The sequence below is a fragment of the Emys orbicularis genome, chromosome 1, assembly GCF_028017835.1.
Source record: "Emys orbicularis isolate rEmyOrb1 chromosome 1, rEmyOrb1.hap1, whole genome shotgun sequence".
Taxonomy (NCBI): Eukaryota; Metazoa; Chordata; order Testudines; family Emydidae; genus Emys; species Emys orbicularis.
The window spans coordinates 6094611-6165169 of NC_088683.1; the positions used below are offsets into that span (position 1 = coordinate 6094611).

At 50.8% G+C, this 70559-nt stretch overlaps 2 protein-coding genes across 2 annotated transcripts; one reads left to right on the forward strand and one right to left on the reverse strand.

The window, feature by feature from the left end:
• Nucleotides 1-16956: 16956 nt before the first annotated feature.
• On the reverse strand, nucleotides 16957-28095 carry LOC135895634 (C-type lectin-like). The gene is made up of 5 exons (XM_065423774.1): nucleotides 28029-28095; nucleotides 25136-25230; nucleotides 24562-24699; nucleotides 21621-21735; nucleotides 16957-17024 (listed from the first exon to the last, which is right to left on the reverse strand). The coding sequence occupies exons 1-5, from the start codon at nucleotides 28093-28095 to the stop codon at nucleotides 16957-16959; spliced, it is 483 nt and encodes a 160-aa protein (XP_065279846.1).
• Nucleotides 28096-41341: 13246 nt separating this feature from the next.
• Nucleotides 41342-51663, forward strand: LOC135895602 (regenerating islet-derived protein 4-like). The gene is made up of 5 exons (XM_065423742.1): nucleotides 41342-41408; nucleotides 46049-46143; nucleotides 48185-48322; nucleotides 49821-49932; nucleotides 51326-51663. Exons 1-5 carry the CDS (start codon nucleotides 41342-41344, stop codon nucleotides 51403-51405), a joined length of 492 nt encoding a protein of 163 aa, XP_065279814.1. The 3' UTR covers nucleotides 51406-51663.
• Nucleotides 51664-70559: the final 18896 nt, after the last annotated feature.

Consider the following 70559-nt stretch of genomic DNA (forward strand, 5'->3'; position numbering starts at 1 on the left):
CTCTCCCCTATGATGGGATTTGCACATTTAAGGAGCCCTTTGTGCATCTCCAGGAAGACGCTGTAAGCTGGGAGCTGGTCAGGGCCCATTCACCCTCGCAAGCCCAGGCCTCAGGCACCGACAAAAAGCAACCACAGCTTTGCATCCCCTTTAAATAAATTGCTCTAGGGGTGGCCCCAGGGTGCTGGCTGTTCCCCCCTCACCCCTCAATTATGGGAGAGTCCCCCACACACAGATGCATCTGAAGAAGTGGTTTTTTACCCATGAAAGCTTATGCCCAAATACATCTAAAAGAAAACCTGTATTAAAAAGGGAAAGGGAACCCAGCATTAATTTGGGAAAACACCACAACCACATTCAAAAGCATGTAACCAAAAGTAAACACCCACCCCACACTGTGATGGGCAGTGTCCTTTGCCTCAGTTTCCAACCTTGCAATGTGAAAGTCCAACAAATGAATGTCCCTTTAACACACCAACCCCCTTTCCCTCTGCTGCACCCCTCTCACAGTGGGTTGACCTTGGTCAGCGAAGCCCCAGAGTTCAGCGTTGCATTCACACGGGTTCACCTCCCACTCTGGAAAAGGGGGGTGATATTGAGCAGTGCCTCCGTGCCTGCCCCGGCCTCTGCAATTGGCTCATGGCTGCTGCTGCTATCTCTGCCATCACGTGCCACTGTCCTCTGCTGAGCACCGCTGTTATCTCTGCTGCCGCTTGCTACCATATCGGCTACCACCGCCACTGCTTGTCACTCACTGCCATGTCCTGAGGTCCCCCCACTAGTCCCAGCCCTCAATGATTTCACTGACACACCCAGTGGGGGAAGATATGACCTCGTCCTCCCCTCACCAGGCCATGCTGCCCCCGCTCCCCCCCAACGGGCTGCGTTGCTCTGAGGATCGGGGACTGGCGAGGCCGGGCAGGGGCAGTGGGGGGCAGCTGCCCTCGGTTCCCATGGAGACTGAGCTGCCCAGATCTCTCTCTCGCTGCATTTCAGCCAGGAGCCCACAGGCAGCTGCCAGCCCAGCCTCCCCTTAGCGCCCCCAGCCGGCTGGGACAATCCTGCCCCTGCAGAACTCAGCACTGCCCCTGCGGCTCCGTTACCGAGGCTGCCAGCTGGGGTGGCCCCCCTTCACCTGGCCTGCCACGGCCCATTGCCGAGGGGAGGCAGTGCCAGCCCCGGCTGGGGAACGTTTGTTCCCGGGGGCCCAGAATGGCCCCCACTGGATGCTCCTGGAGCAACGAAGCAGAGACTCGGCCTGAATCTCTGCTCACTCACCCCGGGGAAATCAGGAGCTAGGCCATGGCAGCCGGGGGGGGGGGGGGGGGAGCAGCAGCTCCAGACGCACAGCTGGCTGGCGAGAGTCACCCCAGGGCTCGACCCCCCCACCCCACGCCTGGCTGGCTGGGGAAGGACCCCACGGCTCCATCCACACACCCTAGTCCTCGGTGGGGATCCCCCGGCCCTTGGGCGCTGAATACACGGAGCCCAGCCACACAGCTGAGCTCAAGGCACCTGGCTCCACCAGCCGTACAACCCCGGTACCGCCTGGGCGTGTGCTACCATAACCCACGGCAGCGAGCGCACCTCTGCCTGCCCCCTGATAGCCATGGGGGGCCGCCGGGGTGTGAGCCCGCTGCTGGGGGCTGCTAAGGGCTGGCACCAGGTGTGTCCCTGCTCTGAGGCCCTGGGCTAAGGGCCGTGGTTCTAGTGGTTGCCATGGAGGCCAGGAACTCCCTCCTGTCACTGGGTTCTCCTGCCCTGCAGGCCCCATGTCTGTGCAGCAGGGGAACATCGAGGGTTCCCTGCCCGACATGAACGTTGTCTACGAGGCCAAGGATGAAGGGAAAGCCAAAGCTCAGGCCGGGCCGGCTGCTGTCTTTGCAGGTGCACGGGTCTCCTCCCACAGCAAGGGGAAGGGTGACCCAAACACTCAGCCTCCCTTCCCCCCCCCGCCCCTGAGACGGGTGCCCTGACCCCCTCCCTGGTCTGTGCCCAGCCTTGCCAGACCCTTCCTGCCAAACGCCTCCCTCTTCTCATGTGACAACAGTGAAGAATCACAGAAAGAGGCGCTTTCTTCCCACACTGAACAAGAGGCTCTATCGCAATAAGGGAAAGAGGGTGATCCCTAAATCTCCTCTGCAGAGCGGCTCCCCACAGCCTTCCCAGCCCCACTCCTGCCTGGCCCACCCTGATCTCTAGGACCTGTGCTCCTGTCCACACCGCATCCCACCTGCCTCCTTAATCCACTGACCAGGGCCAGAATTGGCAAGGAGGCTGCCTGGAGATGTGACCAAGCAGGATTTCTGCTGGGGGGGAGCTGGGTAGTGGGGGTGCCCCTGTCTGGGGAGATCAGGAAAGGTTTCTGGTAGGAAGTCACCCCCATTTTGCTGGGTTCCATGGCTGCAGGCTGCCTTACCTGGACAGCTAGGACACAGCACACAAGGATTCCCTGCGCCATCCAAGAGGCCGGTAGCAGGTGCTCCACGTCCATGGCTGCCAACCTGCTTAACTTAGCTGTGTAGGACAAGGTGGCTATAATAAACATGAGGCTCAGGGCCCCATTGTGCTGGGTGGTGTATGAACACAGAGAGGGTCTCTCCTCTCTAGAGTTTACAGTCTAAATAGACAAGTGGGAGAAAGGGAGTCTCGTTATTCCCATTTTACAGACGGGGAGTTGAGACACAGAGGAATTAAGTGACTGGCCCAGGATCACACGGGGAGTCAGTGGCAATGCTGGGAAAAGAACCCTGTTCTCCCACGGCTCAGCCTGAGGCCTTAACTATCAGCCCATCCTTCCTCTACAAAGAGGTTCTGTATCCCAGTCTCTTTGCAAGCCCTCAGTAGCCTGTGCAGCCACCGTCCCGTGGGCACAAGAAGACCAGGCAGGGGAAGGATGGAGCCCAGCCTAGCACCCACCAGCGATGTTAGACTAGAAATCTGAAACAAATGGAACAAAGCCTTGTGGGAGCAGTGTCAGCTCCTGATTCCACACAGCCTCATGTTAGCGTCCACCGTGTAACCCCTGTCTCCCAGGCACTGTGCTATGTGTGAGGTTAGGGCAGGAGGGCTGAAGATTGAAGTTTCTCTCTTGGGTCTCAGCAGACACATGTCCCTGGGGCACAGAGAACCTGGGGCCAAATCATGCTATGGGGGGAGAGGCCAGGACAGGTATGTCAGGGGGGCTCTTGCTGCCAATGGGAGATGCTTGCTGCCAGCTCTCCCATTGATTGCCAGAGATAGTGAGCACCCAATCAGTAGGAGTTATTTGTCAATGGGCTGTCCAGTCCTGCTGGGGTGGTTCTGCTTTCGGGAGCAATGATGGACTGAGTTGGTAACAGGTGTGGGGGCTGGGCCTACAGATTGTGGGGCCCTCGGAGGAGTAATATCCAAGACCTCATCTCTGACCCCTCATGCCAGTGAGCCCATCAGGCTCTGGCAAGCTCCCTGCCCTCTGAGGCTCCCTGTCCATGAACCTGGAAGCCAGGAGTCAGCCGTAGCTCTGTGTTCTGGTCGGGGAGGCGGGGAGGGATGCTGAGGAATTCACCCTCTGACCCGACCCTCTGATGGTCCTGTAGAGTGAAACTCAGGGGAGGTGGGGTCAGAGCATCCTCACTGGCACTGGGGATCAGATTAAACCTGACTCCTGCCATTTTAATGCCCAGTACAAGACCCACCTCTTGGAGTGAGCCCTCTCCCTAGTAGCTGCTTGGCAAGGTTCTGCCATGGAAAACATCCACCTAGACTGATCCCACCTGCAGAGGTGGCTGTAAATGGGATGGAGAGCGACATCCATCTTTGGACATGTATAATCGTGACCCTTCATTCAGGATAGAGACTACGATAATAGGCACAATGAAGTGCAGGTGGCGAGAGTCTCCGACAGGACCTCGCATGAGGAATCAGAGCTGGTGTGTTAGCTGGTGTGTTTTGGGGTCCATGGTAGATCAGGGCCCTCTGGATAGACAAAGGACAAAGGTGCCACCATGGGAGATTCTGGCTGCCCAGGTTAGTTCTGAACTGCTCCTGGACCATCAGGAGCCAAGGGCACTGCCATGATCATTGGAATGGTAACTGTAGGCAGGGGTGCAGGAACAATTTGCGTAGTGGGGGTGCTGAGAGGCATTGAACCAAACTGTAGACCCTGCACATGATGGAAATAAACCTGGGGGTGCTGCAGCACCACCAGGACCCCTAGTTCCAGCACCTATGACTGTAGGTGCCTACGTACCATGGTGATGGATACTACAGAGAGACATTCTCCCCTGACTGTGTGCCCAGAGGCACTCTGGTCCTGTGGTGACACTGGCTGTATAAATACCTGCTAAGATACACGTAAGTATAAATAAGGATTTGTCCAGCGACATCTGGGACGTGGGATGTTGCTGATCTCTCTCTACAAACGTACAGCCTTGAGTACATTTGCTAGAATATCCTCAACGTAAATGTTGACGGTTCTGTTCCTGGGAGGGAGGCTGGATCCGGTGGCCAAATAGGTCTTTGTCATCTGTCATGTAATGAGTTAACGTTTGTCAGCCCCATCTGAAATGTACGACATGCAAGTGCCAAGCATTGTGGTTATTGTTACTGGATAAAACGCAGGGAGCGCCCATCTCCGATATTTCCTGCAGCGACTCCAGTTTCAAAACAATGGCATCAGTTCCCCTCTCCCTTTGGGTGAATAAGGAACATCTCCTCTGATACCAGTGGAATTTGACTAGTGTAAAATTGGTGCAAGCAAAAGTAGACTCAAGCCTGCATTCCTTCTGTCAGTCAGTAGGTGGCACTGTGCCCCCACATGGTCACAAAAAGAATAGGAGTACTAGTGGCACCTTAGAGACTAACAAATTTATTAGAGCATAAGCTTTCGTGGGCTACAACCCACTTCTTCGGATGCATATAGAGTGGAACATATATTGAGGAGATATATATACACACATACAGAGAGCATGAACAGGTGGGAGGTGTCTTACCAACTCTGAGAGGCCAATTAAGTAAGAGAAAAAAACTTTTGAAGTGATAATCAAAATAGCTCAGTACAGACAGTTGATAAGTGTGAGAATACTTACAAGGGGGGAGAGATTCAATGTTTGTAATGGCTCAGCCATTCCCAGTCCTTGTTCAATCCTGAGTTGATTGTATCTAGTTTGCATATCAATTCCAGCTCCGCAGTCTCTCGTTGGAGTCTGGTTTTGAAGTTTTGCTGTTGTAAGATAGCCACCCGCAGGTCTGTCATTGAATGGCCAGACAGGTTAAAGTGTTCTCCCACTGGTTTTTGAGTACTATGATTCCTGATGTCAGATTTGTGTCCATTAATTCTTTTGCGTAGAGACTGTCCGGTTTGGCCAATGTACATGGCAGAGGGGCATTGCTGGCACATGATGGTATATATCACATTGGTAGATGTGCATGTGAATGAGCCAGGGGTGTTGGCAGCGCTGCACTTTCTGACATAACAGCCACCATCTCTTAGAACCTCAGGCCTACTTTATCATAATACTAAAAAATGTCCTGACCAGACTGTGGCTAAAAAAACACCCTAAGTGACATTGCCACCTCTGCTGGCACCAGCTAAACCCAAACACCACCTACAATCAAATACACTCGAATCAAACTTCAACAACAGCAGTAACAACAGCTCCAGCCAGTCCCAACTAACGTCCGTCCTCTCTTTCTTCCAGCCCATCCCAACTAACTTCCTCCCCAACAGGCAGTTTTACCACCCGTAATACCATTCTAAAAAGTGTCCAACAAGGGTGATTTCTTTTTCAAACATTCTCCAGCTAAAACAAAAAGTGTTGTTAAAATAAAAGCCTCACTTACTACTTTACATTTCAAATTTTTTAACTGTTGTTTTTTCTTCTTTTCTGTATCTTTAATCAAAAGTTTTTTTTAAAAATTAATAGCGTGTTTTCATGGTACTGAGCAGGCAGAAGTGTCAGTATACCACACTGCAAACCTTGTTTAACACTGTTTAATGCTAAACAGTAACTAAATTATTTTAACATTTTTGGCCCATATGTTCCATTTAAATTAATATATGTTTAGTAGGCCAATGTGGGGCTTAAAGGGTTAATACACAGTCAGACGCTGGCACCTTGACAAACAGGCATTTTCAAAGCTGATTTAAAACAAAAGTTTGTTTAAAAATCCTTAAATGTCTTAAGCTTCTTTTAAATGAGCATGCAAAGCATCAGAGGGGTAGCCATGTTAGTCTGGATCTGTAAAAAGCGACAAAGAGTCCTGTGGCACCTTATAGACTAACAGACATATTGGAGCATAAGCTTTCGTGGGTGAATATGCATCTGACGAAGTGGGTATTCACCCACTAAAGCTTATACTCCAATACGTCTGTTAGTCCATAAGGTGCCACAGGACTCTTTGTCGCTTCTTGCAAAGCATGTAATTACTAATCATTTTAAATGTTTAATTAAAAAGGTTTTTTTTTTTAAAAAAAAAAAAAAAAAGCAAAAATGGTAAAAATAAACTATTTTAAATTGTTCAAAGTTAAATTGCTAAAGCAGACTTTTACTGAAATAACATCTTGGACAACTCTCCCTTGTTAACAAAATACCAGCTTATAAATACGAGCTGCTACTGCGTGAAATGGAAAATCTCAAACCACCAAAACTAAGAGTTCTGCAACACCAAACTTTTTGGTGATTTGTCAAATTATTTTGTTTCTGCAATATTGTTCCTGATTCATTTTTAAAGGCCTTGGGGTCAGTTCCCTTCCCCTTTCTGCATCAGTTTCCTCCAAACTACCAGGGGAAGTGGTGGTTTCTCCATCTCTTGATGTCTTCCAATGAAGACTAGATGCCTTTCTGGAGTGTGCTTTGGTCCAAAACTAGCCACTGTGCTGCTATACAAGAGGTCTGTGATATCTAGCCACTGTGTTATACAAGATGCTATACAAGAGGCGAGGGGGGGGGCGGTTGGAGGGGTCAGATTATATGATCTAATGGTCTCTTCTGGCCTTAAAGTCTAGAAATCTCTGAAAACCGGAGTGTGGCACATTGAGCAGCCTCTGATGTTTTCATGAGTAGCCTGCTTGATCCCCAGAGCTAACAGTGAGTGTGTGTGTGGGGGGGGGGGGGGGAACAGGGGGAGCAGCTCAAACATCCAAAGGGGCTGGCCAGGGGCAGGACATTAGCCCCACAGGGCAGCGGTGGGTGTGGCAGTGACATCACAAAGGCCTTTTGCAGCACCTCGGCTGATTGGTCAAAAGAGGTTGGGAGGCGGTGACCTCACAGAGCGTCCATGGCAACGGCCAGACAGGACAGGCTGCAGGGCAGGGGCAATCTCAGAGACCCCCCTTGGTTTGCTGCAGCCAGTCTCCTTCCCGAGGTCTCCCCTTGAGGACTGAGGGAGAATTCAGGTTCAGGTACGTGAGCGCGAGGAGGAGCCTCTTCGGAGTTTCCCCCTTTCCCACTACTGATTTAGCTAGAAAACAGCCGTCCCTGTTGAGAAGGTCAGAGCCTCCGAGCGGTTTGGAACCTGTTCAGCCTGAGCCATCTGGTGCCGGCCAAATTCTAGGCAAGGAAAACATTAGGTTAAGGTGGGAGAATTTTTCCCCCACTTAGGCCTTTGTCCCTTAGAGTCACTGGTAACATTGGGGTTTGTCTCTCATTTGTTTTCCCTTTTCCCTTCTTCCCTCCCTCCACTGGCGAGGAGGGGGCTGCTCTCCAGCCCTCGTTGTGGGAGGCCCTCACAAAGCGATGGGACAGGAAGAGTGCTCTGACAATGATCCCCACTGGTGAGCTGGGCCATCCTTTGGGCCATGTGGTGAGACCCCTCAGCCTCCCACCCCGCAGAGTCTCAACGCTGATTGGCTGAGCTGGGGGCTAAAGCTGGACCCTTTCTACTCCATCAGTTTACCTGACAGCTTAGAGAGTTAAACAGGCTGTAGGTCTCCTCCTGCAGCAACAGAACGGGACTGTCCCAAGAGCCCCTCCTTGCCACTGAGTCCTGATGGCCTTTGATCAGGGCCAGGTGCCTGACAGACAATCATCTGCCCTACATGGGCTCTTTGCTTTTAAATTAGCTTCCCATATGTTGCCTGGGCCCAGACTCCACTTAAAGGGACCAGCAACCCCATGACACCTCTGCACTGACATTCGTTCGTCTACATGGAGCTATTTATCTAGGTTTCTCAGTTGGTGCCACAGTATCTGAGGGCCAAGTATCTGAGTGTCATTTCTCCTGTGGGGAGGAAATCTCTGTTCCCCCGTAACAAGAGACTGACCTTTTTGTTCGAAATCAATATAAAGGTGCACGAGTGATAGTGAGCAGGGGCTTGTTTACTCTAGAAAGTTGTAGTGCTTGAGCTCTACTAGTATAGTTCAAGCAGTACAACCCCCCTAGTATGGGGACAGTCATATCAGTATAACGGTGCTTTATACCAGTAGAGTGAGGGGAATAAGCTATATTGGTGTAAGACACTTGTATGAGGATATAACTGTGTGCACAGTAGAAGTTGTGCTGGGACAACTATTAAGGGAGATGTAAATAAATGCATCCCTACCCAAAATAGTTATAGAACTACCAAGAACTGTGTGCAGACCAGGCCTTTAAACGTTAGGAAACACCAGAATGAAGGTTCATAGAATCATAGAATATCAGGGTTGGAAGGGACCTCAGGAGGTCATCTAGTCCAGTAGAGTGAGGGGAATAAGCTATATTGGTGTTAGACACTTGTATGAGGTATGACAAAGTTCCTCCTCTATCTTGGTGGGTCCTGCGCTTATTGGCGGATTTTCTTGCCTCAGAGATTCACCATGTGGGTTGGGGAACAGCCCAGAGACCTTCCCCTCTGTAAGAACCCACAGTCCAGGTCAATTGGGAGGTTTGGGGGGAACCCGGGCCCACCCTCTACTGCGGGTTCCAGCCCAGGGCCCTGTGGACTGCAGCTGTCTATAGTGCCTCCTGTAACAGCTGCATGACAGCTACAACTCCCTGGGCTACTTCCCCATGGCCTCCTCCAAACACCTTCCTTATTCTCACCACAGGACCTTCCTCCTGGTGTCTGATAATGCTTGTGCTCCTCAGTCCTCCAGCAGCACACCCTCTCAGCTCCTTGCGCCTCTTGCTCCCAGCTCCTCACACTCGCACCACAAACTGAAGTGAGCGCCTTTTAAAACCCAGGTGCCCTGATTAGCCTGCCTTAATTGATTATAGCAGCTTCTTCTTAATTGGCTCCAGGTGTCCTAATTAGCCTGCCTGCCTTAACTGGTTCTAGCAGGTTCCTGATTACTCTAGTGCAGCGCCTGCTCTGGTCACTCAGGGAACAGAAAACTACTCATCCAGTGACCAGTATATTTGCCCTCTACCAGACTCCTGTACCCCACTGGTCTGGGTCTGTCACATATCCCTCCCCCCTGCTCAACGCCAAGGGGTTGGGCAGCTTGGGACGCCAGACAGTGCACACATGACAAGCCATCGGCGTTGCCATGATGGCTCCCTGCTCTGTGTTGCACACAGAACTGGAAAGGTTGGAGGGATAAGAACCATCTGGTCACCCTTGTGTTCTTCTCCTTGTTCCACTACATCCATTGAAAAGGGGCATGGTCAGTCACGAGGACAAATCTGCGCCTGAGCAGGTAGTAGCGCAATGTTTCCATGGCCCATTTTACAGCAAGGCATTCTCTCTCCACCACTGCATATTTTTGTTCCCTTGGAAGGAGTTTCCGACTGAGGTAGAGAATTGGGTGTTCCTCCTCCCTGACCATCTGTGATAGAACGGCCCCCAACCCTACTTCTGATGCACCTGTCTGCAGGATAAACTCCTTGGTGAAATCAGGGGCTATCAGTACGAGGTTACTGCAGAGGGCAGTCCGTAGGTCTGTGAATGCCTCCTCTGCTGTGTCAGACCATCTCACCAGATCAGGTCCACTGGCTTTCACTAGGTCTGTCAGGGGGCTTGCCCTTGTGGCAAAATGGGGGATAAATCGTCAGTAATACCCCACCACACCTAGGAATGCCCGGACTTGTTTCTTGCGACTTGGTCGGGGCCAATTTTGGATGGCCTCTAACTTGTTCACTTGGGGTTTTACCAGACCTTTTCCCACAATGTAGCCAAGATATTTGGCCTCTGTAAACCCTACAGCGCACTTGGCAGGGTTTGCTGTAAGGCCAGCTCACCTGAAGGTATCGAGGACTGCCTCCACCTTCTCCAGGTGGGTTTCCCAGTCTGGGGTATGAATGACCACATCATCCAAGTAGGCAGCAGCATAATTGTTATGCGGGCGTAATAGCTTGTCCATGAGGCGCTGGAAGGTAGCTGGGGCCCCATGTAGTCCAAAAGGGAGGACAGTATATTGAAAAAGACCCTCTGGTGTAGAGAACACAGTCTTTTCCTTTGCGTCTTCTGCAAGGGGAATCTGCCAGTACCCCTTTGTCAAGTCTAGGGTAGTCAAGTACCAGGCATTACCCAGACGGTCCACTAGCTCATCTATGCAAGGTATGGGGTACACGTCGAACTGGGATACTTCGTTTAGTTGCCGGAAGTTGTTGCAAAATCTTGTGGTGCCATCAGGTTTGGGCACCAGCACGATTGGGCTGGACCACTGACTGTGGGATTCTTCGATGATCCCCAACTCCAGCGGTTTTTTTACTTCGGCTTTTATTTCCTCCCTTTTTGCCGTTGGCACCCGATAGGGCCTCATTGTTACTCTGGCCCCAGGGTTCGTGACGATGTGGTGATATGTCTTCCTTGTTTATTTAGCAATTTTTTCTTTGTTTTTTGTTTTCTTGTTATTTTTACCACCTTTGGGTGTTTCAAATGTCTATGAAATGTAAAAGGGGTTCCAAAAAACAATGATTCTTTTTCAAAAGAGATAACACACTTGGGGGGAAATGCCATCAGAGCTAAAGTTTTTCTCCAAGTAAGCAGGCTTGACCACTAATGTACCAAACATTCACTGTTTATGTAAATGTACAGCTTGAACTGTGTAAAGCAGCGAATCAGGGATATTTTTTTTTCACATTTGCCCATTCTGGGCATACAGCCACAAAAGCAATAAAAGTTAATTTGTTCTTAAACATCTTACAAACATATAACAGCAACAGTTTTCATTTTATTTTAGCTACAGAAACAGTAAGTTATAAATTCTTAAGCTTTGCTAATATCTAAAAAGTTTAACAGTAGTTTGTATAATATTTAATCAAATATAATTTGTAAGTGCCAATTTTAAAATAAAATATTTGCAAATCTTAATGTATAACCAAGTACCATTTTCTTTTCCATTTTCTAAATGCTTAAACTAAAATAAAGTTTTTGTTTGCAGTTGTGGTTCTATGAAGAAATGTCCAATCCTAGCCGGAATTGGTTTGTTAAAAGAAAAAAAAAGTGATAACAATTAGTTGTAACAATTAGTCTATAACTTTTCCCACTTAAAAATTCATCAAAGTAAGACAAGTTATTTTCAGTAAAAATATTACAAACCAATACAAGACAAACCCAAAATTACTCTGATTGTTTCAATGATAATATTATAAACAAATACAAAAAATCCTTAATTAGTACATACAAAAATTAGTATGACTGAAAAAATATATTAAAATTATACTTAATAAAACAAACAAGATATAATCAAAATTAATAAATTTAAACAGAGAAAATATTAAACTAATTAATTTTAAAAAATGAATTGTTCCATCCATCACTCCTTTACATCATTAAAAAAAAAAAAAAAGGTAAAAACCCCTCAAACAATCAATCTAAAAAAAAGAAATCAAACAAAAGCTATTAAAACAAACTTCACCATCCTGGCTATCACCCCCCTGCCTCCTTAGACCCTGGACCGTCTTCATCCTTATCCTAAAAATATTCTAACCAAACCAGACCCAAACCCCAACATCATCACTTCTACCCGCGCCCGCTCAGTCCCAAACTACACCGAAAATGAAATGAAATTTTATCAGTGGCAGCAACAATGGCTCCAGCCCAGATCAACTAACGTCTTCTCTCCCCACCCCCAAAATAGTTATTACCATCTTTAACACCACTGAAAAGCTGTCACACAAGTGGTGGGAGGAGAGGCGTTTCCTTTTACAAACTCTCCCTAGCTAAAAAGAAAACAAAAAATGCTATTAAAATATAAGTGTCATTCTAGCTGTTTCGGTCCCAGGATACTAAAGAGACCAGGTGGATGAAGTAATATCTTTTTTACAGTTCAATAAAAGATATTACCTCACCCACTTTGGCAGCCCACACCTTTACACCGTCCTCCCCCTCTGGGCTGCCCCCAAACAAGATCCCCACAGATCATTCTTGGCTGGAAGCAGGAATAAAAGCCAGGGCTGAAGACACAGGAACTGCCAAATCAGAGCACAGCGATGGCCCATCTTGTGCAGTAGCTCACTGCCATGAGGGGCTAGTGCTGGGTGCCTCACAAGGAGGGGCAAAAGTCCCATAATGCATCTGACCATTGTACAATACAGCAGCATGAAGGTCACTCCTACCTGACCACCCAGCCAGCTGATCTGTTTCTGCCCTGAAGCACAAGGATCAATGGCCCTGGGCCTCTGATCCTAGCGCATGTTGCTACACTAGCAAATGCTCTTCCCATTGAGGCAGGAATCTGATCCTTTCCCAAATCTCCCTAAATTATTTGCCTCAGTATCCTGCAGAAGTGAGTTGCATAGATAATTATCTTCCTTTTTCACTTGATTGTCAGCTCACAAAACTCAGTCATTTGCAATGGGTTTCCCTATCTAACAAATCCTAATTGTTCTTTAAATGTACTTTGTGCTCTTGAAAGGATCTGTGATGACAGTAGCCGAGGGGCCCTCAAAGGAAACCTCTCCATCCGTCGCTCAAGAGAATGCCCCCCTACCACGGCAACAGAGATTCTCAATAGGCGAGACAGGGTAATAAGACCAGTAAAACGGTTAACTTATGATGTACCTGGGGTGACTAGTGAGGAGCCAATACATTTAGCACACAGGCTTCTGGAAGCTAAAGTGGGCTATCTGAGGCCCTTTGGAGGGAACCAGTGAGTTAGTATAATAGGGAGTGTGATTTGTCAGGATGACAAATTCTCAGCTGGGGGGAGGATGTAAGCAGAGTCAGGATGAGCTCTACCCTGACATCTGGTGGTGAATTGTGGCGAGTTGTGGAAAAGAACTTCAGGGGCTGATCTTGTTTGCATAGGCACACCCACCCCGCCTAGCATGAGCCCAAATTGTCACTTTGGCTGGGGTGGGATCCCCAGTTTCTCTGTTATTGGGGAAGGAGGAATAAAGTGTTGTTACCCTGATTATGTGAATCAAGGACAATGAAACTGTTTTATGACAGAGGGACTTGCCATCACCTAAGTAGCACTCGCTAGACAAGGGACATGGGTTCCAAAACCCAGTGAATTGATAGAGGTTGGGGACAGGTCTTTGTACTGGGTGCCTTTTGAGGGCTTGAAATACCTGTTGGTGCGTGCGTGTGTGCTGCTGCTGCCGCCGCCGCCGCCCACTCCACTGTGGAATATCAGAGCTAATTTTAAATCCATTAGGAGTCTAGTTACAGGCTGCTGACCTGAATTCATTTTGGGCCAATGGTGCATCAGCACTGAGGCTCCCCTAGTACAAGCTGAACTCACTAAAGAGCTAAAATTACTGAGAGCTGAAATCATTGAGTGTTGTGGGGGGCCTGAAGATATGTTGCTGAGTAGCTAGCAGAGCAGTTTGCAGGCTGGCTGGAGCAGCTCGTGGGACAGCTGGTGGAGCGGAGCAGTTTGCAGAGTGGCTCACGGGATGGCTGGAGGAGCGGAGTGGCTGGTGGAGTGGCTTGCGGTGAAGGCTGCAGCAGAACCCCATGGAGAGCTGGGGCAGTCGGCCTTGGACCACGTAAGGTGCCCCTTAACACCGCTGCGCACCACCCCCCTCCCCGGGCGTTAAAACTCTGCAGATAAACTTTTGAACTCTGGGATTGCACTAATCAGGGACAGAGACTTTTGGGTTGCTGGACTCAAGAGACTTTTGGGGTTGTCATAACTATAAAGGGAAGGGTAACAGCTCTCCTGTGTACAGTATTACAAATCCCTCCTGGCCAGAGACTCCAAAATCCTTTTGCCTGTAAAGGGTTAAGAAGCTCAGGTAACCTGGCTGACACCTGACCCAAAGGACCAATAAGGGGACAAGATACTTTCAAATCCTGGGGGGGGAAGCCCTTTGTTTGTGCTCTTTGTTGAGAGGGGGTTCGCTCTTGGGACTGAGAGGGACCAGACATCAATTCAGGTTCTCCAAATCTTTCTGAACAAGTCTCTCCTATTCAAACTTGTAAGTAAACAGCCAGGCAAGGCGTGTTAGTTTCTCTTTGTTTTCTCAACTTGTAAATGTACCTTTTCCTAGAGTGTTTATCTCTGTTTGCTCTAACTTTGAACCTAAGGCTAGAGGGGGGTCCTCTGAGCTCTTTAAGTTTGATTACCCTGTAAAGTTATTATCCATCCTGATTTTACAGAGATGATTTTTACCTTTTTCTTTAATTAAAAGCCTTCTTTTTAAGAACCTGATTGATTTTCCTGTTTTTTTAGATCCAAGGGGTTTGGATCTTGATCCACCAGGAGTTGGTGGGAGAGAGGAAGGGGGAAGGTTAATTTCTCCTTGTTTTAAGATCCAAGGGGTTTGGATCTGTATTTCACCAGGGAATTGGTGAAGAGTTTCTCAAGGCTACCCAGGGAAGGGACTAGCATCGAGAATGGTGGCAGCGGACCAGATCTAAGCTGGTAGTTAAGCTTAGAAGGTTTTATGCAGGCCCCTACATCTGTACCCCAAAGTTCAGAGTGGGGAACAAGCCCTGACAGGGGTGTTGGACTTTTGGGACTTTGGGTGATTTTTGGTTGCTGGACTTAAGACCCTGAGGGAAAAAGAATACTGCCAAACTTACTTACTTGCCAAACTGTAATTGTCCCAGGTCACTGGGTGGGGGCTCGAGCCGGTTTTGCATTGCGTTATTGAAACGGAACCCCTAGATACTGAACCCAGCCCTTGTTGCTGCCAACTAAGATGGGCAGAAGGGTTACACAAGGAAATATTTCTTCACACAACACATAGTCAACCTGTGGAACTTGTTGCCAGAGGATGTTGTAAAGGCCAAGACTATAACAGGGTTCAAAAAGAACTAGATAAATTCATGGAGGATAGGGCCATCAATGGCTATTAGCCAGGATGGGCCTGGATGGTGTCCCTAGCCTCTGTTTGCCAGAAACTGGGAACGGGCAACAGGGGATGGATCACTTGATAATGACCTGTTCTGTTCATTCCCTCTGGGGCACCTGGCACTGGCCACTGTCGGAAGACAGGATACTGGGCTAGATGGATCTTTGGCCTGTCCCAGTATGGCCATTCTTATGTTCTTATGATCGGGATGGGGAGCTCGGATCAGCCGCAGATTTAAATGCTGCCTAAAGGGCACTGAGAGCCGAGGTGGGCCCCTTTGGGTAGGTGCATCCCCTGTAGGCATACTTTGACTACTATATTTGCTGGGGCATGTGTGCACTGAAGCCATTTCCCCTGGCTCCCGGGCTCTCTCGCCCTGCCTGGAGTGGAACCTGAGGAGCTGGTGCTGGGGGGTGGGGGAGGAGGGGAGATGAGACAGCTTAACGGGGGAGTCCCAGCTGCTACTGCAACGATGCGGCCACTCCAGCACCAGGTTCTGCGGAGATGTCGCTGCTCTGGTGCCTCCCGATGCTGCTGCGGCTGCCTTCCCAATGGGGCTGCTTCTGCTGCTGAGGGGATGGCGCATGCCAGGCTCCCGCTCCCCACCCTGTTCCCGTATCCCCTTCTCTTCCCCATCCTATCCCCCTTCCTCTCCTCACTGTCCCCTGCCCCAACCCCTTCTCTTCCCTCTGCCCTATTACACCCCCCTTCCCCACTGCCTCTTCCCCCCCCCATTCGCCTTCCCCCAGCAGCTCTTGCCCTGCCCCCCTCTACGGGCACTTACGTTTGCCCAGCTAGAAGTTGGGCACTAGGACCCAGGAGGAGATGTCCAGTTGCAGAGAAGAGCACCGAGCAGGAGAACAGCAGCTCCATCCAGCCCCCTCTGCTGGGGCAGGGGGGAGTTGCACATGACCCTGCATGCACCCCTCCCCCGCAACTATGTCCATCCTCTCCCTGTCTGTCTCCCAACACTGCAACCGGTCCCCAGCCGGACTTCCTCTGCTGCCTGCGGAGTCCAGGCTGGGAACTGCTGCCACACACGGCACCTGCCGGTCCTGGCTGAGCAGGGGCTGGCGCTGCGGATATGGCGCTCCCTGCTCCCGCTGGCCACTAAGGCCGGTTTCTTTTTGTTAAAAAGTGGGAGGGAAGAGCCCTCCCGATTCCGGCGCCCCTGCCTCTCAGTGCCAGATCCCCAGGAGACTGCTACAACTCCCAGCTACGGTTGTGCAGGCTCAGACTTCCACGCCCTAGTGTGTACAGAACAGCTGGACTCGTCCCTGCTTTGAGGAGCTCAGGGTCTGAGTGGAGAGGAGACAAGGAGGAGATGGGTGGACCAGAAGAGAGGAAATTCTGGTTATTGCAGATATCTGGAGGGAGACCACGTCCTGTCCCTTAGCCAAAAGGCCAGGCCCATCCTGCCTCCCTCTGGGGGTCCCCGTCCTCTCCTCCACTGGGATCTGGGCAGTTCAGGACACAGGCAGAGGGGGCTGGATGGACGCCTCTACGCGGGGCGCGGAACAGGACAGAGGAGACACACACAGAACTACATGCTCAGGAGAGTTTATTCTTGTCATGGGCTGCAGCCACTGAGGGGAAGGGAGGGAAGGGGCAAGCGTGTAACTGGAACAGAGACACTTGGGGGAAGAGAGTTTGCAGCTGGGGAAGTGAGATCTGGTCTCTCAGGGAGGGAGGGGACAGGCCCTCAATGCAGCAAAGGCATCGGAAAGTCTGGGACGTTGCCTGATCATGCCCAAGGAGCCCAGACGCTGATCTCCCCCTTCAGGCACAGGCAAGTGACTCCCCTCGCTAGAGTCCATACTTGCAAATGTAGCCGTTTTGCTTGTTACAGGGAGCGTCGTTCCAGTTCTTAAAATCTAGAAGCAAAACAGAAATCACTGGGGTGGGGGAAGGGCAAATAGGGCCATTCCTGTCCTTACAGTGACCACTCCCCCCCCCCCATTGCTCCCTGCTGAGAGAAGGCCCCAGCTCCTGGGCATGAGGCTGCGAGGAAGAGGAGGCTGGAGACGAAGCCCCATGTGCCTCAGACAGGGACAGGCTCCATCGTTCCCTGAGGGATGCCGTGTCAGTGTGACAGTGGGAGACCCTCTTCTATTGTGCTGGAATTTGTCTGATGAGAGCACGACGGGGCCTCTTGGTGCTAGGTGCTGTGCATGCACACACCGACAGACAATACCCACCCCAGAGAGCGCACAGTCTAAATAGACAAGAGGTGGGAGGGGAAACTGAGGCATGGAGTGGGGAAACGACTTGCCCAAGGTCACCCAGCAGCTCAGTGACAGGGCTGGGAATAGAAGTTAGGTCTCCTGAGTCACAGCCCCGTCCCTGTCCACTAGACCAGTCTGCCTCTCGATCTGTGACTGCTGCAGAGCCGTAACTAGGTATTTTTGCACCTGAGGCAAAAATATAAAATTGCGCCCTCCCCCAGGGCCGGCTCTTCGGCGGCAGGTCCCTCAGTCCCTCTCGGAGGGAAGGGCCTGCCGCCGAATTGCCGCCGAAGAATGAATGAAGCGGCGGTAGAGCCTGTGATTTTGGTGGGTCAACTCATGATTTTTGACTGCTTGGGCTGGTAATGTTGCTTCCAGGATGGTCTTTGGTTCCAGTCCAGTTCCAATCCAGAGAGGGACTCACAGGTTAAGAGAGGAGGGAGGTGCTGGATATCAGCAGTGGCCACTAGGGATCAGCATGTGTCCTGAGAATGCTGGGAGTTCAGGTTTGCAGGGCAGGATCAGGGGTGGCAGGTTTGTAGAAATTTTGGTGGTACCCAGAACCCGCCCCCACCCAAACTCCGCCCCCCCACCCGCCCAAGGCTCTGGGAGGGAGTTTGAGTGAGGGAAGAGGTCTGGGGTGCAGGCCCTAGGCTGGGGCAGGCGATTGGGGTGCAGGCTCTGGGAGGGAGTTTGGGGATGGGAGAGGTGCAGAGGGATGGGGTGCAGGGGTGAGGGTGCAGATGGGTGTGGGGCTGTGGGGTGTGGCTGCAGATGAGGGGTTTGGAGTGTGGGAGGGGTTCAGGGCGAGAGTAGAAATGTGGGGGGTGAGGGCTCTGGCTGGGGCTGGGAATGGGAGGTTTGGGGTGTGGGAGGGGCTCAGGGCTTGGGCAGAGGGTTGGGGTGTGGGGGGTGAGGGCTCTGGCTGGGACTGGGGATACGGTGTTTGGGGTGCTGGAGGGGCTCGGGCAGAGGGTTGAGGGTGCGGTGGGGGGGTGAAAGCTCTGACTGGGGGTGTGGGCTCTGGGGTGGGGCAGGGCTGGGGATGAGTTTGGGGTACAGACAGGCCGCTCCGGGAGAGGGCCAGAGAGGAGGACTCCCCCCAGCCCTATCCCTGCCGGCAGCAGCAAGCTCTGGGGGATGAACCCCCCTTTCCCGCCCCCCCCGGCAACACACTCACCCCCACCACTGTCACTGCACGTGCTCCTAGGGCCCCTCTCAGGTCCAGGAATCACCCTCACCTCCCCCATGGTGGGTGCCGGGGGGTGCTGTGTGCGCCTTCTCCCCTGCTGTTGCCCCTGACTAGGGTGACCAGATCACAGGGATGAAATATTGGGATGCGGGGAGGCGGAGCAAAAAAAAATGGCGACAGAGCAACAACAACAAAAAAGCAGTTTCGCAGGGGCAGGGGGCATTAGCAGGCCCCAGCCGCGCTGATGGATCATACACAGCACCCCAGCCGTGTGTGCTGCCCACCCCAGGGCAAAAGGTGTCCCCGATGCAGAGGGGGCTGGGGATAAAGAGGGCATCGGGGGGGGGGACCAAGAGGAGGCGCTGGGAAACACAGGAGTCCAGGTGGGCGAGGGTGTACGGCTCCAGCGGGGCCTCGGGCAGGGCACAGGCGGGATGGGCGCAAGGAGGCAGAGCCCCGTAGCGGGACCGGGCGGGGACAAAGCTGTCTCTCCCCTGGAAGTGGCTGCAGGAGCCCCCGCGCCCAGAGCTGGGCGCGGGGCAGCGGCGGTGTATGGGAGCCGGGGACCCCGGGGGCGGTGCAGCGCGTGCAGGGGGCCGGGACTGGCACAGCCGAGCCGCAGCGGCGCCCGCCCACCTCCCAGTTGTTTCCAATAAGGCTCCCTGGGGCTCTGGGCTGGGTAGTGGGCGGGAGCCGGGGCTTTTCCCGGCCCCGCGGAGCCTCCCGCCCCGCCCTGGGCACATGCGGCGCGTCCCGCCGCTGCCGGGGAGCCCTGCACCTGTCCCGCTCGGCTGCGCTCCAGCGGCTCCTTCCCGACGGGGCGAGCCGCTGGAGCGCAGCCGAGCGGGAGAGGCACGGGGCTCCCCGGAAGCGGCAGGGAAGTTTATGGGTTCCGGGGACCCCAGCCGGCTCCTCGCCCCTGTCCACCGGCCGCCCCGCCTGGGACAAGTCTCGCCGCCGCAGCCCCTCTCCTCCCGTGTCTCCGGCGGCCCATGCCCCCGGGCCGTGCTGCCCACCTGGGCCAGAGCCAGCCCCGGCTGCTGCCTGCACGCAGCCCGGGCCATGCCCAGCTAGTCCCCGGCAGCCGCGCCAACTTTTCCTTCCCATCCCGCGCCCCTGGTAGATGCCCGACCCTCCTCCCTCCATCCCCCCTCCACACATCCCTCCTCCTAACCTCCTCCCTCCATCCCCCTCACATCCCACGCAGCACTGCACGCTGCTGTCCGGCGGCCTCCCTCCAGCGCTTGCGCAGCCGCCATACAGCTGATCAGCGGCGCGCAAGCCTGGGAGGGAGGGGAATGCGGGCTGTGTGCTTGGGGAAGAGGCGGGGCCAGGGCAGGGATTTGGGGAGGGATCCAATGGGGGAAGGAGGAGGCGGAGTCGGGATGGGCGGGGGCGTGAGCGCCGGAGCGGAGGGCAAATGTGCTTTTTTGTCCAGTGTCCCGACCGAGCATCGGTCGGGACGTGGGACAAAGAAGCAAATATCGGGACAGTCCCGATAAAATCGGGACGTCTGGTCACCCTACCCCTGACTGTAGCTTCACTGGGGGTGAGGGATGGGGCTGCCCCCTTGCCCAGCATGGGGCAGGAGCGGTGACTGCGGGCGGCGGGGGGGGGGGGGTCCCCTGTGCTGCTGGAGGGTCCCACTGGAAAAGGGAAGGGTTTGAGGGTGAAGGGCAGGCTCAGAGTCACTCTCCTCTGGAGTCGAGATGGGGGCACTAGGACCCTGCGGCAGCAGTTGATGCAGGGGAAAGACAGGGACTCTCTGCTCCTCCGGGGCTGGGGAAGGGGGTGGGGAGCAAGTTGGGGTAGGAGACACTGGGGGAGGCACGGGGGGGAGATCACCTGGGTTATAAATATCTCCGTGCCTGCAGCTTTTTTTCCCCTCTCCACCACTTTCTGCACACCCCCCCCCCCCCCCCCGCCCCGGCTTTGTGTGCCCGAGGCAAGTGCCTCACTCGCCTCGCCCTTGTTACGGCACTGGACTGCTGTTACCTCCCCTCCCCACCAACGCCCCTCAAAAGGCCAGAAAGGAGAGCACAGAGCCCTGGCCAGGTGCCCGCGGGGAGACAAGCTCAGGAAGAGGGACGCCGGCTCGCTCTGTGCTGAACGAGCCGGCCCTATGTCCATCTCCTACACATCTGGGTTTGGGCATGGCCCAGAGGCAGCGTCTCGCCCCAGGGGACAGCACTACGGATTCGGGTTGATGAATTGCTGTGAATTTCACCATCTTTCCCGTTCGCAGAGCCCCACAGCCCCGGGAGCGTTATTCAGAAATGGTGCCCACTATTGTTTTGCAAAAGTTTTCACTTCAACTATTAGCTGTGTGTGTGATTGGTTGTGCAGGTCACACGGCACTGTTCCCGCTCCAGGATTGGATGAGTGACACCTTTAAGTTGGAGACAGTGGGGGGGGAAATCGGATGGGTGGGCGAGTCCATGTGACTAGCATGGCGCACAAAGAATGAGTTACTCTTGAATTAGCAAGTGAGCTTTCCCGTTCAGCCAGCTCTCCGTCCTATTGTCAGTGAATGAGATGAGACTTTCAGCCCCGCTCCACCCCCTACACCTCTCCAGCAACACGGACAGCAGGAAGCTGGCTTAATGGCCAGCTGGGGGCTCTTCTTGCAGAGGGGAACCCAGCAGAGACAGCTGCCCTGCCCAGTCCTGGCCTCCCCAGCATAGGGGACAGGCTGGGGTGTGGCTGAAGCCCCTGTGCTCTGGCTGCCCAGTTTGTTACTGCCACTGTCAGAGCAGCTCTGGGGTGGCTCTAAATTGTCCTTGGGCCAAAATAGCCCCCTTTAACTGATCATCTGGGGCCAAATGTACTGTGTGGCCTGCCTCTGACTGGGGCTGAGCCTCAAACTGGGATGCTTGGGGGAGGAGTCACCAGGTGAGATCAGGGGATTATCTCCGGACAGCGGCAGTGTGAGCTGCGGGAGAAAGGCAGGGTGACAGGACAGGAGGCCACCTCCGCAGAGAGAGCTGGAGTGTGTGGCCAGGGTCCTGTCTTGGTTCCTTTGTTGGTGCATGTGTGTTTGAGTGTCTGCTTACCCCTATAGCTCAGCAGCTCCACACAGTACTCGACACCATATTCATTGTTTGGTTCCTTGATGTTCCAAGCTTTGTAGCGATACCGGGAGCCATCGGTCCACCTCCAGTGTCTGTACTGCAGAGACAGGGGAGAAAGGTCATGGGGTCCCAGGGAGAAGAGACCTTGGTGACAAGGCACCATAGAAACACCTAAACCCAACACAGAAGTGCCCCACTCAGGCAGTGGGAAAGTCGGGGAAGGGCCGTGGGGCAGTGGGTGGGGAGAGGCCAACTCAGGGGTACGGGACCTGGAGACGCTGATCTAATAGTAACACTTAGCACATGAACTTCACCTTCTCCCTTCCAAGCCCTTTGCTTGAATTAATGAATTACCTGGTGCTGGAGCAGAGTCACTCTGGAGTGTGTTCTAGTCCCTAAACCCCACGGGCACGGCCCCCCGGGGGGCACTGGTGGTTTTAAGGTGGGTGATCTCGTCCTGCTTAAGCAAAATAAAAGTGCGTCTGTGATGGAGATGCTGGATGGATCAGGGGATGGGACACGGGGCCTTTCCCCCTCCACTGGGCTCAGCGTCAGTCTGACCCCAAGTTAGCAGGACTGGCTAGTGCAGTAGAATCAGAGAAGGGGACATGGGGCCTTTCACCTCTGGGGTGCTGGCTCTGGCCTGGCCTCAGCTCCTGGGGCCCAAGGACTAGCTAAGATTTAGTCAGGGGAATTTATAGTAAAAGTCATGGACAGGTCACAGGCAGTAACCAAAAATTCACGGCCCATGACCTGTTCATGACTTGTACTATAAATACCCCTGGGGGGCAGCCCAGAGGCACCGCTGGTGTGCTGGGGTGTGTGTGGCCCAGAGAGCGCCATGGGTGTGCTTGGGGGCTGCGGCTAAGGGGGTACTGTGGGTGCGCTTGCGTGGGGCGGGGGGTGCCGTGGCTGTGCTGGAGGGTGGCCCAGGGGGCGCTGCGGTGGTGCTGGGTGGGGGGCGGTCTGGGTGCACACAGCCCTGGACTCCCGCTGGTGCTGGAGGGGTGGGGGTTGGCGGGGCTCCCTACCTGGCAACACGCCTCCCCGGAAGCAGCGACATCCCCCTTGCTCAGCTCCTAGGCAGAGGCGTGGCCAAGCAGCTATGCACGATGCATCTGCCCTGAGCACTGGCTTTGCAGCTCTCGTTGGCAGGGAACCGCTGCCAATGGGCACTGCGGGGGCGGTTCCTGCAGGCAGAAGCAGCACGCAGAGCTGCCTGGCCACACCTCTGCCTAGGAGCTGAGCGAGGGGGATGTTGCCTCTTCTGGGGAGCCCTCCCCCCCGAGGTAAGCACTGCAAAGAGCCTGCCTCACCCTGTCCCATGCACCAACCCCCTGCCCCCTCCCACACCCAAACTCCTGCTGCTCCTGGGGGCGGGGGGGGGAGGGGACGGACGGTGGCCCAAGACTGGCCCAGCAGAAGCTGGTGTGACTGGCCCAGGGGCTGCCTGAGCTGCTCAGGTGGCCCCCGAGTCAGGCACACCGGCTGCTGCAGAAGTCACGGAGGTCCCGGAAAGTCACAGAATCCGTGACTTCTGTGACCTCCGTGACAAACTCGCAGCCTTACCCGTGGCCTGTGCATTACTTTTACCAAAAATACACATGACTAAATTTTAGTCTTATCCACGAGCCCTCCATAGGGGCTGCCAGGAGCTCCCTCCCCCACTCCTACACCCTTCCCCCGGTCATGGGCACCAGGGTCTCGCATCTGTACTGCACCTTTAACCCCTGCCCTCCCACACCCTTCCGTCTCCATCGTACCATAAGCTCCGACTCCCCTTTGGCTTTTCCCTTCTAAATCAGACAGGCCCTGCTCTCCCCCATCATCAAACCGACCTTTGACCTGCACCTGCCTCTCCAACTACTGCCCTGTCTCCCTTCACCCCTCCCTGCTCATGCAATGTGCCGTGTCCTCCCCCTGCACCCCACATCCCGTCTCCACTCCACTCTAGCCACTTTTTCCTGCCCAAGACTTGAGCCTCTGCTCCCCCTTGACCTCTGCGCTGCCCCTGTCACTGCTGGTCGCTCCCTCAGCTTGGGGATCCCGTCCTCGCCTGGTTCTCCTTAGGAGAGCTCCCAGCTCCTAAGGGCAGGGACACGAAGGGGGAGCAGTCACAGGCTGGGAAGGGGCCCCAGAGGGGGAAGGCGCCATTATGAACATCGAACTGGAAAGAACCTCTGGGGTCACTGAGTCCAGCCCGTGCTATGGCCGGCAACCCCGTCACACCACCCCCTGCGTAAACTTATCAAGCTCCATCTGAAGCTTTGTCTCCATCAGTTTCCTTTCCCTCCCCCCTGCTAGAGAGGCTCTGGCGTCAGGAGGCTCCCCGAACAGCACACACAGACTCAGCCCCTGGATCCCCCGCCCCAGACCGGAGGCTGGGCTGGACTCAGTGCGGGAGGAGTGAGGGGCTCTGTATCCCTTTCTCTAGTGTCCTCAGCCCTCCAGCTCCCCCCGGCCTGGTAATGGATTGGAACTAGTTCTCTGGCCTCCAAAGCCGGTGTGACTGGCCCCGGGGCCAGCTGCTGGGGTGGCTCTGGGGTCAGCTGCATCAGCCGCTGCAGCTGCGGAACTCCCGGAGGCCCTGGAAAGTCACGACGTCTGTGACCTCCAGAACAGACTCACAGCCTTACTCATGGGAAAGGACAGGTTTCAGAGTAGCAGCCGTGTTAGTCTGTATCCGCAAAAAGAACAGGAGTACTTGTGGCACCTTAGAGACTAACACATTTATTAGAGCATAAGCTTTCGTGGGTTGTAGCCCACTTCTTCGGAAAGCTTATGCTCTAATAAATTTGTTAGTCTCTAAGGTGCCACAAGTACTCCTGTTCTTTTCATGGGAAATGGTTTCTGCACAGCCCCTGGTAAAAAGAGCCATGGCGAAGAGCAACTGATAGAGGCACAGCAGGTGCTGGACACTCACATGCCGGGGGTCTTGGAGTCCGATCCAGACATAAGCCTTGAAGCCTGACTCGCTGATGTATCTGGCCACCATGGTCCCTTCTGCGTCACTGAGAATGGAGGCGAGATGGGCCCCATTTTGGTGATACTGACACTGCACCTGCAGCAGGGACATCAGCAAGGCCTGTTACCCCCTGCAGGAGGACGCTGTTTGCAGGGCTGGCTCTAGGCACCAGCAAAGCAAGCACGTGCTTGGGGCAGCACAATTCCAAGAGCGGCTTTCCGGTGTTTGTTTGTTTGTTTGTTTGTTGCGCTCTCCAAGCTTGGGGCAGCAAATTTTTTGCTTGGGGCGGCAAAAATCCTAGAGCCGGCCATGGCTGTTTGGCACTGGTGTGGGGTCCTGCCCCACCAAGCAGCAGCAGGAGCAGGGATGGCTGTGAGGGAAGTGCCTCTCAGTGCGTCTTCCCGAGCCCCGGGGCCTGGCACCAGTTACGTCACCTCTGCAGGGATACACCCAGGGGCCTATGGTGATATCACCAAACCCCTTCAGCTCCTGCCCTGCCCTGCCCCACAGATCCCTGAGAAGAGCCTCATACCTCAGCCTCTGCCCAGGTCTTCTTTACGGGGAAGAACCCATAGCAGTGTCCTCGGTAGAACAGCCAGCCACTGGGACAGGGCGTGGCCCCTATTCCTGAGCCGAGAGAGGGAATGGGACGGGGAGAGAGAACAGTGTGGTGAGAGGCTGTTTCGGAGAAGAGAATGGGAGCAGAACTGCCAGCTGTCATCCTTCCAGCTACTCCAGATCTCCCCAAATCCTGTGAACGTTTGCCCTCTCTCAAAATGGCCACTATCTCCTATTACTTTCAATGGGCCTGAAGCCAGTCAATTAAAACAGCTGCCACTCCCTTGCCGCCTTTGTCAGTAGCAGTGTGGCTGTCCTACTGAAAATTACCACTGTCTTCTGTCCAAGGGGACAGGAGCTGGGCCGTCCTAATTGAAGATGGTCTCCTCCTATCTTCTGTGCAGTAGCACTGGGGGACCTGACGGGAAGGGGTATCAAGGGGGTTGAGTCAGAGGGGACTATGGGGTGAGGATGGGGAGCACTGGATGTCAGTGGGACTGGGAGCAGAGGGGAGGTTGGGGACATTGGCGTATAGTAGAGGCTGAAGGGACACCACACACCGATTTGCCAACCTAGTGAGGAGGGCTTTGAACTAGATTTAAAAGGGGCGGGTGACGAAATCCCACAGGTGACTGTAACAGAAGGTTAGATGTGGTTAAGGTTAGATGTGGTTGGGGGGAGGAGATGGAAAATTATAAAAGGGTCAAAGGAGCAACAAGAGGGATAACAGTGCAGGAATCTGCTGTACATCTCAGATGTCTATACACAAATGCAAGGAGTATGGGAATAAATGGAGGAACTGGAAGTCCCTTGCCCCCTGGGTTTGTGGCAGTGAGGCTGTCCTACTGAAAATTACCACTGTCTCCTTCCTGAGGGGACAGGAGCTGGGCTGTCCTCAAGGTAGATGGTCTCCTCCTATCTTCTGTGCAGGAGCGCTAGGTGACCTGATGGGATGGGGGTGGAGGGGTAGTAAAGACGGTTGAATCAGAGTACACAGCAGACTATGGGGTGAAGATGGGGAGCACTCATGGAGGATGGGTAAGGTCCCAGAGGCCTTGAGAAGGGCAAACTTGGTACATGTCTGTTAAAAGGGGAACAAAGAAAATCTGAGAAGTTACAGACCAGTAGCCTAAGTTTGATACCTGGGAAGAGACTGGAACAAATTATGAAACAATCAATTTATAAGCATCTAGAGGATAATTGGGTTATAAGTAAAAGCCAACATGGAATTGTCAAGATCAATTCCTTCTTTCCCGTGAATGTGGGGAAGTTGTAGACTTGATAGATCTTGATTTTAGTAATGCTTTTGACACAGTCCCACATGAGGTTCTCATAAGCAACCTATGGAGATGTGATCCAGATGAAATTACTGTTAGGAGGGTGCCAAACTGGTTGGAAGACCCTACCCCAAAGAGTAGTTGGGGAGGTTTGCTTGTTTGCTGTCAAACCGGTGATACATATCTAGTGGGGTCTCAGGGGTCTGTCCTGGGTCTGTTCAACATTTTCATTAATGACTTGGATAATGGAGTGGAGAGTACGCCTATAAATTTTATGGATGACACCAAGCTGGGAGGGATTTCTAGCTCTTTGGAGGAGAGGATTAGAATTCAAATGGTCTTAACAAATTGGAGATTTGGTCTCAAATGAACAAGATGGAATTCAGGAAAGACAGGTGCAAGGTACTTCACTTAGGAAGGAAAAATCAAATGCACAATTAAAACTGGGGAATAACTAGCTAGGCGGTAGAACTGCTAATAAGGAGCTGGAGGTTATAGTGGATCACAAATTAAGTGTGAGTCAACAATGTGATGCAGTTGAGAAAAAGGCTGATATCATTCTGGGGTGTGTTAACAGGATTGTGGTATGGAAGACATGGGAGGTTATTGTCCTGCTCTGCTCGGCTCTGGTGAACTCAGCTGGAATGTTCAGGTCTGGGTGCTGCACTTTCAGAAAGATGTGGATAAGATGGAGCGTTTCCAGAGGAGAGCGACAAAAATGATTAAAGGTTTAGAAAACCTGCCCTGTGAGAAAGGGTTAAAAAATGGGCATGTTTAATCTAGAGAAAAGAAGACTGAGCGGGGACCTGATAACCAGAGATCCTAGAAATCCATTTGCTGCGGAAGCGTAAAAGTGTTTTTACAGAGAATCTTTAGTTTTTACATTTTGTGAAAACTGCCCTACTGCCTTCCAGCCCCACGTTTCTGTGATTCTCTGATAGCTGAAGGCCCAGAGAGGGAAGGGAAGGCAGAGAGCTTGTGACAGATGGGTGGGGGAAGGGATTAGGGGTATGTGGAGTAAGTGCAGAGATTTGTGGGGATAAGTAAGGAAGGGGTGCAGGGGGAGAGAAATACTCTGTGGGTCCCAGGATTTTTCTTTGCACAGGAGGAGGGGGGAAGGGTTTGGATTATCCATAGCACAGGGATGAAGCTCACGAAGAGGCGGCATTTTGAGCCCAGTGAAAAGAGATGGCTGTCACTCGTCTGGGATGTTATTGGCACATTCTGCTCCCTGGTTGGGAGGGGACCCCTCTGCCCCGGTGGGGAAAGTCCCCCTCTAAGCCGCAGCAGGAGCTGGGGGCGGGTTTAGCTCCCAGCCTGTCTCTCACACTCAGCCCCAGGAGGTCTCAGGGATTCCCTCTGCACTCAGAGCCAGGGGCAGCAGGAAGCCGCCTCTCTCCTCAGACAGGTGCTGAACCTCTGGCTGGGGTCTGGATTAGTGGGTTTGGTGAGGAAGGGGCTCTGGGGACCCAGCTGTGTTGGCTGCTCCAACATGTGGGGCTGGGGCCCCTGAGTGAAATGAATTCACTTCCCATCCAGGGCAAACAGAGCCTGGGGTCTCCAGCTCCGAGGGGCCGGGCAGGGACTCACCTTCCAGCGAGGGGTTAAAGATCAGGCAGCCGAGGAGGCAGAGGCCGAAATAGGCGACTGGCCCCATCTTCTCTCTTCTCCTGGTGAGAAAACACACTGGGGAGATGGGGCCATGAGAGCCTGAGACACCCCCTGGAGCGACCCCCCCCCCCATCCATCGCGGGGCATTTCAGTGCTTTGGAGCTGGGGCTGTTTGCTAAAGGGCCTGGCTGGGCTGGAAGGGCCCCGAGGGGGTGTCCCGTCCCCCAGCCCGAGGGGATGCAGCTCGGAGCCCATGTCCCTGGTTCCGAAGGTCCCTTCTGCCCCTTGCCCTCACCGAGCCGTGCCCCAGGGACAGAACTGGACACCCGGCAGGGAGCCAGGTCCCAGCTCCTCAGTGGCTGGGCTCTGCAAGCCGCACCGCCAGGGACTCCCCGAACCAGGGCGGCAGGTGGGGAGGAGCTGGGGGGCAGCAGGGATGCCGGGGTCACTCAGAGGAAACAGGGTCCCAGGCAACAAGGTCCCATTTGCAGAGCAAAGTGGTTCTCGTAAGGGGCATTTGCCATCTCCTGCTGTCCCTCTCTCCCCAGTGCTGGGACTGGCAGGTCCCCACGGTAGCCACCTACATGGAACGTGGAGGGAGGGCACAGGTGGCAGGAGGGAAGAGTTTGGAAGAGGCCCCAGTGCCACCAGGATGGAGGCCAGTCTGTGTGCACAGGGCTGGAATGCCGGCTGCAGGGGCAGCACCTCTGCAATAGTTCTCTACTAGAGACCAGTTCAGTGTTAGAAACATGGAGCCTCTCGTGTTATCACCCAGCACCTGGTACATGAGACACCCACTGACCCCACCCCGGGGCCTTTCCCCCACTAACAGGTGTTTGAATCACACTCATATTTCCAGCTCCAGGGAGACTGAGTGTCTGGAAAGCCAACACCGTGTGTTTGGGACAGGGGGAGGAGGGGAGGGGTGATAGTCACTGCACCTCATGGTGAGGGCTGGGATCCCCGTGGTACCATGACTGGGAGAAGGGGTCCAATGGGAGAGCTGCCCGGCAGAGTGATGCTCCATTGGGGACTGGACACAGGACTGGATGCTGGGCCCAGCTCTGGGAGGGGCAGAGCGCTCGGCAGGGCTCTGCAGGGCGTTAGGGTGCCACATGCAGGGCTGTGCTGGGTGGGAGGAAGGGGTGAGACAGAGACGGCCCCGGATCAGGGGACTCACCCAGGGCACCCGCCCCTGTAACGGATCAGCTGCCGCCAGCCACCCCGAGCAGGAGGAGGAAGAAGCTGGAGGAAGCCAGGGTCTCACCTGATTGTCTCTCTGCGTAGCCGCTCTGGTGCAAGGTCGGATCAAGTGCAGCCTGCATGGGACACTGGCCATGCCTGGGGCATTTATAGACCAGTCCAGGGAAGGGGGAACCAGGTGTCAATACTGAACATGCAAATCTGTGCTGATGACGGATACAATCATTTAATACCAAGGCAAACAGAGATAAGAGGAGCCACGACCCAGCCACAAGATGGGCAGTGACCAGGAGGAAGCACCTGGCAGGGCTCAGATAGCAAATAAAATAAAAACGGTTCCCTCCCTGCCCTCGTCGGTCAGCGCTGAGTCAGTGTGGCTGTGGGGAGCCCTCGTGCCCTGACCCTGACTGGCCCAACTGATGCCACGCCCCCTATTGCAGCCTCTCAAACTGGTGTGTCTGAGAATGGGGAGGTGGAACTCTGTCCTCAATAGTCAAATCGTTCATAATGCTGATTTAGGGGTGATTTAAGGCTGGATCATGTGCCCCTTAAATCAACAGGAGCTTAGTTTCCAAGAAAGGGTGGTGACCACTTAATGAGACCTGAGAAGCAGAGTAATGATAAGAGTCTGTAGGCGAATGCCCATCTCCAGTTGAAATGCAAAGCAGGTCAATATTTGCTGATGACTGTGGTCTGCGGTTCAGCCAGTGACTCCTCACCAACTTCTCCTCCCCAGCTCATGCCAAGAGCCCCACGTCTCCACTGACAGTACAGAGCTGGAACCAGACTGGCTCACCTGGGTGTTAGGGTTGTTAAAACAGGTATTAGAATTATATGAATGCGCTGAGTATTTAGACTTTATTCAGTGCTTTGGAGTTAGTTGCTGCCTGCATTCATCTCACGTACACCAGCTGAGTCCCATGTTGTACGGTAATATTTAGTAGATACGCTGGAGGGTAGGGATAGGGTCCAGAGTGACCTAGACAAATTGGAGGATTGGGCCAAAAGAAATCTGATGAGGTTCAACAAGGACAAGTGCAGAGTCCTGCACTTAGGACGGAAGAATCCCATTCACTGTTACAGACTAGGGACCAAATGGCTAGGCAGCAGTTCTGCAGAAAAGGATCTGGGGATTACAGTGGATGAGAAGCTGGATATGAGTCAGCAGTGTGCCCTTGTTTCCAAGAAGGCTAATGGCATATTAGGCTGCATTAGTAGGATCCTTGCCAGCAGATCGAGGGAAGTGATTATTCCCCTCTATTTGGCACTGATGAGGCCACATCTGGAGTATTGCGTCCAGTTTTGGGCCCCCCAATACAGAAAGGATGTGGACAGATTGGAGAGAGTCCAGTGGAGGGCAACAAAAAATATTAGGGGACTGGGGCTCATGACTTTTGAGGAGAGGCTGAGGGAACTGGGCTTGTTTAGTCTGCAGAAGAGAAGAATGAGGGGGGATTTGATAGCTGCCTTCAACTACCTGAAAGGGGGTTCCAAAGAGGATGGAGCTCGGCTGTTATCAGTGGTAACAGATGACAGAACAAGGAGCAATGGTCTCAAGTTGCAATGGGGGAGGTCTAGGTTGGATATTAGGAAAAAACGTTTTCACTAGGAGGGTAGTGAAACACTAGAATGGGTTACCTACGGAGGTGGTGGAATCTCCATTGGTAAGGAAGCAAAGACTTGGTTGTTTACTCTCCCCACACACACCATGAAAAGGAGACTTGCAAGTGAATCCCTCCCATCAACTGAGTTTGCAACTCAAAGCAGAAGGGAGAAGGGAATAAAACCCCCTAACTTGGAGGAACTGGATTTGTATATCCCTTGAACACTAGGGGTCAAGGATTACTAGGCATAAGCAAAAGATCCCAGTGCTTAGCCTGGGTTAGCGCTAAAGGCCATACAGAGCGTGCTCAGTATAGAAGGTTTTATTACTTTTTGAAATTTAAGATTGGAACTCATTTGTGTGTATCTATATTTCCCCTGCTTTAACCTTGTAAGTAACTCTCTTGCTTCCTTTTCTTATATACTAAATCTTTAGCTAGTTTATTCTAGGACATGCATTGTCTTTGGTGTGAGATCTAAAGTCAGTTGATCTGGGGTAAGTGACTGGTCTTTTGGGACTGGGAGTAGCTGCATATTGCTCTGCTGCTTGGTGTAAAGGACCATCTCTCACACAGGTAAGCCCACGCAGGTGGCAAGACAGACAGCGTCCCCAAGGGGACTGGCTGGGACTCCGTGGTAAGGTGTTACGGTGCCTGAGGAGTTTACACTTGATAATTGGTTGGCGAAATCGAAGTGTAGAACTCACAGCCAGTTTGGGGTTTGTGTCCCGGTGACTAACAGTCTGCGCTGAAGTTGAGACTCTGGCCCTTGAGTCCCTGCAGGGCAGCTTGACACTCCCCAACCCTGCATTGTCCTGTAGTGACCTTGACACTCCAACCCTGTTCTTTCCTATAGTTTCAACCAGTTTGCCCGGTACTGAAGTCAGGCCTGCAATTTCCAGGATCACCTCTGGAGCCCTTTTTAAAAATTGGCATCACATTAGCTGTCCTCCAGTCATTTGGTACAGAAGCTGATTTAAATGCTAGGTTACAGACTGCAGTTAGTAGTTCTGCAATTTCACATTTGAGTTTCTTCAGAACTCTTGGGTGATACCATCCGGTGCTGGTGATTTGTTACTGTTTAGTTTATCAATTTGTTCCAAAACCTCCTCTAATGATACCTCAATCTGGGACAGTTCCTCACATTTGTCACCTAAAAAGAATGGCTCAGGTTTGGGAATCTCCCTCACATCCTCAACCGTGAAGACCGATGCAAAGAATTTATTTAATTTCTCCACAATGGCCTTATCATCCTTGAGTACTCCTTTAGCATCTCGATCGTCCAGTGGCCCCACTGGTTGTTTAGCAGGCTCCCTGCTTCTGATGTACTTAAATAAAATTTTGCTATTACTTTTTGAGGCTTTGGCTAGCTGTTCTTCATATTCTTTTTTGGCCTTCATAATTATATTTTTACACTTCATTTGTGAGAGTTTATGCTACTTTCTCTTTTCTTCTTTAGGATTTAACTTCCACTTTTTAAAGGACGCCTTTTTGTCTCTCACTGCTTCTTTTACTTTGTTGTTTAGCCACGGTGGCTCTTTGCTTCTCTTACTATGTTTTTTAAATTGGGGGATACATTTAAGTTGAGCCTCTATTATGGTGTCTTTAAAAAGTTTCCACGCAGCTTGCAGGGATTTTACTTTTGGTGCTGAACCTTTGAATTTCTGTTTCACTAACCTCCTCATTTTTGTGTAGTTCCCCTTTCTGAAATTACATGCTAAAGTGTTGGGCTGCTCTGGAGTTTTCCCCACCACAGGGATGTTAAATTTAATTATATTATGGTCACTATTACCAAGCAGTCCAGCTCTATTCACCTCTTGGACCTGATCCTGTGCTCCACTTAAGACTAAATCAAGCATTGCCTCTCCTCTGGTGGGTTCCAGGACCAGCTGCTCCAAGAAGCAGTCATTTAAGGTGTCAAGAAACTTTATCTCTGCATCCCGTCCTGAGGTGATAGGTACTCAGTCAATATGGGGATAATTGAAATCCCCCATTATTATTATTGAGTTTATTTTAATAGCCTCTCTAATCTCCCTGAGCATTTCACAGTCACTATCATCATCCTGGTCACGTGGTCGGTAATATATCTCTACTGCTATATTATTGTTATTCAAGCATGGAATTACTATCCATAGAGATTCTACTCTTAAATATCTCCAGTGATGGAGATTCCACAACCTCCCTAGGCAATTTATTACAGTGTTTAACCACCCTGACAGTTAGGAACTTTTTCCTAATGTCCAACCTAAACCTCCCTTGCTGCAGTTTAAGCCCATTGCTTCTTGTTCTATCCTTAGAGGCTAAGGTGAACAAGTTTTCTCCCTCCTCCTTCGGACACCCTTTTAGATACCTGAAAACTGCTATCATGTCCCCTCTCAGTCTTCTCTTTTCCAAACTAAAAAAACCCAATTCTTTCAGCCTTCCTTCATAGGTCACGTTCTCAAGACCTTTAACCATTCTTGTTGCTCTTCTCTGGACTCTCTCCAATTTCTCCACATCTTTCTTGAAATGCGGTGCCCAGAACTGGACACAATACTCCAGCTGAGGCCTAACCAGAGCAGAGTAGAGCGGAAGAATGACTTCTCGTGTCTTGCTCACAATACACCTGTTAATACATCCCAGAATCATGTTTGCTTTTTTTGCAACAGCATCACACTGTTGACTCATATTTAGCTTGTGGTCCACTATAACGCCTAGATCCCTTTCTGCCGTACTTCTTCCTAGACAGTCTCTTCCCATTCTGTATGTGTGAAACTGATTTTTTCTTCCTAAGTGGAGCACTTTGCATTTGTCTTTGTTAAACTTCATCCTGTTTAACTCAGACCATTTCTCCAATTTGTCCAGATCATTTTGAATTATGACCCCGTCCTCCAAAGCAGTTTCAATCCCTCCCAGTTTGGTATCATCCGCAAACTTAATAAGCATACTTTCTATGCCAATATCTAAATCGTTAATGAAGATATTGAACAGAGCCGGTCCCAAAACAGACCCCTGCGGAACCCCACTTGTTATGCCTTTCCAGCAGAATTGGGAACCATTAATAACAACTCTCTGAGTACGGTTATCAGCCAGTTATGCACCCACCTTATAGTAGCCCCATCTAAATTGTATTTGCCTAGTTTATCGATAAGAATATCATGCAAGACCGTGTCAAATGCCTTACTAAAGTCTAGGTATACCACATCCACAGCTTCTCCCTTATCCACAAGACTCGTTATCCTATCAAAGGAAGCTATCAGATTGGTTTGACACGATTTGTTCTTTACAAATCCATGCTGGCTGTTCCCTATCACCTTCCCACCTTCCAAGTGTTTGCAGATGATTTCCTTAATTACTTGCTCCATTATCTTCCCTGGCACAGAAGTTAAACTAAGTGGTCAGTAGTTTCCTGGGTTGTTTTTATTTCCCTTTTTATAGATGGGCACTATATTTGCCCTTTTCCAGTCTTTGGATCAATTTGATTTAATTAATGGAGTCTCTCTCCTTTTTTTTTTGTGAACTGAGGCATGTTGACTAATATCTGCTGGGTCAGCACATATATATACAGTATCTCACATTACCACTACATATTATCCACACCAAACATATATCCATATGTATTAAACACAGTAATACAATAGCAGTTACATAGCCTAAATTGGCCTGTACTTTTTATATAACCCTGCTCACTCATGCTAAGTATCCCATAACCCCTTGCATTCCCTGAAGTAAGCTTTGGCTTAAGTACATAAGGAAACTATCAAGATCAGGACAGATGAGTGCTTTACCAGAGCAACAAGAAGGGAGTTACTCTCACAGGCCTGTACTGGAATGTCCCAAAAGAAGAGGACAAGATATAGGATTGTTCTACCCCTGCACAAACCTAGGAGGTGCCTTCACCCCCTTTGGCGTCTGGAATGCACATGTTCACAACAAAGAGATAAGGGTACACCAGGGTGCCAGAGAAACAAGGTAGAAAGCTGGTCGGTTCAATCTTGTTTCAGATGACGTACACAGTACCTTTTCCTTGTAAACAGGTAGGGTAGAAAGAGATGGGTTTAGGGATGTAACGTAGGGAGCACACCTTCTGCGTAAGGTGAATGTAACAACGTTGCTCTCCAGACACTGGCATCACATTGAACCTTTATCCTGTACTGTATTATTATTGGCGTAGAGCAATAAACCGGACTGACATTGGTTAGTTGGGCTCTTGAATATATTTCATAACAAACCAAAGTGTGGTCAAGCGATTGACTATACCGGGGTCGGCAGCCTTTCAGCAGTGGTGTGCCGAGTCTTCATTTATTCACTCTAATTTAAGGTTTCGCATACGAGTAATACATTGTAACGTTTTTAGAAGGTCTCTTTCTATAAGTCTATAACATATAACTAAACTATTGTTGTATGTAAATTAAACAAGATTTTTAAAATGTTTAAGAAGCTTAATTTAAAATTAAATTAAAATGCAGAGCCCCTCGGACCGGTGGCCAGGACCCCGGCAGTGTGAGTGCCACTGAAAAGGAGCTCATGTGCCGCCTTAGGTTGCCTACCCCTGAACTATACAGTTTATTAACAGGCTCATGTGACAACATGGACACACACACACCTCTTCCCCCAGGAACCAGCTGATGTAAATGGATCATTCCAATTTGCCAATTTCAAAGCTTTTATGGCAAATTCAAATTTCCAAATCATTTAATTGGACAACAGAAATTTTACTTGCTTCTTTTAGCCAATAACCAACTGTATAGAAACTTGTGAGAAACGTGCTGTTTTCCTTTTCAACAAGTAGGTCTAGTTGCTGTAGATTAACATTACCTTTTGCTTTGAGGAGTTTTGTCTGGATGTACCAGCGGCTTTTCTTTTGTTTTTGTTTTTTAACCAACACCTGGTTCTGGAACTGAACATGGCCACTAGTTTCCTTAAAACGCTGCCCTGCTTCCTTAAATTCTCCTGAGCTTGGTATGAACTAGAGAGGGACGTTGCTTTCCCCAAGAACAGTCCATTTGCTGGGCACTTGCCTCAGGGACAGTGAGAGACAGATTTGTCTGACGTTTTTAGCTGTTGTGACACAAACTGATGAGAATAATTACTAACCCCATTATCCGTCGTAGCCAGCATGGGGCCAAAATATAGTTCCTTTACATAAGACTCCAAGGTCATCTTATTGTCAGCTGACATTTGTATTTTTTTACAGCTCTGGCATTTTGCCTTTGTTCGCTTTTGTGCTATAAATAAAATAAATAAAATTAATGGAGATATCCTATCTCCTAGAACTGGAAGGGACCTTGAAAGGTCATCGAGTCCAGCCCCCTGCCTTCACTAGCAGGACCAAGTACTGATTTTGCCCCAGATCCCTAAGTGGCCCCCCCTCAAGGATTGAACTCACAACCCTGGGTTTAGCAGGCCAATGCTCAAACCACTGAGCTATCCCTCCCCACCATATATATATGCTATATATTTCTAGTACATGCCAAGTGCAGGAGGAAACAGGAGAATTAAAAAAAAAAGAGGTTAGTGTCTTAAGAAACAAGTGGCCAAGTTAAGTTGCAGATTCAGATGTTCATTACAAAAGAGAAAAAAATAAAAGCCTAGTGGTATGTGTTAACTGCCAGGACATAACTTAACAGGAAATTCAAAAGCCTCCATTGTTGAAACTGTCCCATCGAGCTGTGAAAGAAACAAAAAAAGGTCCCGGGACCAATTATCGACCAAAGTCCAACCCCTGTGTAGCAACTGTCTTGTTACCGATACCCAGGTAGGGATCCTGTATTCAAAACGACTTTGATAGAACCCTGATTATTGACGCTCATCAGGGCACCAGTTGTTACTTGAGGGTTTGGTTCTATTATCAATAAGACATTAAAGAATCAGTCAGCAAAATTTATTATCCAGTTAGTGTGAGTGAATGATTAATCAGCATAAATATACAGAGATAAGGATTAAATAGCTTCCCACTCCTTTAATTTGGTGATGCAGCGAGCATCCTGGATGGTTCCGGAAATGAGTACATATACCTTAGGGTGTTCCCATGGGCACGAAACTCCCTAAAACTGGTTTGTATCCTCCTTACCCTAATATTTCTATTCCCATGCAGTCTGCACTTCCTATCAAGTTATATCGGCTGCTGGATATTTTCACAACCCACAGCAACCCTTTATCTCCGTCTATGCCAAGAACAAAAGCTACACACAGTTTTTAGTGTAGTGCAGTACAGAGAGTGCTGGGGAAAGTGAGTCACTTTAGCACGAATACGGATTCTCCTCACACACTACTGGCTAAATAACTCTGGTAGCAGCTGGAGGAGCTCTCCTACTCCACTGAGAGCTGGCACTGATGCACAGAATTAGGATGAAGGGAAATGCGCCTGACTCTGCTCTGAGTGTCATTTCTCCGGGCGGGGCAGGGCCCCAGCAGGTGGCAGCTGAGCACGCCCCAGGACGTTGCCCTCTGCGTAACAAACAGCTGGGGATCGGGATCGCAGCCCCACGGGCAGGGTGATTCTCCACCCTGCAATCTGCAAACACATGCCCCAGCCTGAGGCCCCTGCTACAGCTTTCCCCAGCATCTCTAAGGCTCCGTTTGTGGCTGGTGCTTCTACCCGTGACATTGGAGCTTTATCACATCATAGAACGTGGGGCTGCAGGGCGGGGAGCACAGCGGGGCAGCTGGCGTCTCAGCAGGTAGCCACAGGACAAGTGGGGAGGCCGGCCCTCAAGGCCAGGGTTAGAATAGCTGCCAGGGGTCTCTGGATGTTGGCTGGCACAGCAGTCACCAGGGTGGGCGTTAGAAACCCACATGGCCCCAGCCAGCCAGGCCTGGCCAGCTCGGGTTTGTAAAGAAAAAGGGCCACACTGAAGCCAGGGATAAGCAGTGCCCTGCCCCTCCATTCACTGCCATAGACGTGCCCCCCGCTCGCCCCAGCTCTGAATCCAGCTCCGAATTAGAGTCTCCTGGTGACCTGACATTTCCCTTCAAATCCTAGCACCTGATTCACCCCCTTCCCGAGCCAGTCACCCCAATGCACTCCCTTTGCACTGGTGTGAATGGCTGCCAAGGGGCAGGACAGCAGGGAGTCTGGCCCAGAGAGGAGTCGAAGACAATGCTGGGTTGGGGAGTGTCAAGCTGCCCTGCAGGGACTCAAGGGCCTGAGTCTCAACTTCAGCGCAGACTGTTAGTCACCGGGACACAAACCCCAAACTGGCTGTGAGTTCTACACTTCGATTTCGCCAACCAATTATCAAGTGTAAACTCCTCAGGCACCGTAACACCTTACCACGGAGTCCCAGCCAGTCCCCTTGGGGACGCTGTCTGTCTTGCCACCTGCGTGAGCTTAGCTGTGTGAGAGATGGTCCCTTACACCAAGCAGCAGAGCAATATGCAGCTACTCCCAGTCCCAAAAGACCAGTCACTTACCCCAGATCAACTGACTTTAGATCTCACACCAAAGACAATGCATGTAGGCCATCCTAGAATAAACTAGCTAAAGATTTAGTATATAAGAAAAGGAAGCAAGAGAGTTACTTACAAGGTTAAAGCAGGGAAAATATAGATACACACAAATGAGTTCCAATCTTAAGTTTCAAAAAGTAATAAAACCTTCTATACTGAGCACGCTCTGTATGGCCTTTCGCGCTAATCCAGGCTAAGCACTAGGATCTTTTGCTTATGCCTAGTAATCCTTGATCCCTAGTGTTCAAAGAGTATACAAATCCAGTTCCTCCGAGTTAGGGGTTTTTATTCCCTTCTCCCTTCGGCTTTGAGTTGCAAACTCAGCTGATGGGAGGGATTCACTTGCAAGTCTCCTCTTCATGGTGTGTGTGGGGAGAATAAACAACCAAGTCTTTGCTTCCTTACCAATGGAGATTCCACCACCTCCGTAGGTAACCCATTCTAGTGTTTCACCGCCCTCCCAGTGAAAACGTTTTTTCCTAATATCCAACCTAGACCTCCCCCATTGCAACTTGAGACCATTGCTCCTTGTACTGTCATCTGCTACCACTGATAACAGCCGAGCTCCATCCTCTTTGGAACCCCCTTTCAGGTAGTTGAAGGCTGCTATCAAATCCCCCCTCACTCTTCTCTTCTGCAGACTAAACGAGCCCAGTTCCCTCAGCCTCTCCTCAAAAGTCATGTGTCCCAGTCCCCTAATAATTTTTGATGCCCTCCACTGGACTCTCTCCAATCTGTCCACATCCTTTCTGTATTGGGGGGCCCAAAACTGGACGCAATACTCCAGATGTGGCCTCATCAGTGCCAAATAGAGGGGAATAATCACTTCCCTCGATCTGCTGGCAAGGATCCTACTAATGCAGCCTAATATGCCATTAGCCTTCTTGGCAACAAGGGCACACTGCTGACTCATATCCAGCTTCTCATCCACTGTAATCCCCAGATCCTTTTCTGCAGAACTGCTGCCTAGCCATTCGGTCCCTAGTCTGTAGCAGTGCATGGGATTCTTCCGTCCTAAGTGCAGGACTCTGCACTTGTCCTTGTTGAACCTCATCAGATTTCTTTTGGCCCAATCCTCCAATTTGTCTAGGTCACTCTGGACCCTATCCCTACCCTCCAGCGTATCTACTAAATATTACCGTACAACATGGGACTCAGCTGGTATACGTGAGATGAATGCAGGCAGCAACTAACTCCGAAGCATTGAATAAAGTCTAAACACTTAGCGCATTCGTATAATTCTAATTCCTGTTTTAACAACTCTAACACCCAGGTGAGCCAGTCTGGTTCCAGCTCTGTATTGTCAGTGGAGACGTGGGGCTCTTGGCATGAGCTGGGGAGGAGAGGTTGGTGAGGAGTCACTGGCTGAACCGCAGACCACAGTCAACAGCAAATATTGACCTGCTTTGCATTTCAACTGGAGATGGGCATTTGCCTACAGACTCTTATCATTCCTCCCCATTCTCAGACACACCAGTTTGAGAGGCTGCAATAGGGGGCGTGGCATCAGTTGGGCCAGTCAGGGTCAGGGCACGAGGGCTCCGTACAGCCACACTGATCTCAGCGCTGACCGACGAGGGCAGGGAGGGAACCGTTTTTATTTTATTTGCTATCTGAGCCCATCTTGTGGCTGGGTCGTGGCTCCTCTTATCTCTGTTTGCCTTGGTATTAAATGATTGTATCCGTCATCAGCACAGATTTGCATGTTCAGTATTGACACCTGGTTCCCCCTTCCCTGGACTGGTCTATAAAAGCCCCAGGCGTGGCCACTGTCCCATGCAGGCTGCACTTGATCCGACCTTGCACCAGAGCGGCTACGCAGAGAGACAATCAGGTGAGACCCTGGCTTCCTCCAGCTTCTTTCTCCTCCTGCTCGGGGTGGCTGGTGGCAGCTGATCCGTTACAGGGGTGGGTGCCCTGGGTGAGTCCCCTGATCCGGGGCCGTCTCTGTCTCACCCCTTCCTCCCACCCAGCACAGCCCTGCATGTGGCACCCTAAAGCCCTGCAGAGCCATGCCGAGCGCCCTGCCCCTCCCAGAGCTGGGCCCAGCATCCAGTCCTGTGTCCAGTCCCCAATGGAGCATCACTCTGCCGGGCAGCTCTCCCATTGGACCCCTTCTCCCAGTCATGGTACCATGGGGATCCCAACTCCAGCTGTGGGGTGCAGTGACTATCACCCCTCTCCCCCCTCCCGCCTGCCCCAACCATGTGGTGTTGGCTTCCCAGACACTCGATCTCCCTGGAGCTGGAAATATGAGTGTGATTCAAACACCGGTTAGTGGGGGAAAGGCCCCGGGGGTGGGGTCAGTGGGTGTCTCCTGTACCAGGTGCTGGGTGATAACACGAGAGGCTCCATGTTTCTAACACTGAACTGGTCTCTCGTCAGAGAACTATTGCAGAGGTGCTGCCCCTCCAGCCGGCATTCCAGCCACGTGCACACAGACTGGCCTCCATCCTGGTGGCACTGGTGCCTCTTCCAAACTCTTCCCTCCTGCCACCTGTGCCCTCCCTCCACGTTCCATGTAGGTGGCTACCGAGGGGACCTGCCAGCCCCAGCACTGGGGGAGAGAGGGACAGCAGGAGATGGCAAATGCCCCTTCTGAGAACCACTTTGCTCTGTAAATGGGACCCTGTTGCCTGGGACCCTGTTTCCTCTGAGTGACCCCGGCCTCCCTGCTGCCCCCCAGCTCCTCCCCACCTGCCGCCCTGGTTCGGGGAGTCCCTGGCGGTGCGGCTTGCAGAGCCCAGCCACTGAGGAGCTGGGACCTGGCTCCCTGCCGGGTGTCCAGTTCTGTCCCTGGGGCACAGCTCGGTGAGGGCTAGAGGCAGAAGGGACCTTCGGAACCAGGGACATGGGCTCCGAGCTGCATCCCCTCGGGCTGGGGGACGAGACACCCCCTCGGGGCCCTTCCAGCCCAGCCAGGCCCTTTAGCAAACAGCCCCAGCTCCAAAGCACTGAAATGCCCCGCGAGGGATGGGGGGGGTCACTCCAGGGGGTGTCTCAGGCTCTCATGGCCCCATCTCTCCAGTGTGTTTTCTCACCAGGAGAAGAGAGAAGATGGGGCCAGTCGCCTACTTCGGCCTCAGCCTCCTCGGCTGCCTGATCTTTAACCCCTCGCTGGAAGGTGAGTCCCTGCCCGGCCCCTCGGAGCTGGAGACCCCAGGCTCTGTTTGCCCTGGATGGGAAGTGAATTCATTTCACTCAGGGGCCCCAGCCCCACATGTTGGAGCAGCCATCACAGCTGGGTCCCCAGAGCCCCTTCCCCACTAACCCATCAATCCAGACCCCACCCAGCGGCTCAGCACCTGCCCGAGGGGCGAGGTGGCTTCCTGCTGCCCCTGGCTCTGAGTGCAGAGGGAATCCCTGAGACCTCCTGGGGCTAAGTGTGAGAGACAGGCTGGGAGCTAAACCCGCCCCCACCTCCTGCTGCGGCTTAGAGGGGGACTTTCCCCATCGGGGCAGAGGGGTCCCCTCCCAACCAGGGAGCAGAATGTGCCAATAACATCCCAGACGAGTGACAGCCATCTCTTTTCACTGGGCTCAAAATGGTGCCTCTTCGTAAACTTGATCCTTCTGCTTTGGGATAATCCAAACTCTTCCCTCCTCCCTCTCCAAGTCTACAGCTTCCCCAATTCACGAGGCCAGTAACCCTGTTAAAGAAAGAAATTAGGTTGGCTTGGCAAGGCTTGATCTTGACAAATCCATGGTTGCTTTTACTTATAAGCCAATTGTCCTGTAGGCCAGCGGTTCTTAAACTGTGGGTCGGGACCCCAGAGTGGATTGCGACCCAATTTTAATGGGGTCTCCAGGACCCCCTTGCTGGGACCCCGGGCTGAAGCTGAAGCCTGAGCTCCATCCCCACCTGGGGCAATGGGGCTCGGGCTGCAGCCCCCTCTCCCCGCACCTGGGGCAGCAGGACTTGGCCTGAAGCCTCCTTTCCCCCCATCCAGGGCAGCAGGACTTGGCCTGCGGCCTTCTTTCCCCCCACCTGGGGCAGCAGGACTTGGCCTGTAGCCTCCTTTTCCCCCACCCAGGACAGCAGGACTTGGCCTGAAGCCTCCTTTCCCCCCATCCAGGGCAGCAGGACTTGGCCTGCGGCCTTCTTTCCCCCCACCTGGGGCAGCAGGACTTGGCCTGTAGCCTCCTTTCCCCCCACCCAGGACAGCAGGACTTGGCCTGTAGCCCCATTTCCCCCCACCCAGGGCAGCAGGACTTGGCCTGCAGCCTCCTTTCCCCCCACCTAGGGTGGCAGGGCTCGGGCTTGGGCTCCGAGCCTCCAGGGTCATGTAGTAACTTTATTGTCAGAAGAGGGGTCGCGGTGCAATGAAGTTTGAGCATCCCACTGTAGATGCTTATAAATTGACTGTTTCATAATTTGTTTCAGTCTCTTCCCAGGTATAGAAGTTAGGCTATTGGTCTATAATGTCCCAGATCTTCTTTATTCCCCTTTTTAAAGACAGGTGCTATGTTTGCCCTTCTCCAGTCCTCTGGGACTTCACCCATCCTCCAGGAGTTCTCAAAGATTATCACTAATGGTTCCAAGATTGCTTTAGCTAGTTCCTTATGTATCTTAGGATGAATGTCATCAGGCTGTGCCTCTGGGCAACATATACATTATCTAAACATTCTTTAACCTGTTCTTTCCCTATTATGGCTTGTGTTCCTTTCCTCTTGTTGATAATATTAATTATGTTAAGTACCTGGTTGCAATTTCCTGTAAGCAGAGTCTAGATGAGCTCTCCCCTGACATCTAGTGGTGAGCTGCGGAAAAACACTTCAGAAGCTGATCTCGTTTGCATGGACACACCCACCCTGCCTAGGTGCTCAGCATGATGGGATTGCTTGCCCAAATGATCACTTGTGGCTGGTGTTGGATCCCAAGTCTCCTTGTTATTGGCACAGGAGTATAAAGCGTTGTTATCCTTGTTGTGTGAGCTGAGGGCAGCAGAACTGTACCTGGCATACCCCAATGGAGGGACTCACCCTCAACTCAAAAGCACTCGCTAGGCAGGGAACATGGGTGCCAAAATGAGTTGCAAGAGGGTGGGGACAGGTATTTGTACCTTGTGAGGCTGGGGGTGGGCCCTGTTTAAGGGTCCTAGACACCATTTTACTCTTTCTCTCTCCATGATATAATAAAAGAGCTAATTTAGGCTCACTTGAGAGTCTCGTTACATGCTGCAGAGCTGAAATCACTGATACCTAAGTTTAAGTATTAGATCTACTTTGGAACAGTGTTTCTATTGCAAGAGACTGCCCAGTGTGCACCAGCAGAAAGGCTCCACCACTAACAACTGAAATCACTGAGAGCTGAGTTAAGTGTGGCGGGGCACTGACGACATCTTGGCAAGTGGCCAGCAGAGAGGGTGGTGGAGAGGGCCAGAGCAGAGCCCAGCAGAGGTGTGGCAATCAGCCACTGGGGCAACGAGCCTGGTCAGTGCATTGTGTAAGGTGCCTCATTACCCCACCCCACCCTGCTTTCCACACAGAGTGGGAGGTGAACTCTGCGGATGAACCTCTGAACTCTGGGGTTGCACTGGCCAAGGACAGCAACTGTGAATAGGGTTCAGAAAAGAGACGGGCACGTTAAAGGGACTTTTGGGTTGCTGGACTTAGACCCCGAGGGGAAAAGGACACTGCCCAACTTACTTGGGGTGGGTCTTTTGATCATGGTTTGTGTTTATGAGCCCTAGTTGTGGTGTTTTCCCAAATTAATGCTGAGTTACTCCCCTCCTTTTATTAAAAGGTTTTGCTACACTCAGACTCTGTGCTAGCGAGAGGGGAAGTATTGCTTCTTAGAGGCACCCAGGGGGTGGTGTGTAATTGTCCCAGGTCACTGGGTGGGGACTCGAGACGGGTCTGTGTTGTATTGTTGAAAAGGATCCACTAGATACTGAACCCGGCCCTTGTTGCTGCTGGCTCCACCTGGCAGAAGAGTTACATTCCCTTTTAATGAAGATTGAAGCAAAATAGGCATTCAACACCTTTGCCTTCTTGCTGCCGTCCGTTATTAGCTCTAATTCCCAGCTAAGCTGTACACTTGCCTTCAACTTTCTCTTGGCTCCTAATGTATCTATAGAAACTCTTTTAATGCCTTTTAGACTCCTTGCTAGGTGTCATCATTTTGTGCCTTTGTGTCTTTCGGATTTTGTTTGTACATTTTTGTGTTATTCTATTGTGCTCCTCCTTTGCAATGTGTCCATGTTTTCACTTTTTGTAGGATTCCTTTCTGTTTTTCAGGCAATTGAAGAGCTCCTGATGGCCTCTAATTGGCCTCTTATTATTCTTCCTATCTCTCCTTTGCATCAGACTAGTGTGCTCTTGCGTCTCTAATATTGTCTCTTTGAGACACTGCCAGCTTTGCTGCACTCCTTTTCCCCTTAGATTTTCTTCTGATGGGACCTTACTGACCAGTTCTCGGAGTTTGTTAAAGTCAGCTTCTTGGAAGTCCCTTGTGTTTATTCTGCTGCTGTAATTCCTACTCTTCCTTAGAATCATGAAATCTTTCATTTCACGGTCACTTTCACCCAATTATCTTCAAACTTCAGATTTGCAACCAAATCCTCCCCGTTAGTCAGAATTAAGTCTAATGTGGCTTTTCCCCTTTTTACTTTCTCCATTTTTGGAAATAAGAAGTTACCCCCAATACATTCTACGAACCTTTTGAAAATGTTATGTTTTGCCATATTGCTTTTCCAACTGATCTCTGGGAAGCTGAAGTCCCCACATTAGTACCAGGTCTTGTCTTTTGGATATTTCTGTTATTTGTCCTAGAAATACCCCATCCACCTCCTTCTCCCCCTGATTTGGTGGTCTATAGTAAACCCCTACCATGGCATCACCCCTCTTTTTTCCCCTTTTATCTTTACCCAGAGACTTTCAATTGATCTGCCTCTCACCTTCTGGATCTCAGAACAAGTGTATATTCTTGATGACTAATGCAACACTTCTTCCTTTTTTCTCTGCCTGTCCTTCCTGAACAAGCTGTACCTCTCTCTACCAATATTCCAGTCAGGAGATTTATCCCACCAAGTCTCTGGGATGTTAATTAAGTCATAATGTAGCTTATATACTAATACTTCCAGGTCTTCCATTTACTCCCCATAGTCCTTGCATTTGTGTATAGACATCTGAGACGTACAGCAGATTCCCGCACTGTTATCCCTCTTGTTGCTCCTATGACCCCACTGTAATTTTCCTTCCCCCCTCCCCCGCCAACATTTAGCCTTCTGATAAGGTCACCTGTGGGATTTTGTCACACGCCCCTTTTGAACCTAGTTCAAAGCCCTGCTCACTAGGTTGGCAAATCGGTGTGTGGTGTCCATTCAGCCTCTACTATACGCCAGTGCCACCAACCTCCCCTCTGCTCCCAGCCTCACCAGTGTCCCCATGACACCCAGTGCTCCCCACCCTCACCCCACAGTCCCGTGTACTCTGACTCAACCCCCTGATACCGCTCCCCGTCAGGTTCCCCAGTGCTCCTGCACAGATCATCTTCCTTAAGGGCAGCCCAGCTCCTGTCCCCTCGGGAAGGAGACAGTGGTATTTTTTACTAGGACAGCCTCACTGCCACAGACAAAGGTGGCAAGGGAGTGGCAGCTGTTTTAACTGACTGGCTTCAGCCCCATTGAAAGTAACAGGATTTGGGGAGATCTGGAGAAGCTGGAAGGATGACAGCCGGCAGTTCTGCTCCGATTCTCTTCTCCGAAACAGCCTCTCATCACACTGTTCTCTCTCCCTGTCCCATCCCCTCTCTCGGCTCAGGAATAGGGGCCACTTCCTGTCGTAGTGGCTGGATGCACTACCAACAACACTGCTATGGGCTCTTCCCCGAAAAGGTGTCCTGGACAGATGCTGAGGTATGAGGCTCTTCTCAGGGATCCACCGGGCGGGGAGGGTTAGTGGGCAGCGGCTGAAGGGGTTTGGTGACATCACCATTGGCCCCAGCGTGTACCCCTGCAGAGGTGGGGTGGGGAGGCTGCAGAAGTGACGTGGCTGGTGCCAGGCACTGGGGCTCGGGAAGAGGCACTGAGAGGGGGCTCTCTCCCCTCACAACCGTCCCTGCTCCTCGGGGGTGGGGGTGTTGTATCTACCAGGCAAGGTATTAACAACTTGAACAGAACTTTATTTACAGTGGAAATCTCTTTACCAAGCTGTAGCTGCACACTCTGTAACTCTCCCAGCCTCCTCAACTCCTCCCCCCTCCTTCCTGTTTCCTGTCCTTTCAGACTCCCAACAGCCAGTGCTCCCAGTTCTAATCATCACATGCAGCATCTAAACACCACAGGCCCTAGGCACCAGCAAAGCAAGCAGCTGCTTGGGGCAGCCCATTTGCAGGGACGGCACCTGGCAGGGATCCACCCTGGGAGCTGAGAACCAACAGGGGGCCCTGGGAGCTGTAGTTCCTTGGTTAGCTCCCTGCCTATAAAGCCAGCCCTGGAGCAGGGAAAGAACTACGTTTCCCAGCATTCCCTTGGCTGCTATCAACAGGAAAGGGAGGGAGAGGGATTATGGTGGCTGAAACCTCATGCTGCAGCTTGTTGTGAATGGAGAGCTCACTGCTAGAGCGGGGTGGCCCTGGGAACGGGGAACAAGTGTGCCCAAGGAGTAGAAGGCTTTGGCCCAGATATCCCCTTCAGAAGACATCCCCAGACTGGATTAGGGATACTGATGTGACCTCACCTTGCAGCCCCCAAAGAAAGAATTGGGTGGACTAAATGGACAGTGCCCCTCTCTATCTGAAGCTTAGCAAGGCAGGTACGTGGATCCCGCTAGAATTTAAAATGAAAAGTAAGGGAGGGGAGGCTCTACTGGACCTGGGCAGCTTTAGATACAGTACCAGGCACATAGGAGGATTTCCACTTCTGAGCCATGGAAGCAGAAATTCATTTTCCTTTCCAGATTTAGCTAATATTCAGAAAGGGAATCTAGCACCTGCCTTCCAGATTTGAACACCTCAACATTCAGGAGTGCACAAGCTCAGTTTGGGGAGCTGTTACTTCATTTCTCCCAAATCAAATATACTGATCCACTGTAACCTGCTGTAGAAAAAGTAGGATAAAAATGAGCAAGAAATGCTTCCCAGTGGTTATTAGGACTGGAATTGCTATTTTCAACAGCCATTGCCTTTTTTTTTTTTTTTTTTTTAGTTTTATTTGTTTAAAAGGAAGACAGTGATATTGCATTGGCAAATTCCCCATAGAAAGAAAGAGTGGAACAAAAGAATAATAAAGGCACCTCAACTTTTCCTCATTTATGTAGGACAGTCTTATAATATGCATCCAGATATCGTCCAATCACACAAGCTGAAAATTGTTCCACTTTACTGCAGTTCTGTAACCATATGGGAACCAGTCCTGTCTGTGTTCTGTGCACATCCAAAATTCCTGCTGAATGACCCACCCTGGGAGCAAGTTACCAATGACCCAGGGCTGGGGCAGAAGGAGGGTGCAGGTGGGGTGGGGGGCAGAGCCCAGGGCTGGGGCGGCAGGGGGTATGTGGGTGGGGGGGGACTGGTGGAGGGGAAAGGGAGAGCCCAGAGCTGGGGCAGCACGGGGTGCGGGGGGGAGAGCCCAGGGCTGGCGTTGCAGGGGGTGTGGATGGGGGGGAGAGCCCAGGGCTGAGGCGGCAGGGGGGTGCAGGTCAGAGGAGGCCCAGAGCTGGGGCAGCAGGGGGTGCAGGTGGGGGGAGGAGAGCCCAGGGCTGGGACAGCATGGAGGTGCGGGGGGGAGCCCAGGGCTGGGGTGGGGGCAGCCAAAATTTTTTATGCTTGGGGTGGCAAAAAACCTAGATCCGGCCCTGCTGCTCCTGCTGCAGCCTGGTGGGGCAGGACCCCACACCAGTGCCAAACAGCGTCCTCCTGCTGTGGGGTAACAGGCCTCACTGATGTCCCTGCTGCAGATGGAGTGTCAGCATCACCGCAAGGGGGCCCATCTCGCCACCATTCTCACTCCGGCAGAAGGGAACATGGTGGCCAGATACATCAGCAAGTCAGGCTTCACGGATGACGTCTGGATCGGACTCCACGACCCCAACCTCGTGAGTGCCCAGAGCCCGCTTTGCCTCTGCCAGCTGCTCCTCCTATTGGCTGTTTCCCAGGGGCTGTGCAGAGACCATGACCCATGAGCCCTTCATAGGGGCTGCCAGGATCTCCCTCCCCCGCTCCCAGGGTCTCCCATCTGCACTCCACCTTTAACCCCTGCCCTCCCGCACCCCTTCCATCTCCATCCTACCATAAGCTCCGACTCCCCTTTGGCTTTTCCCTTCTAAATCAGACAGGCCCTGCTCTCCCCCATCATCAAACCGACCTTTGACCTGCACCTGCCTCTCCAACTACTGCACTGTCTCCCTTCACCCCTCCCAGCTCATGCAATGTGCCGTGTCCTCCCCGTGCACCCCACATCCCGTCTCCACTCCACTCTCAACAAGTTTTCTAGCCACTTTTTCCTGCCCCTTGACATCTGCGCTGCCTCTGACACTGCTGGTCGCTCCCTCAGCTTGGGTATCCCATCCTCACCTGGGTCTCCTTAGGAGAGCCCCCAGCTCCTTAGGGCAGGGACACGAAGGGGGAGCAGTCACTGGCTGGGAAGGGGCCCCAGAGGGGGAAGGAGCCATTATGAACATAGAACTGGAAAGAACCTCTGGGGTCACTGAGTCTAGCCCGTGCTATGGCTGGCAAGCCCGTCACACCACCCCCTGCGTAAACTTATCAAGCTCCATCTGAATCTTTGTCTCCATCAGTTTCCTTTCCCTCCCCCCTGCACAGGGAGGCTCTGGGGTCAAGACTCTCCCTGAATAGCACACACAGACTCAGCCCCTGCATCCCCCGCCCCAGACCGGAGGCTGGGCTGGACTCAGAACGGGAGGAGTGAGGGGCTCTGTATCCCTTTCTCTAGTGTCCTCAGCCATCCAGCTCCCCCTGGCCTGGCAATGGATTGGATCCAGTTCTCTAACCCCAAAGCCGGCTAGTCCCCCCATGAGCTGAGGCCAGGCCAGAGCCAGCACCCCTAGAGGTGAAAGGCCCCATGTCCCCTTCTCTGATTCTACTGCGCTAGTCAGTCCTGCTAACTTGGGGTCAGGCTGATGCTGAGCCCACTGGAGGGAAAAAGGCCCTGTGTCCCATCCCCTGATCCATCCAGCATCTCTATCACAGACGCACTTTTATTTTGCTTAAACAGGACGAGATCAACCACCTTAAAACCATCAGTGCCCCCCGGGGGGCCGTGCCCATGGGGTTTATGGACTAGAACACACTCCAGAGTGACTCTGCTCCAGGACGAGATAATTAGTTAATTCAAGCAAAGGGCTTGGAAGGGAGAAGGTGAAGTTCATGTGCTAAGTGTTACTATTAGATCAGCGTCTCCAGGTCCTGTCCCCCTGAGTTGGCCTCTCCCCACCCACTGCCCCACGGCCCTTCCCCGACTCTCCCACTGCCTGAGTGGGGCACTTCTATGTTGGGTTCTGTGTTTCTATGGTGCCTTGTCACCAAGGTCTCTTCTCCCCGGGACCCCACGACCTTTCTCCCCTGTCTCTGCAGAACGGACACTGGATGTGGACAGAGGGCTCCCGGTATCGCTACAAAGCTTGGAACGCCGAGGAACCAAACAACACGTACGAGGAGTATTGTGTTGAGCTGGTGAACCACAGTGGTAAGCAGATGCTCAAACACACATGCACCAATAACGGAGCGAACACAGTATCCTGGCCACACACTCCAGCTCTCTCTGTGGAGATGGCCTCCTGTCCTGTCACCCTGCCTCTCTCCCTCAGCTCACACTGCCGCTCTCCGGAGATTATCCCCTGATCTCACCTGGTAACTCCTCTCCCATGCATCCCAGTTTGAGGTTCATCTCCAGTCAGAGGCAGGCCATACAGTACATTTGGCCCCAGATGATCAGTTAAAGGGGGCTATTTTGGCCTGAGGACAATTTAGAGCCACCCCAGGAGATGGAGGTAGGGCCGGTTCATTCAGCACGGAGCGAGCCGGCTTCCCTATTCTTGAGCTTGTCTCCCCGCTGGCAGTTGGCCAGGGCTCTGTGCTCTCCTTTCTGGCCTTTTGTTGGGGGTGTTGGGAGGGGGGTAACAGCAGGTGCAGCTGGAAAAGCAGCGTGGCCTAATGGAATTGTAGGGACTGTGACTCAGGAGACCTAACTTCTATTCCCAGCCCTGCCACTGATCTGCTGGGTGACCTTGAGCAACTCACTTCCCCACTCTGGGCCTCAGTTTCCCCTTCTACCTCTTGTCTATTTAGACTGTGCTCTCCCTGTGGCAGGGACTGTCTGTCGGTGTGTGTATGGACATAGCACCTAGCACCAAGAGGCCCCGTCGTGCTCTCATCAGACACATTCCAACACAATAGAAGAGGGTCTCCCACTATCACGCTGACACAGCATCCCTCAGGGAACAAAGGAGCCTGTCCCTGTCTGAGGCACATGGGGCTTCATGTCCAGCCTCCTTGTCAGGGGCAGCACGTGGCGCTGGCACTTGGGGAGGCTGATGCGAGCTCCAGAAGCTCCCCTGGTGCCAGGACGATGGCCCCATGCCAAGGACCGCCCACACTCCATCCCAAGCCCCACTCCTGCTCAGCCCCCTTCCTGCTCCAACCCGCCCGCCCATCACTCAGCATCGCTGCTCGCTCCTTTTCTCTCCTCCTCCTTGGGTTGGCGAGGAAGGGAAGGGATGGAGTGGGGACAGGAAAAGTGGAGCAAGGACGGGCCTTGGGGGGGAAGAGGAGGAGCGGGGGCAGAAAGGGGCGAAGCGAGGGTGGGGCCAAAGGGGAAAAGCAGGAGAGGGGCCTCGGGGTGGAGCGCAGGTGGGACCACAGCCCCGGCATCCACGCTCTCAAAGGCAGCGGGTCGGTGGCTGTTTGCGGAGGCTTATCCTCCCCTGGCCTATTATACCTGCCGTCCATGCTCCTCCTCCTCGCAGCCCCATGCCCAGGAGCTGGGGTCTTCTCTCAGCAGTGTGGAAGGGGGGGGGTCACTGTAAGGGCAGGAATGACCCCACTTGCCCTGCCCCAGTGATTTCTGTTTTGCCTTCTAGATTTTAAGAAGTGGAATGATAGGAAATGTGAAAAGGAAAACGCCTACCTTTGCAAATATGAACTCGAGCGACGGAAGTAGCTCGCCTGCGCCTGAAGGGGGAGCTCAGCGCCTGGGATGCAAAAGAACTGGGCTCCTTGGGCATGATCAGACAAGGTCCCAGACTTTTCGATGCCTTTGCTGCATCAAGGGCCTGTCCCCTCCCTCCCTGAGAGACCAGATCTAGCTTCCCCACCTGCAAACTCTCTTCCCCCAAGTGTCTCTGTTCTAGTTACCCACGTGCCCCTTCCCTCCCTTCCCCTCAGTGCATGTAGCCCACGACAAGAATAAACTCTCCTGAGTGTGCAGTTCTGTGTGTGTCTCCTCTGTCCCATTCCTGGCCCCACGTAGAGGTGTCCATCAAGCCCCCTCTGACTGTGTCCTGAACTGCCCAGATCCCAGTGGAGGAGAGGACGGGGACCCCCAGAGGGAAGCAGGATGTGCCTGGCCTTTTGGATAACAGACATGACTTGGTTTCCCTACAGATATCTGCAATACCCAGAGTTTCTTCTCTTTTCTGGCCCACCCATCTCCTCCTGGTCTCCTCTCCACTCAGACCCTGAGCTCCTCAAAGCAGGGATGTGTCCAGCTGTTCTGTAAACATCATTGTCCTTCAGAGCTGGAAGCAGGACCCTGCACAGCCGGAGCTAAAGGACTCAGCCCCCGTAGCTGAGAGCTGTAGCAGACTCCTGGGATCAGGCAGCCCACACGTCCCAGTGGGTACACAGGCTCCATGCACATCTGTCATGCTATAGAAATCAAACACCATTAATAACAACAAAAGACTGAGCCAGGACTCCTGGGTTCCATTTCTGGCTTGGCTTCCTGTGTGACCATCCCTGGGGAAAGCCTCTCCCCATCTCAGGCTGTGCAGGGGGGCTAATGACACCAACCTGCCGCTCAGGGAGGGGGAGAGGGTAACGCCAGGAGTGTCTGCGATGCACTTGGGGATCCTTGTATGGATGGTTCTCCAGGGAAACTTGTTAGTGAGGCTGACGCATCCCCAGCTCTGCACCTCGAGGGAAGGGCTGGGTCACAACATCCAGCCCCTGGAGCTCACCGGTTGGAGGGGGCTGTAGCCAGCTGGGCCCTCGGGGGGCATGGGAATGGGCCCTGTCCCTGGGGGATTGACCCCCTGAGCAGGGAGGGGGATTTGAAACAGGATCAGACTTTAACAACAGCACCAACGCCGGCTCCAACCCATTGTAATTAACCTTTTCTTTCCCAAAAGGACAATTATTACCATCTTTCATCCCACCGCAGAGACTGTCACACAAGGGGGGGAGGGGACCTTTTAAACGCTCTCTCCAGCTAAGAGGAAAGGGAAGAAGGGATGCTGTGAAGATAAAAGCCTCGCTGAACACTTCACATTTCAATGCTCTTGGCCCCGTTTTGGTTTTTCTCGTTTTTCTGTTTCAGTCCATCCATTTCTAAGCTCTGCTCGGAACTTTATAATGTATTTGCCACGGCGCTAAGCAGGGCGAGGTCTCTGAATACCAACCACCGGACCTTGTTTAACACTCTTCAGTGCTGGACAGCGACTGTGTTATGGTAACACCTTTGGCCTACGCATTCCATCTAAATTAACACACAAGGCCCTGACCTGAGTGGGGCCTCCAGGCACTGCCTACCACAATGTAACTGTCACCCATCTGCCAGGGGGAGTCGGCAGCACCCACAGACAGGTTCAGTATCTAGAGGGTCCCTTTTAACACTGCCACAAAGAACCGGCTCGAGCCCCCACCCAGTAATCTGGGAAAACTTAACACCCGGGTGTTTCCAACAGACTTCCCCACTCAGGCCTCCAAGAGGCTTCCCCACGCACAGGCACGGAGTCTGTGTGTAACCAAAGAGAACTGCTATTGAAGGGGACAGGGAACCCAGCATTAGTTTGGGAAAACACCACAACCACATTCAAACACGTGTGATCATCAGCCAACCCGACGCCACAGCACGCTGGGCAGTGCCCTTTGCCTCAGTTTCCCATACTGTGGTGGGAAAGTCTGAGGAATGAATGTCCTGTTAGCACATCGCTCCCCTCTCCCTCCACTGCACCCCACTCACCGTTGGCCAACAAAGACCCAGAGCGCAGTGGGGCCTTCCTGTGGGTTCACCTCCCACCCCCGGGACGTGCATGGAGCACAACTGACCCTGCTGCCACCATTCGCTCTGCCACCATTGGTCACTCCGGCGCTGCTGCTGCTGTGTTATATTGGATTTAAGGGGAGTGTGTACTTACAATGGAATTAACCCAACGGCAACCATATTATGTGCACGTAATAAAATAAAACACGACCTAGTTACGGGTTAATTACAAACAGGCTTTTAAAGGCAAGGTTTAAACTAGCTGCCAGTTTTTGATAATTAAATTAAAAAAAACAGACAACAAGTGTAACTAAAAACCTTGATCAACAAACGACCTTAAATCTGGCGCCTTTAATGTAAAAGTTTATTGAAAGTTAGGAAAAGTAATAAATTAGTTGGGGTCATTATGACCTATGTGTTTTGTAAAAGTTAATTATAAAAAACTAGTTCATATAGTGTACTATAAAGCAGTCCTCTGAAGCCATCTTAAGAGACCTTTTCCTGACACCTTTTCTCCCTGGTGGGTGAACAACTGGCCATCGCGTACCTGCTGTTAATTACTGGATACCATTCCAGATTTTAGGTAAATATCTGCACTGTTCTAAACCTATTGCTTCTGTCTGTGTGTGTGCTTAAATCTAATAAACTGCCGTTTTAAATAAAGCAGGCTTACTTGCGTTAATCTTTTATCAGACCGAATTGCTATGTTCCCATTGATTTAGTCATGACACCGCCTAACATGAAATAGTTAAGTTGCCCCTGCTGTGTGTTCTGAAAACCCTGAGGAACCGATTTTGGCAAGCCAGCCAGGAGTGGTGTAGAGGAAGGGAACGATTAATGTCAGTGGTTTCTTTGTTTCTTTGTTTGTTTGTTGCAATAGGTGAAGGGGGCAGTGGAACAGGGTCGCACCCTGTAATTCTCCACGTCATAGCCCGCGAGTTCATTTACAGTCACATTCGGTTGTTGAGTTACGGGCTCGGGCTGAAAAGCCTGGTTGAGTAAAGTCAGAAGGCCAGGGGACACCTGGAGAGAAAGAAAAGCTGGAAGTAGATTTGTGTAATAGCTTGGCAGCTTTCATGCAGGAGCATGATCATGGTTTTTGGAAGCCTGGGAGCTGTACCAGTCCTGGAGCCTTCCTGCAGCTTTATAAGTAGACGGTAGAATTAAAGACAAAAATTAAGCAGTTAAAAAATATTAAAAAGACAAAGAAATACCCAGACTAAGGGCAGCTGAGATAGTGGTACTGCAGAAGCAGACGTGTGACAGTAAGAGAGAGAATGGCGCAGGCTGGAGCAGAAAGTGTCTGGATTGAATCAACAGAAAACGAAGAGTGGCCCTCGCAGTGGCCCTCGCTGGTGCGTTAGCTGGTGTATTGTGAGGTCCATGGTAGATCAGGGCCCTCTGGATAGACAAAGGCCGAAGGTGCCACCACGGGGGATTCTGGTTGTACAGGCTGGCTCTGAACTCCTCCTTCACCATCAGGAGTCAAAGGTTATTGCCATGGCCATGTGAATGGTAACTGTAGGTGCCTTGGTACCATGGTGGTGGATACTAGAGAGAGATTCTTCCCTTAGTGTGTGCCCAGAGGCACTCTGGTCCTGTGGTGACACTGGCTGTATAAATACCTGCTTAGGTACAGGTTAGTATAATAAGGATTTGTCCAGTGACCTCGAGGTCACGGGACGTTGCAGATCTCCCTCTACAAACGTACAACCTTGAGTACATTTTCTGGAATATCTTTGATGTAAATGGTAACAGTTCTGTTCCTGGGACGGGGGATGGATCCGGTGGCCAAATAGGTCTTTGTCATCTGTCATGTAATGAGTTAACATTTGTCAGTCCCATCTGAAATGTACGACATGCAAGTTCCAAGCATTGTGGTTATTGTTACTGGATAAAACGCAGGGAGCGCCCATCTCCGATATTTCCTGCAGAGACTCCAGTTTCAAAACAATGGCGTCAGTTCCCCTCTCCCTTTGGGTGAATAAGGAACATCTCCTATGATATCCGTGGAATTTGACTAGTGTAAAATTGGTGCAAGCAAAAGGAGAACCGGCCCTGCATTCCTTCTCTCAGTCAGTAGGTGGCACTATGCCCCCAAGTGCTCATGGTTCATCTAATGCTGTGAAGGGCCCCAGGATGATCAGAGTTGTAGCAATCCGCTGGCGCTGGGCACCACACGGCATTGTGATATTTTTTTGGTGCCTTTAAAGTTTACCAGCTGTCCCAGAAATCGAAGCAACAGCTGGAGGTCATGGAAGTGGAAAATATAGTTCTGTCAGACGCCGTGGAGCAGCTGACAACTGGCCTGGGTAAAAACCACAGCTAGAGCCTCTGGGGGTGTGTTCTAATAACCACTTTTCGGGGGAGGGAGAAGGCTCCACTGACCCACCTATTCATCCCCCTCACCCAGGCCCCTAGTTAATCTCTTTTTCCCTTTATCCTTATCTGTTTCAGTCTATCCATCTATCCACCCCTGGATGCTTAGCTAATCCCTCACTCTCTCCGTATCCTTCTCTTTGTTTCCATCCATCCATCCCGAGATCCTTATCTAGTCTCATTGTTCCAGATCTTTATCTGATCTGTCTGAATATCTTCCTTATACTGTGCTCATCCCCATGACATCTCAGTTCCTACTAATTCTCGTCTCCATCTTCCTATAACTCCTGTTCTCAGAGATAGGCTATAACTGTCCCTCGCTCCCTGACCTGCCCTCCCCACTGAGATGAGAACTCAGGGTACCAATTTACTGTTCATCCTACTTGTTGCTTGAAGAAAGGAGCTGATGGTCAAAGGCAGTAGGGGCAGCCGGAGCTCTCAGAGTGAGCAGACGTGTGCAGGGATGGGTCAGCGGTTTAGAATTCTAAGCGAGGGGAATTTCCCATCATCCTTCACACCCAGCAGCGTGGAGCTGTGGTAACAAAATGCTCTTTGAGAACAAGGATTGAAAGCCTGTCTGTTTTCCCCTTTCTTCCAGGGTACAACTGCAGCACACGTGAGATTGACTGGGTCCAGTGGGCAGCCAGCCATTACTTGTTGTCTGAGAAAGAGAAGACCTGGCAGGAGAGCAGAGACGTTTGTGCGGCGATGTCGGCCAGTCTGGTGAAGAGAGACACTCAGGAGGAGCTGGTCCAGAGCCACCTCCAGTTCTCTTCTTTATTGATATTGGTGCCGATAACAAAATTATGTACACACTGAGTATCTGTGGTGATCTGGGGAGGAGCAAAGGGGGGGATTGACTGGCTCAGGGGGATCTGGAATGGGACATGAGGCCTTTCACCTCTCGAGCACCAGTTCCAGTCCAGTCCAGACCCAGGTCAGTAGTGACACCTTCCATTGAGTTCCCAGTGGGGCAGGTGTTAACTGGCCTCCTTGTTGTCACCCTCGTTAGAGTCCACGGATGGAACGGGTTATGGGAGCTAACATCCTTCCTCTCTACAAGTCACCATGCAGAGCACGAGGAGGAGGGAACTCACTTCTGCAGGATACTGAGGCAAATAATTTAGGGAGATCAGATTCCTGCCTTAATGGGAAAAGTAGGGGGGGGGAGGGATAGCTCAGTGGTTTGAGCACTGGCCTGCTAAACCCAGGGTTGTGAGCTCAATCCTTGAGGGGGCCACTTGGGGATCTGGGGCAAAATCAGTATTTGGTCCCCCTAGTGAAGGCAGGGGGCTGGACTTGATGACCTTTCAAGGTCCCTTCCAGTTCTAGGAGATGGGATATCTCCATTAATAAAAAATAAATAAATAAAGCATTGGCTAGTGTAGCAACATGCGCTAGGATCAGAGGCCCAGGGCCATTGATCCTTGTGCTTCAGGGCACAAACAGATCAGTTGGCTGGGTGGTCAGGGAGGAGTGACCTTCATGCTGCTGTATTGCACAATGGGCAAGATGCATTATGGGTCTTTTGCCCCTCCTTGTGAGGCACCCAGCACTGGCCCCTCGTGGCGGTGAGCTACTGCACGAGATGGGCCATCGCTGTGCTCTGATTTGGAGGTTCCTGTGTTTTCGGCCCTGGCTTTTATTCCTGCCTCCAGCCAAGAATGATCTGTGGGGATCTTGTTTGGGGGCAGCTCAGAGTGCGAGGATGGTGTAAAGGTGTGGGCTGCCCCTACAAGCCACCTTGTGGCGTAGGGTGGTGCTGCAGGTGGGCCCCACCTGAATTCCCCAGGTTTGCTTCAACAGCCCGGGGCAAGCAGAGACCAACACACACATTATCCAAACAGCACATCCCCTTTGACCGAGGCTTCAGGACAGGAGCAGCTAGAACAAGCCGTTCATAAGGTCCTCTCCTGCACGGCTTGCGCCCCCTCTCTCCTGCACAGCTAGCTTCCTGTTCCTGTTTCAATAGCCCAGCCCTCGTGCTGATTAGACAGTTAGGGCAGCCCCTTCTTGCAATACCTCATGCCTAACGGTAAAGCATCCACGGGATAGTTATACTTTTTTAACACATGGAAACAACAAACAAAATTAGTACAGTCAGACCCGAAATCTCTCGGAAAAACAATCAAAATCTTAAAAAGTAATTGCTGTCCATGGGTTAGAAATCAGTTTTTCTAAATCACCATCATGTGTATGATCATCTGTAACTCTTTCTGCTATTTGCTTATTATAGTTGATCTGACTGAGATGGGGGGTCTGTGATTTAATAATAACGTCAGACTATTACATTTTAAAAAAATGCTTATTAAATATATAGAATGGAAAGAAAAACTCTTAAAGTGCTTAAAATTTCAAGTATTAGGTAAGACTTTTATTTTAATGAGACAAAGTGGGTGAGGTAATATCTTTTCTTGGACTGTAAAAAAGATATTACTTCATCCACCTGGTCTCTTTAGTATCCTGGGACCGACGCAGCTAGAATGACACTTATATTTTAATAGCATTTTTTGTTTTCTTTTTAGCTAGGGAGAGTTTGTAAAAGGAAACGCCTCTCCTCCCACCACTTGTGTGACAGCTTTTCAGTGGTGTTAAAGATGGTAATAACTATTTTGGGGGTGGGGAGAGAAGACATTAGTTGATCTGGGCTGGAGCCGTTGTTGCTGCCTCTGATAAAATTTCATTTCATTTTGGGTGTAGTTTGGGACTGAGCGGGTGCGGAAAGAAGTGATGATGTTGGGGTTTGGGTCTGGTTTGGTTAGAATATTTTTAGGATAAGGATGAAGACGGTCCAGGGTCTACGGAGGCGGGGGGGTGATAGCCTGGATGGTGAAGTTTGTTTTAATAGCTTTTGTTTGATTTCTTTTTTTAGATTGATTGTTTGAGGGCTTTTGAAGTTTCTTTTTCTTTTTTAATGACGTAAAGGAGCGATGGATGGAACAATTCATTTTTTATTTTGTTTATTAATTAGGTTTAATATTGGCTCTGTTTACATTTATTAATTTTGATTATATATTGTTTGTTTTATTAAGTATAATTTTAATATATTTTTTCAGGCATAATAATTTTTGTATGTACTAATTAAAGATTTTTTGTATTTGTTTATAATATTATCATTGAAATTATCAGAGTAATTTAGGGTTTGTCTTGTATTGGTTTGTAATATTTTTACTGAAAATAACTTGTCTTACTTTGATGAATTTTTAAGTGGGCAAAAGTTATAGACTAATTGTTACAACTTTTTTTTTCTTTTAACAAACCAATTGCACCTAGGATTGGACATTTCTTCATAGAACCACAATTACAAACAAAAACTTTATTTTAGTTTAAGCATTTAGAAAAAGGAAAAGAAAATGGTACTTGGCTATACATCAAGATTTGTAAATAGTTTATTTTAAAATTGGCACTTACAAATTATATTTGATTAAATATTATACAAATTACAGTTAAACTTTTTAGATATTAGCAAAGCTTAAGAATTTATAATTTACTGTTTTTGTAACTAAAATAAAACTGAAACTGCTGCTGTTACATGTTTGTAAGATGTTTAAGAACAAATTAACTTTTATTGCTTTTGTGGCTGTATGCCCAGAATGGGCAAATGTGAAAAAAAAATCCCTGTTTTGCTGCTTTACACAGTTCAAGCTGTACATTTACATAAACAGTGAATGTTTGGTACATTAGTGGTTAAGCCTCCTTATTTGGAGAAAAACTTAAGCTCTCTTGGCATTTTTCTCCAAGTGTGTTACCTCTTTTGAAAAAAATAACAAAATAATTGTTTTTTGGAACCCCTTTTACATTTCATAGACATTTGAAACACCCAAAGGTGGTAAAAATAACAAGAAAACGAAAAAACAAAGAAAAAATTACAAAATAAAACAAGGAAAAATCATTTAAAAAATGAATCAAGAACTATATTGCAGAAACAAAATAATTTGACAAATCACCAAAAAGTTTGGTGTTGCAGACCTCTTAGTTTTGGTGGTTTGAGATTTTCCATTTCACGCAGTAGCAGCTCTGATTTATAAGCTGGTATTTTGTTAACAAGGGAGAGTTGCCCAAGATGTTATTTCAGTAAAAGTCTGCTTTAGCAATTTAACTTTGAACAATTTCAAATCGTTTATTTTTACCATTTTTGCTTTTTAAAAAAAAACAACTTTTTAATTAAACATTTAAAATGATTAGTAATTACATGCTTTGCATGAAGCGACAAAGAGTCCTGTGGTACCTTATGGACTAACAGACGTATTGGAGCATGAGCTTTCGTGGGTGAATACCCACTTCGTCAGATGCATATTCACCCACGAAAGTTTACGCTCCAATACGTCTGTTAGTCTATAAGGTGCCACAGGACTCTTTGTCGCTTTTTACAGATCCAGACTAACATGGCTCCCCCACTGATGCTTTGCATGGTCATTTAAAAGAAGCTTAACACATTTAAGGATTTTTAAACAAACTTTTGTTTTAAATCAGCTTTGAAAATGCCTGTTTGTCAAGGTGCCAGCGTCTGACTGTGTATTAACCCTTTAAGCCCCACATTGGCCTACTAAACGTATGTTAATTTAAATGGAACATATGGGCCGAAAATGTGAAAATAATTTAGTTACTGTTTAGCATTAAACAGTGTGAAACAAGGTTTGCGGTGTGGTATACTGAGGCTTCTGCCTGCTCAGTACCATGAAAACACGCTATTAATTTTTTTAAAAAACTTTTGATTAAAGATACAGAAAAGAAGAAAAAACAACGGTTAAAAAATCTGAAATGTAAAGTAGTAAGTGAGGCTTTTATTTTAACAACACTTTTTGTTTCAGCTGGAGAAAGTTTGAAAAAGAAATCACCCTTGTTGGACACTTTTAAGAATGGTATTACGGGTGGTAAAACTGCCTGTTGGGGAGGAAGTTAGTTGGGATGGGCTGGAGGAAAGAGAGGACGGACATTAGTTGGGACTGGCTGGAGCTGTTGTTACTGCTGTTGTTGAAGTTTGATTTGAGTGTATTTGATTGTAGGTGGTGTTTGGATTTACCTGGCACTAGCAGAGGTGGCAATGTCACTTGGGGTGTTTTTTTAGGCCCAGTCTGATCCGGACATTTTTTAGCATTCTGATGAGGTAGGCCTGAGGTTCTAAGAGATGATGGGGGTAATAGCTATGATGGTAAGAACATGAGAATGGCCAGACTGGGTCAGACCAAAGATCCATCTAGCCCAGTATCCTGTCTTCCAACAGTGGCCAATGGCAGGTGCCCCAGAGGGAATGAACAGAACAGGTAATCAAGTGCTCCACCCCTGTTGCCCATTCCCAGCTTCTGACAAACAGAGGCTAGGGACACCATTCCTGCCCATCCTGGCTCATAGCCATTGATGGACCTGTCCTGTATGAACTTATCTAGTTCTGTTTTGAACCCTGTTATAGTCTTGGCCTTCACAACATCCTCTGGAAAGGAGTTCCACCAGTTGACTGTGCGTTGTGTGAAAAAATACTTCCTTTTGTTTGTTTTAAATCTCCTGCCTATTAATTTCATTTAGTGACCCTTAGTTCTTCTGTTATCAGAAGGAGTAAATAACACTTCCTTATTTACTTTCTCCGCACCAGTCATGATTTTATAGACCTCAATCATATCCCCCCTTAGTCATCTCTTTTCCGAGCTGAAAAGTCCCAGTCTAATTAATCTCTCCTCATACAGCAGCCATTCCAGACCTCTAATCATTTTTGTTGTCCTTCTCTGAACCTTTTCCAATACCAATATATCTTTTTTGAGATGGGGCAACCACATCTGCACACGGTATTCAAGATGTGGACGTACCATGGATTTATATAGAGGCAACATGATATTTTCTGTCTTCTTATCTATCCAGTACCAGTGCCACTGCAGATCTCTTTCTTGAGTGGTAACAGCTAATTTAGACCCCATAATTGTATATGTATAGTTGGGATTATGTTTTCCAACGTGCAGTACTTTGCATTTATCAACATTGAATTTCGTCTGCCATTTTGTTGCCCACTCACCCAGTTTTGAGAGATTCTTTTGTAGTTCTTCACAGTCTTCCTGGGACTTAACTATCTTGAGTAGTTTTGTATCTGTGATGTTATTGACACAAACTGGGACCGTATAGAGCATTTTTGCAACCAAGGTCCTGTAGTGGCACCAAATCTTGTATAAAGGGGGTCAAATAAGGTTATGGTTTCCTGGTTATGATAATGCCAACTGTATGCATGTATCATTTTTGTAATTAAACTTATAAGTTTTGGCTTTATACTGTCTGTATTTCAAACTTGTGCTATGCTTCTGGGTGACACCCCAGACAATTTGGCATCAGCACTGCCTAGCCTGCTTGATGGCCCATTAAGGACCATCAGCTTTGATATTGACCCATTGAGAGAAGGCAGATACACCTTGTAATTCAGCAAGGCATGTAGGGACATGCCTATGGACAGAACAATAAGGTTTTTCCATGCAACGTGCTGGATAGCTTGTCTTTGGAACAAAGAAAGCAACAGATTATAAATGGCTGCTGCATCTCCTCTATCTTGTCTTCAATCCTGCTTCTTGCCTCTGGAGGAACTGTGCTACAAACTGAAGCTCTGAACAAAGGACTGACTGACCCATCCCAGCTGGGGATGTTCCAGAGACTTGATTTGAACCTGCAGCTTATTCCATCACTGCTACAAGCCTGAACCAAGAACTTTGCCATTACTGTATGTAATTGATTCCATTTAACCAATTCTAGCTCTCATCTGTATCTTTTTCCTTTTATGAATAAACCTTTAGATTTTACATTCTAAAGTATTGGCAACAGCGTGATTTGTGGGTAAGATCCGACTTGTATATTGACCTGGGTCTGGGGCTTGGTCCTTTGGGATCGAGAGAACCTTTTTTCTTTTACTGGGGTATTGATTTTCGTAACCATTCAGCCCCATAACGAGTGGCACTGGTGGTGATATTGGGAAACTGGAGTGTCTAAGGGAATTGCTTGTGTGACTTATGCTTAGCCAGTGGGGTAAAACCCAAGTCATCTCTGTCTGGCTGGTTTGGTTTGCTTTGGTGTGCAAAGGAAGCCCAGCCTTGGGCTTTAGCTGCCCTGCTTTAAGCAATTTGTCCTGAATTGATACTCTCAGAAGCGATCCACCAAAGCCAGCATTGTTACAACATCATCTGGAAATTTTGCCACCTCACTGTTTACCCCTTTTTCCAGATCATTTATGAATTTGTTAAATAGGACTGGGCCCAGTACAGACCCCTGGGGGACACCACTATTTACCTCTCTCCATTCTGAAAACTGACCATTTATTCCTACCCTTTGTTTCCTATCTTTTAACCAGTTACCATTTCGTGAGAGAACCTTCTCTCTTATCCCATGACTGCTTACTTTGCTTAAGAGCCTTTGGTGAGGAACCCTGTCAAAGGCTTTCTGAAAATCTAAATGCACTATCCACTGGATCCCCCTTGTCCACATGCTTGTTGACCCCCTCAAAGAATTCTAGTAGATTGGTGAGGCATGATTTCCCTTTACAAAAACCATGTTGACTATTCTCCAACAAAATACGTTTGTAACCCTTCTGCCCATCTAAGTTGGCAGCAACAAGGGCCAGGTTCTGTATCTAGGGGTTCTGTTTCAATAACGCAATGCAAAACCGGCTCGAGCCCCCACCCAGTGACCTGGGACAATTACATACCACCCCCTGGGCGCCTCTAAGAGGCAATACTTCCCCTCTCGCAAGCACGGAGTCTGAGTGTAGCAGAAAAGGTTTAATAACATGAGGTAAACGACATCAGCATTAAATTGGGAAAAAAACACCACAAACAGGATTCATACCACAAACCATGAGCAAAAGACCCACCCCAGCAAATTGGGCTGTGTCCTTTCCCTTTGGTTCTTGAATCCAGCAACCCAAAAATCACCCAGAGTCCCCAAAGTCCAACACCCCAAAGTCTCTTGGGTCCAGCAACCACCCAAAGTCCCCAAAGTCCAACACCACAAAGTCTCTTGGGTCCAGCAACCACCCAAAGTCCCCAAAGTCCAACAACCCCCAAAGTCTCTGTCCCGGGTCAGTGCAGCCCCAGAGTAAGAGGGGGCACGCAGGGTGTTAAGGGGCACCTTACGTGATCCGAGGCCGACCGACCGTCTCTCCGTGGGGTTCCGCCGCAGCCTTCACCACAAGCCAGTCCACTTCCTGCCGTCCCACAAACTGCTCTGCTCTACGAGCTGCTCCGTTCCGCTCCGCTCACCGACCTGTGAGCCGCTCCAGCCGTCCCCACAAACGGCTCCGCTCCCCGTTCCTTGCACCGCTCCAACTGTCCCCGCAAGGCTCCACACCGCTCACTGCTCCTCCAGTCATCCCTGCAAACTGCTCCGCCAGCCGCTTAGCAATATAGCTTCAGGCTTCCCCACTAGTTAACACAGCACTCAGTGATCTCAGCTCTTAATAACTTTAGCTCTTTTGTGATTTCAGCTCGTAGTAGGGGAGCCCCAGTGCTGGTGTACCATTGGCCCAAAGTGAATTCAGCTCAGCAGCCTGTAACTAGACTCCTAATGGAATCAAAGTTAGCTCTGACATTCAACAGTGGAGAGAGGAGATGGTGCAATTGGTGTTTTGAGCCCTCCAAGGGGGCCCATACTATCAGGTACAAATACCTGTCCCCATCCTCTCTCAATTCACTAGGTTTTGTAACTCATGCCCCTTGTCAAGCAAGTGCTACTTAGGTAATGGTGAATCCTTCTGTCATACAACAGTTCCACTGGCCTTGATTCACAGAATCAGGGTAACAAAACTTTTATTCTTCCTGCCCCAATAACAGAGAAACTGGGGCTCCCACACCAGCCAAAGTAACCACTTTCAGTTGCTGTTGTCTCATACCAGATGGGTGGGTGTGCCTATGCAAACAAGATCAGCCCCTGGAGTTCTTTTCCACACTCGCCATAATTCACCACCAGATGTCAGGGTAGAGCTCATCCTGACTCTGCTTACATCCTCCCCCCAGCCGAGAATTTGTCGTCCCGACAAATCACCTCCTTATTATACCAGCTCACTGGTTCCCTCCAAAGGGCCTCAGATAGCCCACTTTAGCTTCCACAAGCCTGTGTGCTAAACATATTGGTTCTTCACTAGTCACCCCAGGTGCATCATAAGTCAACCGTTTTACTGGTCTGATTACCCTGTCTCATCTATTGAGAATCTCTGTTGCTGTGGTAGGGGGGACAGCCTCTTGAACGACGGATGGAGAGGTTTCCCTTGAGGGCCCCTCGGCTACTGGCGTAGGCCCCTGCATTTCTAGTTCTAACAATGGAGGGTCCAAGGTGCCCAGGACATCCTCCACCTGTATGTCTCCACTGTCCAATAACCTGTGTGTGTCATCACATGGTGGTCCCACCAGTGGCTCAGGGGTGTCAGGAATGGGCCTAAATACTTCTGCCATGGGGTTTAGGGCGGAAGAGGGGGAGCTCTCTTTTGATTTAGCTGATCGAGACTGAAATCTTGTCTCCATCCCAGGATACCCCATGCTTGTGTCTTCCTCCTCAGACTCACTCTCGGATGTGCTGCATAGGGGTAGGTTAGCTGCAGGGGGCTGGCTGTCCACGTTGGAGGGCGGCTGTGGTCCAGCACCTTCGTTCTGCCCGGTTGCCCTATTGTGGCCCATCTCATAAGGGGTGCCTACCAATTCCCCCACAGGGAGCAAAAGGTTTCTATGCACTGTCTTTGTCTGCCCTGGACCCTCTTCAGGTTTGATCTTGTAGACCGGCAGGTCTCCTAGCTTTTCCATCACCAAGTAAGGTATTGACTTCCATCTGTCAGCTATCTTGTGTTTGCCAGCAATACCCAAATTTCGCAGCAGGACTCTGTCCCCCGGCTGGAGCTCTTGCAGACGTACCCTAGCATCATATTGATGTTTGTTGCGGTCTGCGTTCTTCCGAGCCGCAGATGTAGCTAAGTGATAAGCATCCCGCAGCTTTTCTCTTAGTCGGGATACATATTACTGATGAGTTTCATAGCTATCTCCATCCTCTGATACACCAAAGCACAGGTCTATGGGTAATCTTGATTCTCGCCCAAACATTAAGAGGTATGGGGTGACTCCTGTAGCATCGTTCCTTGTGGCGTTGTAGGCGTGCACCAGAAATGCGACATGTTGGCTCCAGGTTGCCTTCTGCTCTGGCCGCAAAGTCCCCAACATATCTAATAGGGTTCGGTTGAACCTCTCTGGCTGAGGATCACCTTGCGGGTGATAAGGCGTTGTCCTAGACCTTTTAATTCCCGCTATCCTCAGCACCTCCTTCAGAAGGTGACTCTCACAGTCCCGCCCCTGATCCGAGTGTATCCGGGCTGGAAATCCATAAACTGAGAAATATTTCTCCCACAGTACTCGAGCAACAGTGGTGGCCCTCTGATCACGTGTGGGATATGCCTGCGCATATCGCGTATAATGGTCAGTCACTACTAGAATGTTCCCAATATTCCTCTTGTCTACTTCTAAAGACAAGAAATCAATGCATACCAGCTCCAGAGGTTTGTTGCTGGTGATGTTCTTCAGATATGCAGCCCTCGTGGGCAGAGTTTTCCTTTGAACACATCGAGCGCAGATCTCACATTTCCTGCGAACATCGTCAGCCATCCGAGGCCAATAGAACCTACTACGAATAAGTTCCAGGGTCCTCTCCATCCCTAAATGTCCAAAGTCATCATGCAGGGCTCTCATGGCCAGGGCTCTGTACTCTTTTGGCAGCACTAGCTGTGCTCGTTGCTTTTGTAAAGGGTCTGTGGTCACTCGGTGTAGCACTCCCTGAATCAGTTTTAGTTTGGTCCATTCTCTCAATAGTAGTTTACCCTCCGGATTAGGTGGGACAACCGCAGCTGGGCTTCGCCCCTCCCTTTTGGCGAGTAGTGTATCACGAATGTCAATATCTTGCAGCTGGGCTTCCTGCCAGTCAGCCGCATTGAGCATGGGCAAAGGAGATTGGTCCAACGCAATATAGTTCACTGAAGCTGAAGGCACGCATTCAGGGGGCAGGCCCAAAGCTTCGGCAGCACATCCATGAAGATTTTCGTGGGCCTCTGGCTCTCGGCGACTCACACTGCAAATAGCCCTCACTCCATCTGTGGGTATCACAGCAACTCCTGGTGCCTGTGGACGCCGGGACAATGCATCTGCATCTACATTGCTTCTCCCTGATCGGTATTGAATGCTGAAGTCATAGCTAGCCAAAGCGGCCACCCATCTTTGCCCTGTAGCATCTAGCTTAGCACTTGTTAACACATAAGTCGGTGGGTTGTTGTCCGTCCACACCTGGAACTGAGCACCATACAAGTAGTCTCGAAATTTCTCAGTGATGGCCCATTTCAAGGCCAAGAACTCCAGCTTGTGGGTGGGATAGCGAGTTTCACTATCAGACAGTCCTCGGCTGGCAAAGGCTACAGGTTTACGTTTGCCTTCCACCTCCTGGTACAGTACTGCTCCCAGACCCTCCAAACTGGCATCAGTATGCAGGATAAACGGCTTGCTTGGGTCAGCAAAGACTAGGACCGGAGCATGAGTTAGCCAAGTAATGATTTCTCGAAAAGCCCTTTCACATCTCTCATCCCACCGTGGCCCAAATGGTTCGAAGGGGCCATAGTGTCTCTGCACAGGAGGCTTTGGGGACCTCCCCTTATTCTTGGTCTTAGATTTGTTCTTGCTGGACTGGTATCCCCTGGTAAGATCATTCAGAGGTTTTATGATCGTAGCATAGTTTTTCACAAATCTGCGGTAGTAGCCACTAAACCCAAGAAAGGTCTTGAGTTCTCTGTAGTTACTTGGACATGGCCATGTAGTGAGTGCTTCTATTTTATCGGGATCAGTACTCCCACCCTCTTGGGACACGATGTGACCCACATACTTCACTGAGGTCCTGCAGAACTGGCATTTGTCAATTGAAAGCTTCAACCCATAATCCTCCAACCTATCAAGCACTTTAAGAAGTCTTTCTTCATGCTCCTCCAAGGTTCTTCCAAACACAATCAGGTCATCCAAATAAACTAACACTTGCAGTAAATTCATGTCTCCCACAACTTTCTCCATAAGATGTTGAAATGTGGCAGGTGCTCCAGAAATCCCTTGGGGCATGCGTTCGAACTGATAAAACCCTAATGGGCAGATGAAGGCTGTCTTCTCCTTATCTTCTTCACCCAGAGGGATCTGGTAGTATCCACTCCGAAGATCTAACACAGAGAACCACTGGCTTCCCAGCAAACAGTCTAAGGCATCTTGGACTCGGGGCATTGTGTACTGGTCAACCACAGTACGGCGATTTAGGGTGCGGTAGTCAATACACATCCAGATTTTCCCATTCTTTTTACGGACCACCACAATGGGTGAGGCGTATGGGCTGCGGGACTCTGTAATGATGCCATTCGGAGCCAGCTCCTGAAGATGTTGTCACACATCTTCCATCTTGGAGAGGGCAATCCTTCTAGATCTCTCCCTGAAAGGTCGAGAGTCATGTAGTCTGATGTTGTGCTCTACTCCTTTTGCACATCCCACTCATGCAATGAGAACACCTTGGATCTTTCACAAAGTTTCCTCCTCAGGCGATCTTTCCACTCCTCGGACAATGGTGAATCTCCAAAGTCAAACTTTGCTGGGTCTATTGTCGGAACTTGAGTCTCACACTGGGGTTTTACAGTTGATTCAGGCTCGAAGAGATCTGCTATCTTTTGTCCTTGCTTCACAGCAACATCTCGACTTGTTTCATTAGCAATCAGTATAATCACCTTTTCCTGGGCTTCAGCAGGTAGGGTTATGACTCCACTGGGGACCAGCACTCCTTCCGGGAGTTCTCCTTCAACCGGCTGCTCTACCATTGCTAATGCCCCTTTACTGCCTTTCAGCCGGGTACTCATGACAAGCACTTCCTGCTCTGTCCTTGCAGGCACTACTAAGGGGGTTGTGCCCATGTACTTCAGTGCCCCAATCGGTAGCTCAGATGTCTCCTTTTTAGCACGCTCAATCTTCCTATAGGCTTCAGCACAAAGCGTATCGATCATCAGGGTATTCAGGTAGTGGTCTCCAGCCCGTCGTCTGCAGTAATCCGCGAGCACCTTGAAGAGACTGGAGTTGGTCCCTATCAGCACAGACACATCAGAGGTCCCTTTAGGGTCGGGGCATATTAAGGCAGCTGTGTCCACCTCTTCTCTTACCCCAGCAACCTCCTCTGGGAATTCCAGGTGCACTATGACATACCCTTGGTGGGGTATTCATCCATGCTGAGGCCACACAGACCAACGCCAGTCAGTGGCTGTATAGGCAGGTGCCTAAGCATCTGTTGGTAGAATGACTGAAATATAATAGTCACTTGAGATCCAGTGTCAAGCACGGCTTTACACTCCGCCCCTTCAATCTTCACCATGACCTCTGCTCGAGGCCCTATCAGTCCTGCGGGGATCCCAGCTGGACGGTCTTTTCTGGGGGAATCTTCAAATCCTGCAGGCCTGGGTGATCCCCGTCCCCGGACTCTCTGGCAGCTACCGGATCTCTCCCAACTGATCCTCAGCTTTCCATACACTAAGGAGGGGTTTTCTTCATTATGGCACTTGGCAGCACTGTGTCCATCCTGACCACATCGGTAGCAGAAGAATTGTCCTTTCCCCCTTCGCCCAGGTGGGATGGTGGCTCTAAATGCTGACTTCTCCATCGCCACAGTCAGAGGCTCCTTATTCCTGGAAGTCTTAGCTCGGTCAATGGTGCTTTGCAGCTCAGCTATCCGTTCTGTCAGGACCTGCATTTGTTGGGCAAGTTCCTCTGTGGTGCTCACCATCAGTACACTGGCCGTTTGCAGTGGTGTTGTGCCGGCTGGCTCCAATGTTTGGGCTTCCCAAAACTCGCTGGCAGCCTGCCTTTCTTCCTCTTCTCTGACCTCCTTTATCAGCTGGGAATAACTTGGGGGATGCTCCCGTCGTTCTCTTAGCCGGAGATGGAGTAGAATCGGGTTCTGATACTGAGCTTCTCTTACAATTTGAGCCAGTCTGGTCCGATCCATCTGTTCAGCAGTCACTGCTCCCCTCATGACAGCTCTCTGAAGCAGTCTCTCCAGCCTCTGTATATAGGCTGAAATCTTCTCGCCATTTTGCTGTCGGGAATTAAGGAACTTACAGTAACTGTCTTCAGGACCCTCTACGCTCCCAAAGGTATCAAGGGCCTCTAGGCAGTCCTTCACGCTGACCCCAGTCAAGTGAGCTTCAGGGTGCGAATCACATCTAATGCTGGGCCACTAAGGCTCTCTATTAGACATCTTCGCTTTTCTGCATCGGGTACAGCCCACTCCCGCAGCATTTCAGTGGTATGCTCCAACCAGGGTTCAAACTCCTCTTCCCCAGCAAATAACCTTAACTCGCGACAATAGTTTGATGTAGCATGGGACAACACAACCTTTTCCAATATTTGCCCCAGTGCTTTTGCCCAATCATTGACTGAGGCTGCGGCCCCTGAGCTAGAGGCTGCAGGGCTGTGGCCCAACCAACCCGACATATTAGCCATTATACAAACAGTAATTTCCTCAAAATATAAACACAATGGTTTCCTAATGCAGTGAAACACTCAACAGGTGCTTACGTGATCCGAGGCCGACCGGCCGTCTCTCCGTGGGGTTCCGCCGCAGCCTTCACCACAAGCCAGTCCACTTCCTGCCGTCCCACAAATGGCTCTGCTCTACAAGCTGCTCCGCTCCGCTCACCGACCTGTGAGCCGCTCCACCCGTCCCCGCAA

Excerpts from the sequence above, each read along its gene's own strand:
- LOC135895634 (XM_065423774.1), bottom strand. The coding sequence starts at position 28,095 with ATGGGGCCAGTCGCCTATTTCGGCCTCTGCCTCCTCGGCTGCCTGATC. Across the intron at positions 24,700-25,135 it reads AGACCTGGGCAGAGGCTGAG|GTGCAGTGTCAGTATCACCA; the intron begins GTATGAGGCTCT and ends TCCCTGCTGCAG. Across the intron at positions 17,025-21,620 it reads GGAGCTGCTGAGCTATAGGG|ATTTTAAGAACTGGAACGAC; the intron begins GTAAGCAGACAC and ends TTTTGCTTCTAG.
- LOC135895602 (XM_065423742.1), top strand. The coding sequence starts at position 41,342 with ATGGGGCCAGTCGCCTACTTCGGCCTCAGCCTCCTCGGCTGCCTGATC. Across the intron at positions 46,144-48,184 it reads TGTCCTGGACAGATGCTGAG|ATGGAGTGTCAGCATCACCG; the intron begins GTATGAGGCTCT and ends TCCCTGCTGCAG. Across the intron at positions 49,933-51,325 it reads TGAGCTGGTGAACCACAGTG|ATTTTAAGAAGTGGAATGAT; the intron begins GTAAGCAGATGC and ends TTTGCCTTCTAG.